The following is a 72,089-nucleotide window of genomic DNA, read 5'->3' as shown; positions in this document are numbered from 1 at the left end:
AGCCTGTTTATTCTTGAGTAGAGGAAGGCTACTGATTTGTTTGAGTTAATTTTATACTCAGGTACTATTCTGAAGCTGTTTCTCAGGCTTATTAGTTCTCTGGTGGAACTTTTGTTGTCACTATGTATATAATCATATCATCTGCAAATAGTGATGTTTTGCCTTCTTCCTTTCCATTTCGTATCTATTTCACCTCCTTTTGTTGTCTGATTGCTCTGGATAGGACTTTGAGTACAATATTGAATAAGTAGGAAGAGAATGGATAGCCTTGTCTAGTCCCTGATTTAAGTGGGATTGCTTCAATTTTCTCTCCATTTAGTTTGATGTTGGCTACTGGTTTGCTGTATATGGCTTTTACTATGTTTAGGTATGGGCCTTGATTTCCTCATCTTTCCAGTACTTTCATCATAAAAGGGTGTTGAATTTTCTCAAATGCTTTCTCCGCATCTAATGAAATGATCATTTTTTTTCCTTGAACCATCCCTGAATCCCTGGAGTGAAACCTATTTGATCATGAAAGGTGATTGTTTTGATGTGTTCTTGGATTTGATTTGCAAGAATTTCCCTGAGTATTTTTGTGTCAATATTCGTAAGAGAAATTGTTCTGAAGTTCTCTTTCTTTGTTGTGTCATTGTGCAGTTCAGCTATAAACATAATTGTGGCTCCATAAAAGGAATTGGGTAGTGATCTATCTGTTTCTATTTTGTGGAATAGTTTGGACGGTATTGGTATGAGGTCTTCTAGGAAGGTCTGATAGAATTCTGTGCTAAATCCATCTGGTCCTGAGCTCTTTTTGGTTGGAAGACTTTTAATAAGTGCTTCTATTTCTTTAGGAGTTATGGGGTAGTTTAGATGGTTTATCTGATCCTGATTTAACTTTGGTAGCTGGTATTTGTCTAGAAAATTGTCCATTTCATCCAGATTTTCAAGTTTTGTTGAATATAGGCTTTTGTATTAGACTCTGATGATTTTTTTAATTTCCTCAGATTCTATTGTTATGTTTCCCTTTTCATTTCTGATTATGCTAACTTGGATATACTCTCTATGCCCCTCTCATTAACCTGGCTAAGGGTTTACCTATTTTTTTTAATTTTCTCAAAGAACAAGCTCTTGGTTTTGTTTATTCTTTGTATGGTCCATTTTGTTTTTCCTTTGGTGATTTCAGTCCTGAGTTTGATTATTTCCTGCCTTTTATTCCTCTTGGGTATATTTGCTTCTTTTTGTTCTAGGGCTTTTTGGTGTGCCGTCAGACTGCTAATATATGCTCTTTCCTGTTTCTTTTTGCAGGTACTCAGAGCTATGGTTTTTCTTCTTAGTACTGCCTTCATTGTGTCCCATAAGTTTGGGTATGTTGTAAATTCATTTTCATTAAATTCTAAGAAGTCTTTAATTTATTTCTTTATTTCTCCCTTGACCAAGTTATCCTTGAATAAAGTGTTGTTCAACTTCTGTGTATATGTGGTCTTTCAGTCTTTTTTTGGTTATTGAAGACCAGACTTAGTCTGTGGTGATCTGAGAGGGTGCATCCATTTATTTCAATCTCCTTGGATCTGTTGAGACCTGTTTTGTGACTGATTATATGGTAAATTGTGGAGAAGGTACCATGAGGTACTGAGAAGTAGGTATATTCTTTTGTTTTAGGATGAAATGTTCTGTAAATATCTGCTAAGTTCATTTGGTTCATAACTTCTGTTAGTTTCTCCTATGTCTCTGTTTAACTTCTGTTTCCATGATCTGTCCATTCATAGGATTGGGGTGTTGAAATCTCCTACTATTATTGTGTGAAGTGCAGTGTGTGTTTTAAGCTCTAGTAAGGTTTCTTTTATGAATATAGGTGCCCTTGTATTTGAAGCATAGATACTTATGATTGAGAGTTCATCTCGGTGGAATTTTCCTTTGGTGGTGTTTTCCTTTGATGAATATGAAGTGTGCTTCCTTCTCTTTTTTGATAACTTTTGGGTGAAAGTAGATTTTATTCTATATTTGAATGGCTACTCCAGCTTGTTTCCTCTGACCATTTCCTTGGAAAGTTGTTTTCCAGCCTTTTACTATCAGGTAGTGTCTGCCTTTTTCTCTGAATTGTGTTTCCTGTATGCAGCAAAATGCAGTCTGTTAATCTATGTCTTTTAACTGAAGAATTGAGTCCAGTGATTTTGAAAGATACTAGAGACCAATGATTGTTGTTTCCTGTTATTTTTCTTTGTAGACTTGGAATTATGTTTGTGTGGCTATTTTCTTTTTGTTAGTTGAATTAGATTACCTATATGCTTTTTCTAATGTGCAGGGTTTTTTGTTTTTGTTTTTGTTTTGTTTTTGTTTTTTATATGTCGGAGTTTGCCATCTATTATCTTATGTAAAACTGGATTTGCTGAAGGATATTTTATAAATTTGGTTTTGTCATGGAATATTTTGGTTTCTCCATCTATGTTAATTGAGAGTTCTGCTGAATAGAGTAGCATGGGCTGGTATTTGTGTTCTCTTAGGATGAGTCTGACATCTGCCCAGGATCTTATGGATTTCATAATCTCTGGTCAGAAGTCTGGTATAATCCTGATAGGTCTGACTTTGTATGTTATTTGACTTCCTTCCCTTATTTCTTTTAATATTCTTTCTTTGTTTTGTTCATTTGGTGTTTTGACTATTATGTGGCAGGAGGAATTTCTTTTCTGATCCAATCTATTTGGAGTTCGGTAGGTTTCTTGTATATTTATGGGCATCTCTTTCTTTAGGTTAGGGAAGTTTTCTTCTATGATTTTGTTGGAGATATTTACTTGACATTTAAGTAGGGAGTCTTCACTCTCTTCTATACCTATTATCCTTAGGTTTGATCTTCTCATTGTGTCCTGGATTTCCTGGATGTTTTGTGTTAGGAGCTTTTGCATTTTACATTATCTTTGATGGTTGTGGTGATGTTTTCTATGGTATCTTCTGCCTCTGAGTCTTTCTCTATCTCTTATATTCTGTTGGTGATGCTTCCATCTATGACTCCTGATCTCTTCCCTAGGTTTTCTATCTTCATAGTCATCTCCTATTGTAATTTCTTTATTATTTCTATTTCCATGTTTAAATCCTGGATTGTTTTGTCCATTTCCTTTACCTGTTTGATTGTGTTTTCCTATAATTCTTAAAGGATTCTTTAAAGAATTTTTGTGTTTCCTATTAAAGGGCTTCTATTTGCTTATTTGTATCATCCTGCATTTATTGAAGAGAGTTATTTATGTCCTTCTTGAAGTCCTCTATCATCATCATAAAATGGGAATTTAAATCCAAATCTTGCTTTTCCTGTGTGCTTGGATATCCAGTATTTGCTTTGGTGGGAAAATGGGGTCTGATGCTGGCAAGTAATCTTGGTTTCTGTTGCTTATATCCATGCACTTGTCTCTCCCCATCAGTTTGTCTCTGGTGTTAGCTTAGCTTGCGGCCTCTGAAAGTGGCTTGGCTCTCCTGTAGGCCAGTGTGTCAGCACTCCTGTAGACCTTCTTTCTTTCAGCTGGATTTGGTAACCAAGGGCTCTGCTCTCAGGTGTCTAGGTGCTCCTGGTGACTGGCTTTCAACTCTAGGCACAGGCAGAAACAGGAAGGGTCTTGTCCCTGACTGTTCCTAAGTCCCCGTGCCCAGAGGGCACTAAGTATTTACTATTGGGTCAGGAATGTGGGCAGAAAGTAGTTTTCTCCTTTGAGTTCTCCAGAGTGGCAGCACTTCTGAGGGTTCAGGTCTCTCTCCCATGGGATGTGGTGCAGGGAGCTGTGGTACAGGTTCAGTTCAGTTCCTGGTGCAGCCAGGAACTGGAATTGTCCTGTCCCAGAGGACTTCTGCCTTTGTGTGTTCTGAGTCTACCTGGAAGATTGCTTGGAGCAGAAAAATTAGTCTTACCTCTGCTCTCAGGTGTGTAGATGCTCCTGGAGACAAGCTTTCAGCTTTTAAAAGGTCCTGCTCCTGACTGTTCCTAGGTTCCTGTGCCCAGGGGGCACAGATGGCACTAGGAAATTTCTTCCTGGGTCAGGAATGTGGGGAGAAAGTATTTGTCTCCTCTGGGTTCTCAGGACTGTCCACTCTTCTGAGGGTCCAGCATGGGATTTGTGTGCAGGGAGCTGTGGTACTGGTTCAATTCAGTTCTGGGCGCAAGCAGAAACCAGCTGTTTCCTGCTGCTGACTGCTCCTGTATTGCTGTATCCAGAGGCACTCTGCAGTTTCCTCTTGGACCAAGAATGTGGGTAAAAGTGGGCAGATGTGGGTAGAAGTGGCGGTCTGTCCTGAGATCTCAGGATTATCCACACTTCTGGGAGTTTAGCTCTCTCCCCCATGGGATTTAGGTACAGGGTGCTGTGGGATTGGTTCAGTTCAGTTCTGGGCACCTGAACTTCATTTCAATCCCTGAACAAATGGCTAAATTTTGATATATTTGAAATGTGTTAGTATATTTTACCATATATTTTTGAGACGGCATTAATAAAACAGTTACTGTATTTCCCACGTCATCTTATACTGGGCTCTAGCAAGTCTTGAATATTGATTGATTTTTCTATCTTTTTTTTTCAAGGAACTAGAAGTTTATTATTTGTGATGCTGATTTAAAACATTTCTGGAATTTTTCTTTGTTTCCATCTTCATTTTGTTTGTTTGTTTGTTTGCTTTAATCTTGGGAGTGAATCAAAGATCATTAACATGAGTGGCAACTTTAAATAATTTGACTTCCAACCTCTGACATATTAGTGACTACCAAAAGGAACAGACAATATCTCCAAATAACAAAAATGGTCATTTGCTACTAAAGAAGTGCTTCTTTGCTCTTTCCCATGCAAATGTTAAACTCATTTCTAATCAATGCCCTTTTCACTAAATTGTTCAATTATTGATCATACTTTCCTGTTAGAATCTTCCATTTTTGCTCAGTAAATCCATTGAACCCGAACTGCCATTTTTGCTTTGTGAGCGTCACACTAATCCATCTGTTGAAAATTTGAATAAGCTGTGATTTGGAAGTTTAAATTAAGTATGTTTTTTCCAAATTGAGTCTCAAGTAGTTTGTATTTCAAGTGCAAAGTGAATGTGTTAGCACTATTATAAGGAAATCATAACAATAGAAGATATTGATTCACAGGTGTTTATTGTGTGGAGTTTATCATATTGATCCATTTAATTTTATTAGCATACAAGGGAAACAACACATAATTAAAAAAATAATAGTTGGAGTAAGCTGTCCTCAGAGTCACAATTTCATCTAAACAGGCCAGTGAATACAAGGGTAAAATTTATTTATGCTCTTATCCTTCCTGTTGGGAAATTGTCTGCTTTGTTTTACATATGATTTCTTATCAGTAAATTGTACTTAAGAAATGATAATACAGTATTTAAAAAGATAAGTGGCACTGGTTAAATCTAGGGAGAAAAACACAATCTATTAATTATACATATAAACATATGTTATTTTTTTTCTTTTCTTTTTTTCGGAGCTGGGGACCGAATCCAGGGCCTTGTGCTTGTTAGGCAAGCTCTCTACCACTAAGCTAAATTCCCAACCCCAAACATTTGTTATTAACTGACTTTTATATTGCCATGCTATTTCAGTACAAGCTTACAAATGACCTTTTTTTTAAATTTGTTATGAATTTAATATTTTCTTGTTATTGAAGTCACTTATTCATGCCCTGATCAATTACACATTTATTTCATTACTTCTGTGCTAATGTAGGATTACTGTCAACTTGATTTCAGTACATAGACTTGCTATAATAATTTTTTTTTATTTTTTAAAGCAGTTATTGTTTTATGTCAATTAAGGTAACAAGACAGAAATCTTTAGAGCACTAATTTTAACATTCCTTTTTTTTATGGTATAAAGTAGTACAGGGAATTACCTTGCACAATCAATTTTTAATCAGTGACTGAAAGCTTCCTTAAGATACGGTGTTAAGGGTTTGTGGACCAAAAATAGTATAGAGTGAGGGCAGGCAGACAGATAATTTGTAATCTAAAGAGCTTCTAAGAAGAGACAAATTATATTGATGACAAATTATGTTTGATTTGTGATGTTTCTAAGAATCTTTCCTGTAGAAAAGTGAATGGCAATCAAGTGGAACTTGTTATTGTTCAGAGAAGAACAGAAAACTATTTCAGTCATCGAAAATGAATTCTCAACAAGAAGCACAAAAGCTTGCAATCAAATGATATCTCACTGAATTTATCCGAAGTGTAAAAACAAACAAACAAACAATAAACAACAACAGCAACAGCAACAACATCAAAAACAATCCCAGAAAATGTACTCATCCCTGATGGTGAAATAATTATTAGTATTGCAGAGGGACTGATTTGTATTCTAAAGCAGTCCTTTAGAATGAATTAGAAATTATAGGAGTAGTACATCCTACCAATTATAGTTAGAGTGCAGTGAGGATGCAGTGAGGATATTTCATGATACCTTAATATCACATGAGTAAGTTGGGTGAAACTCTACACAACCATGGCCAAGTATAAAGAACTCTCTGAACCATGTCTAAGGCAATAACAATTTCTTGGCAGTTATAAAAAAAAATGATAGCAGTACATTCTACTAAACTTTTGAGAGAAAAAATGAAAAATATAGTGTTCCTTTCCACTGAAATTTTAAATACAGCCTAATTTAAGTTACAGAAGAAATTTTCATATGGTGATTTAATGTGAAAATTAATTTATTTGACAGGAAATCAAGAAGAGGAGAAAAATAAACTGTAGAAGCTCAGGAAGATTAAAGCAGACAGGAAACAGAACTTTTAAGTGATTATGCCAGGCAAGAAGCAGAACAGGTGTGGCCAAATATAAAATCTCTTGTAAAAAATATTAGTAAATACAAGTTAGGAATTGATACACTTGGAAGAAATTAGGAAGAGGATGACCAATGACCAAGACTGAAAATATACCAGTTTAAAGCTAATGAGTATTTTCATGCAATCAAGTGAGAAGAAAATGAATTATAATATTGTTTTAATTATTAAAGGTATGAATCTCTTTAAAACCAATCAAAAATGCTTGAAAATTACACAGTTAATTCAAGTTGAGACTTTCATTTTAAGAGAGAGAGAGAGAGAGAGAGAGAGAGAGAGAGAGAGAGAGAGATTGAGAGATAGATGGAGTAAGGAAAGGAAAAAGAAAGAGATAGAGACAGAGAGATATAGACAGAGACAAAGGCAGACAAAGACAGATAGAAACAGAAAGATAGAGACAGAAAGACTAAGAATAATGTTAATCAAGAAGATATGAAAGTTTCTAGTTTATTCATTCCAGAGTATATCCCCATTCCAATTTCTGAGGAATCTGAGAGTGACCCTAGCTAAGACTCTTAGCAAAAGGGATTATGGAATCCGAAATGGCTACCTCCTGTAACCGTGCAAGACTTCTAATGGAAGGATGGGGATAGTAAGCCACCCACAGAATCTTACTACTAATTTTTTTTTCTCATTGTGGTAAGTATTAAAAAAAATTAACCTTTTATTCCGCACTACTGCTGGCACTCATAGGGCCACATGGCACTGTGAGGTGTCTTTATCTCAGAGGCTCCATTCTGTCCCCAAGTACTCTCAGACCCAGGCAGTCTGTGAGCCATTCCAGAGGGGCACCTTGCCATGCTATTTCCTAGGGTTAGTTCCAGCACTGAAGGGCCACGTGGAACTAACCATAATTTATCACTGGTTTGTATCTCTCCCAGCTGCTCTCTAGTAGCAGCAAACTCTCTGGTTCCAGCTGCCTTGTAAAACTCTGGGCTCTAGAAGTCCAACATTGGGCTGGCCTATTGTGTCTCCCTGCCATTGACTCCAGCCACACTTCCAACAACCGCCCCCTGGTAGTTAAAGTATAACCTCCCAAATACCCGGTTAAATCATGACTCATTAAGTTGTACTTTATCAATCAGATTTATGTGTTAAATTCTCAACCAATAATACATCTACACAGTAAACTCACAACCCGTTGATAAGGCTATAAATGCCCACCTAGATCAGACCTATTTACCTATAGAAATCCATCCCTTAAGAAATATACATAACTCCCTAGGGCCATTCAAGACCACCTGGATCTGGGTCATCCCTCTCCATCTCCATCTTAATTCTCCCTCTCCTTCTAAAACATCTTTTCCTCCCTCCCTTCTTTCTTGTCCAATGACAGGCCTCATTTTATCTTGTGTCTGCCTTCACCTGGATAATGACAGTTACATTTTCTATGTAAAAGTTGTGCAGAGATAAAGATGAAACAGAAATTGAGGGAATAACCAGAAAACCAATGACTGGCCCAACTTGAGACCTGTCCATGAGAGAGCTAACCACTGACAATACTAATGGTATTCTGCTATATTTGCAAACAGGAACCTAGCATAACTGTCCACTGAAAGGCATCATGCAGGAGCTGATGGAAACAGGTGCAGAGACCCACAGCCAAACATTAGGCAGAGTTCTGAATATCTTGTGGAAGAGAGGGAAGGAAGGACTGAACAAACCATACGTGTCAAGGACACCAAAAGAAAATCTACTGGATCAATTAACCTTGTCCCCTAGGGGATAGCAGAGACTAAATCACCTACTAAAGGACATTGATGAAACTCACCTAGGCCCCCTACACAAATGTAACATATATACAACTTGGTCCTCCTGTGGTACCCCTAACAACTAGAGTAGGAGCTGTCTCTGTGTTCTATGCTTTTGGATCCCATTCCCCTAACTTGGCTGCCTTTTCTATACTCAATCAGAGAAGAATGCCCTAGTCTCACTGCAACTTGATATGCAAAGGTTAGTTGACATCCATGGGAGTCTCCCTGCCCCTTTCTCGGAGAAGAAAGAGAAGGGGAAATGGGAGAAGGTGATGAGAAAGGGGAAGCTGCAATTGGGATATAAAGCAAGTAAATAAAATATTAATGAAAAACAAAGAAAAGAAAGGTGAAAGGAGAGAGATGGCCCCAAGGCAAGCATCCAAAGATTAATGGGGAGGGAGAAGAAGGAACTAAAGGAGTGCAATACACTCCTTTTTGTAATGTTTAAATTCCAGGGTAGAGCCCCAGAACAGAGGGTCCCTCATAAGAATACAAGGAGAGGAAGACAAACACTGCTTCTGTGGGGGTTTGAATCTTCAGAAAACAGTTTTGTTAGAGATTTTAGCCCTGTCCTTCAGTTGAACTGGAGACAGATCTGTGGCATATTAACTGAGTGACCAAGGAAATACTGTCAGATCTGTCACTGGGAAGTGACAATTTTAACCAGTTGGAATCTTTCAATGATTCAGGATAGAAAGGAAGAAAGCTTTCTCAGGAAAACATCCTTTTGCCCCCATTCAAAGTCAAGTATCTTAGCTATGTTCTTCACAAAAATCCCTCTCCTACATCTAATGTCATCATGCAGCTCAATGCAAATGATCAATTAGGAGATTAATTTTTATTTTTAATGATTATTTTCTTGAAATATTTGCATTTTAGACTGTAAGCCTCATAAGAGAAAATGTTCTTTTTTTTCTTTTCTCCATAAATGCCTGATGAATGAGAAACAAATAAATTCATAGATGACTAATCTAATTTCATGAGAGGAAATTCTACCTGTGCCCACAAGTTCATGTGAGGGGCAGTCAGTGCTAGATGATGAAAAAGATTCCAACAAATTCTCAGATAAAGTATAACACTAAGTTACACGAAACAAAGGTAAGATTTAGGAAATGGAAGATCTATTAGACATACCCATAGACAAAATAAAACTACATAAAAAGACTCAGAGAAGCTGTTAGGGTCCATGATAACATTTCAATGTAGGACAGGGGAAATATTTGCTTTCATGAGGGCTGTGCTCCTAAGCACATGCAAGTGTCAAGTCGGCGCTATGTGACGAAAGAGGTAAGAATGATTTTACTTGTATATTGAAACCTTGACAGACTCCAACTCCTTCTTGGAAATATTCTGTGGGAAGAATATAAAGGTAAAATGCTGGTTTTCTCTTTCTATGTTTTTGTCATCTATCTATCCATCTGTATATCTATCTTTCTATCTATCATATAACATCTATTTATGTAGCTTAGCTTTTAACAGATTAAATAACACATTGAGACATCCAAAGTCAGTGGAATCCCAGACGAGTGCACATTGCTGACACTCATAGTAAGAATATATCAAAGAGCTACGGAGAGACAGAGCTTCAGATTTCAGAAAAGAAGATAGGAATGACGAAATGACTCATAACTATACAAGTTCAATTTGTTATGAATATTGGAAGTGACCAATAGAATAAAAGTGTGGAGAAACTTGTGTTTTTCTAATATTCTTTATGCAGTATTGACAAGTAAACGAATCATTTTGGCATTTTTTGTAGTTATTAAACATACAAGAATGCATTGTGCACAAGGACACCTGAAAGAATGTCACTCCTTGTGTAATAACAGTTGTCCCCGTATGACAAAAGGACTTTATTCTGAAACATAATTTACATTAAACATCTGTGGAACTTACAGCTATAGAGGGAAAAAAGTTGAAAAGCATATAATAGAAATTGTTAGATGAGTGCAGATGTGGGAGGAAATTTAGGGGAGCTAATTCTTCAATCATTCAAAAGAGGATTTAAATTGATTCAATCCCAATTCATACGATGTCGGTTTTACATTAAAAAGACAATGCTCCAAAGGCTTTAAAGGCTTTTAAAAATAATGAACTTTAAGAAGAAACCATTGTGATGAATAAATTCCTATCAGAAACTCATCATGTCTCCTAGTAATGTTTTATCTTGTGTTAGTACTTCAAATTCAAGTGCATTTAATGTGCTTATATAGTGCTCAATTTTACCACATCGCAGAAACCACGAGGTAAATAAAGATATATGCAAACAGGTCATTGGAGAAGTGTTCTCAGAATAATTAGAACAATAGTGGGAGAGAAATGAAAAGACACAAGACTACAACAAAGTCTTCTTTACCTGCCTGACCATAAGGCTGTAGATTAAGCTACATTAATCACTTATTGGTATTAGGTAAAAGCACTTATTGACATTAGGGGAAAAAACAAACAAACAACACTAAATCATCAGCTCACATTTCATGTCATTCAGGGATTTATTCAAACGTGCTTCCCATTTTTCCCTCCTTGCAACTGCCTATAGAAGAAAACAACATTGCATTTAGACTCCTAATCAGGTATCATTTTCTAGGAAGGGTTGAGTTGCATGGTGTGGGGAGCATGTATTACCTGCATGGATATAAATGCATCAAATTGAGAATAGTGTGTGAGGATACCAGCGGAAGGTATATGATGCCCTGGATGTTGAGATATTAGGATATTATGGGCTACCATGTGGTTGCTGGAAACTGAATCCTGGTCTTCTGCAAAAGTGGCAGGTACTTTTAACCTCTGAGTTCTCTAGCAGCATTAATACATATGTTTTCTGATTATAGATTTGACTTCTGCTGGGCCTACTTCACTCTTTGGCCCGATGTATATTCTCCAGATCCAGATAAGCATCACTAGTTCTATTATCATGTAGTAAATATTCAGAGCTCAGTTCCATGTGAGTGGAATATTCTAAATGCCATTGATTTGCAATGTGACACAAGAATTTTTTAGGGTTCTTCATTTTGTTGTTTTCTCTTAGATATTACTCTAATTGAAGTTCTCAGAATCACTGAGATTTCTGGGTTTTATGAGTCACTGCAAAGAAGAAGGTAAAATGTCTCACAGAATATTCTGAGACTCACATTTAAGTTTCCAGGGATCATAAGTTCAAAATCAAATAGAAAATCATAATGGTTACCATTTTAAGAACAAAAACATAAACAAGAGAAAACCAAAATAAGGAAAGAAACTTATCTGTAAACTTGAAATAAAAAAAAAAGCACCTTAAAGCAGTAAGCTAAGTGTACAGGTATAATACATCTGACATTTATGACATCATAGGTTGCATAAACATACTAAACTCACACTAGTTTGCTGTGCACTGGTGAAGGGCTTCATTTTGCTGTTATTATTACATCAGCTTACACCCATCCTACACGATCCACGACCATGCTGTCTAACATCAGACTTTCTACTTGCTACCTTTATTTATTACGAAGTTAGTATAGATGCAGATAACCAAGTGGAAATTTATGTATTCAGAAAAAGATCAGGATATCATGATAAGGGATAGGCATATATAAAGTTATATCCTGCACGTTAAGTGAGAAAGAATTTAGATTACTTTGGTGTGTTGCAAGAATAGGCCTAACACTTATCACTAGAGGCATCTATAATATCAGAATGCAATCTGATACATTTCCAAAAGAAAATTCATTGAACAGAAGATTAAAACTTCTATTCAATGTATTTTTCTGAAGTTCATGCCCTAAATTTTGGCCTGTAAGAATGAGGAAAATTTCTAAATAAGCCACAGCAAGGACTCTTAAAAGCCTTGACTGTAAGGAAAACGTCTTAGGAAGATCAACAGTCAAATGACTTAGGGGTCATTAGGGGCTTTCAGAGACTGAGCTACCAGTCAGAGAGCATCCATGTGATGGAATGCAGACCCCAGCACCAACAACGCAGATGTGCGGCTCAGTCTCCACGTGGGTCTCCAAACAACTGGAGTGGGCACTGTCCTTAAATCTGTTGCTTGTCTGTGGAATCTGTTCTCCAACTGGACTGCCTTTTTCGCTATATGGGAGGGGATGTACCTAACACTGCACAGACTTGATGTGCCAGAGTGAGGGATAGCCACTGGGGAACCCAAGCTCTCAGAGGAGAGGTGGATTAGGGATGGAGGGAGGGACTCAGTGGGAAGGGCAGTGATCAGGATGTAAAATAAATAACTAAATTATTTAATAGCAAAAAGAATGCAATTTAAGTCTTTGATGGCAGCACAAATTTTATATGTATAATTACTACAAATATATTTATATGTTAACATATTTTCAAATATTATATTAATATTGTATATATATATCATGTAATACAAAGAATTGCACACAAGTGTGTTTAAATGACTCTACAGTATAAATTGTTCATCCCAATTCTTCCCGCAGAAACTAAAATAAAATTAACAATATATTTTTACAAAATTTGACTATTTTTATTATAGTTTTGCGCCCCAATTTCTAATGTCAACAAATCCAAATGGAAACCAAAATTATTCTGATAACCTTTCCATTTCAGATGTCCCTGTATCTCTTTAGGATTTGACAACATTTCCAATTATGCTCCTAATAGTCTTGTGTGTGCTCTTTCCCTAAAAGTCACTTCTCCCTTTATTGTATGTGGAATTCCTTTGAAGAAATTTCATTGCATATTTGCTTTTTCTTGATAACAATAATCATATTCAATGGTATTTCCTTCATATTAACTTACTTTATAATATTTATCTGAAAATTAAATCTATTCTACTCAAAAGGACTCTCAGCTTTGCCTTGCATGAGAATTAAATCCTATTCCAAATCTATCTTTTACCCATATAGATGAGGTAATCACATTCATTCTGTATCAGAGACTCCATCTGAATGTGTAACTGTCTATCAGGCTGTGTTCTCACTTACAATTCCAACTACTTCAACTTTAAAACTAGACCTGGCTCCCATGACATTATATGTCTCATTGAGTCTCTTTTGATGCTACTTCACCCTACTAACTCTTCTTCCCACATTTAACACCTTCCATCCATGACATCACATTGTGATTCAACGAGTTGTTTAACTGTGGATTAGATCACTGTGTTCAGATTATTATCCATTCTAAGATATAATCAGATAGCAATGAATATCAAATGAGACCACCCATGATAGTTCATATTAAGACAGCATCTATCAATGTATATATTTTAAAGCTCCATATTGTTAGCAGAGATTCATTTCAGTATAAAACCTAAAAAAAGTCCTAAAAGTAGTCACTATTGTAACCTCCTAGGAAATAGTTAAAACTATTTCTAATGGCAGCCATGCTCTGTTTGAATTAGCCTCAGATGATTTCATTGGGACCACTTTAATTAAGGATTTTCTTAAAAATATATGAAACCATAACTATCTTGACTTCCACTAGGTGTTAGATTAACACACATACACTGAAATGCTTAGATTAGCATTTACTAAATAACCAATGACTCTAACAATGTCAATCAATCTTAGTGAACATTGAAACAAAATAACTAAATGTGGGTATGAAAACTGACACAAATGTCAATGTACCATCTCAGTATCCAGCCAGGTAGTTTCAAGTCTGATTGTTTCTTCAGTTTTCAAATATCATGCAAGGTTATTCTTTGGGCAGGGGGAATGGAATAAATCTCACTGGTGGATTAGAGTTAAGTGAAATTGTGAACATGATGAATCAGGTGGGGAATGGAGAGGCAGAAAGAAAAGAGTGTGAAACCAAGTGAAAATGGGGGAAGGCATGTCAAGGGCAACATGAGTTCAATGGAAACTCCATGCAGTCTATGGGCAAAAGCCTGACAAAAATTCCTGGTAATAGGGGTTGGGGAGACTGATCCATTTATGTCTGTAACAAGGAAGAACCCCAAATGTAGGTATTGGGAAACCAACCCAAACCTTGCACCTACACAACTATGGATTGTCCTCTCTGCAGAGTGCTTGGACTGAGGCTAGCAGAACCATCATCAAAAAGAACAGAGGGACTTCCTTCAGCAGTTGAGGGGATGAGATGCAGAGTGCCACAGCCAAATATTAGGTGGAGCTTGGGAAGTCCTGCAGAGAAGAGTGAGGAATGATTGAAGGAAAAGTCAGGGACACCATGGAAACATAGTGAACAGAATCAACTGATGAGGATGCATGAGGACTAGCAGAGATCATAGAGCCCATAAAGGATTGACCTAAATCATCCTCACATATTTTATAGTTGAGTATCTTGGTATTCTTGTGCAAATCCAAACACTGGGAGTAGGGATTGTCCTTGACTCTTCTGCCTAAACGTGTGACCATTTTCCTTCTACTGGGTTGCCTTCCCCTGCCTTGATGTTATGATATGCACCAGGTCTCAGTGAATCTTGCTATGCCATATTTGACTGATGCCTCTGGGAGGTCTGCTATTTTCTGAGAGGAGACAGAGGGGTGTAGATCTGGGGGAAGTGGAGTATGGGAGTAAGAACCTAGAGAGAATGGATAAGAAATTTTGGTCAGGATGCAATGTTTGATAGAAGAGTAATAGATATCTGACACAAATATAAAAACTTTTAGTTTCTTACTATTGGCAAAGAGCTACCTCTTTGTAAATCACATAAAAATCAAGCGTCCTGTGCTTAATCTGGTGCTGTAATTCCAATGTAGAATTATTAAATTTCTAGTGTAACAACTGTAACTAGATTTGTAAGTAGAGTAGTATTAGATTTGTTAGGTTTAAAAAGTGAACTGGAATTATAAAATTTTAATATCTTATGTTTTTAACATAACAGATAAATATGTACACACAAAGATACAGGAAACAGTGAGATAAAAAGTGACCAGAATATAATCACCTTAAGTAAAGGGCCACCCAAAATTATCTGAAATTATAAATATTCATCCAAATAAAAATAAAAGTAAAGAACAAGTAGAAACACAGCTGCCTATTGATAAATTGACTTCATTCTTAAGCCAGGAGAATCTCAGATAGATAAGTTTCTATGTTTAAATCACTCAAGTTTGGGATACTTTGTTTAAGAGCCTTTGAGAATTACCTTATATGCTATCCATGGATGATTTTTGAGTAATATTTGAGTTCGTTAAATGTTTCATATATGTTTGACTTTTGCCATATCTTTATTATCTGTGATTCATTGATTTGCTTTTGTGGTTAGGCACTTATCTCAAAACTTTCAATGACCAAGAACACAGGATATATTTTCTTCGTTCTATTTTCTCATGAGAAACAATTAGAACTAAGCTTCAGACAAGGTTAAAAACCAGAATACACAATACATAGAGAAGAATGATTTACCGAATGAATTTTGTTTAAAGTTCATTTTTATACCTCATGAAAAATGCACCCAAAGAATGTAAGGATAATTCTAAATATGAGATATGGCAGAAACCATGTAAAATTGTCAAATGCCCATTGAACTGTATTGTAAAAGCAGAGAAATGTCAACCAAACAAAAATGAAAATGTTTAATTTCACAGATCCTCAGTCTCTAAAACATGCATTTTTCCATAAATTGTGGGTCAGGTTGCATTGGGTTTTCTTGTAATGAGAGCTAAGACATTAAGAATTAGGAATGGCTGAGAAGCACCTAAAGAAATGCTCAACATCTTTAGTCATAAGGGAAATGCAAATCAAACAACCCTGAGATTCCACTTACCACCAATCAGAATTGCTAAGATAAAAACTCAGGCAACAACAGATGCTGGCAAGGATGAGGAGAAAGAGGAACACTACTCCATTGGTGGTGGGATTGTAAGCTGGTACAACCACTCTGGAAATCAGTCTGGAGATTTCTCAGAAAACTAGACATGGCACTACCTGAGGACACAGCTATACCACTCTTGGGCATAAACCCAAAAGATGCTCCAAAATATAACAAAGACACATGCTTCACTATGTTTGTAGCAGCCTTATTTATAATAGCCAGAAGCTGGAAAGAACCCAGATGCCCTTCAAAAGAGGAATGGATACAGAAAATGTGATACATCTACACAATGGAATACAACTGAGCTATCAAAAAATTACTACATGAAATTCAAAGGCAAATGGATGAAACTGGAAAATATCATCCTGAGTGAGGTAACCCAATCACACAAAAACACACATGGTGTGCACTCATTGATAAGTGGATATTAGCCCAAATACTCGAATTACCCTAGATGCACAGAACACATGAAACTCAAGAAGGATGACCAAAATGCGAATGCTTCACTCCTTCTTTAAAAGGGGAACAAGAATACCCTTGGCAGGGAATAGAGAGGCAAAGATTAAAACAGAGACAGAAGGAACACCTATTCAGAGCCTGCCCCACATGTGGCCCATACATATACAGCCACCCAATTAGACAAGATGGATGAAGCAAAGAAGTGCAGGCGGACAGGAACCGGATGTAGATCTTTCCTGAGAGACACAGTCAGAATATGGCAAATGCATAGGCGAATGCCAGCAGCAAACCACTGAACTGAGATCAGGACACCTGTTTAAAGAATCAGAGAAAGGACTGGAAGAGCTTGAAGGGGCTTGAGACCCCATATGAACAGCAATGCCAACCAACCAGAGTTTCCAGGTATTAAGCCACTACCCAATGACTATACATGTACTGACCCTGGGCTCCAAATTCATAGGTAGCAATGAATAGCCTAGTAAGGGCAAAAATGGGAGGGGAAGTCCTTGGTCCTTCCCAAGGCTTGATCTCTAGTGAATGAGATTCTTGGGGGGAGGGCGGTAATTGGGGGAAAGGATGGAGAGGGGAACACCCATATAGAAGGGGATGGGGAGAGGCTAGGGGGAAGTTGGCCTGGAGGAACGGGAAATAACAGGAAAGGGAATAACATTCGAAATCTAAATAAGAAATACCCTACTTAATAATAATGGAAAAAAAGAATTATAGGAAGGAAGAATATTGTTGATATTGTTGGTAACTACATTTTCCAAAAGAAAATATTGTCCTTAATTATTTTCTGTCATGCACTGATATTCGTATTGTGAAACTTAAATAATTTAGGCTTGAGGGAAGGATCAAAAGATATTCAATCGTTTGCAAATTGAGAGGGAAGTGCTTGAAATTGTCATTGAATCCACAAAGGCTTCCTTTCTATGTTTTTCTTGGTGCTTTAAGGGATGAACTACTGCAAATCATAATGTTGTTCATGTCAGTTGAAGGTAGGCTGTTTCTTTTTTTTTTTTTCTGCCTATTAGCAATAGAGGTAAATGAGCAAAGTTACAGACCAAAAAACAGAATAATTTTTTTTATCTTTATCAACTTGAGTATTTCTTCTTTGCATTTTGATTTTTATTCCCCATCCCGGTTTCCTGGCTAACATGCCCTTAACCCCTTCCCCTCCCCTTCTACATAGGCTTCCCCTCCCCATCCTCCCCCCATTACCACCCTCCCCCCAAAAATCATGTTCACTGGGGATTCAGTCTTGGCAGGACCAAGGGCTTCCCCTTCCACTGGTGCTCTTACTAGGCTATTCATTGCTACCTATGAGGTTGGAGCCCCTAGTCAGTCCATATATAATCTTTGGGTAGTGGCTTAGTCTCTGGAAGCTCTGGTTGGTTGGCATTGTTTTTCATATGGGGTACCGAGCCCCTTCAAACTCTTCCAGTCATTTCTCTGATTCCTTCAACGGGGGTCCCGTTCTCAGTTCACTGATTTGCTGCTGGCATTTGCCTATGTATTTGCCTTATTCTGGCTGTGTCTCTCAGGAAAGATCTACATCTTGTCCTGTAGGCCTGCACTTCTTTGCTTCATCCATCTGGTCTAGTTTGGTGGTTGTCTATGTATGGGCCACAAGTGGGGCAGGCTCTGAATGGGTGTTCCTTCTGCCTCTGTTCTAAATTTTGTTTCCGTATTCCCTGCCAAGGGTATTCTTGTTCCACTTTTAAAGAAGGAGTGAAGTATTTGCATTTTGGTCATCCTTCTTGAATTTCATGTGTTCTGTGCATCTAGGGTAATTCAAGCATTTGGGTTAATAGCCACTTATCAATGAGTGCATACCATGTCTGTTTTTCTATGATTGGGTTGCCTCACTCAGGATGATATTTTCCAGTTTCATCCATTTGCCTATGAATTTCATAAAGTCATTGTTTTTGATAGCTGAGTAATATTCCATTGTGTAGATATACCACATTTTCTGTATCCATTCCTCTGTTGAAGGGCATCTGGGTTCTTTCCAGCTTCTGGCTATTATAAATAAGGCTTCTATGAACATAGTGGAGCACGAGTCTTTGCATATGCTGGGGCACCTTTTGGGTATTTGCCCAAGAGAGGTATAGCTGGGTCCTCAGGTAGTTCAATGTCCAATTTTCTTAGGAACCTACAGACTGATTTCCAGAATGGTTGTACCAGTCTGCAATCCCACAAACAATGGAGGAATATTCCTCTTTCTCCACATCCTTGCCAGCATTTGCTGTCACCTGAGTTTTTGATCTTAGCCATTCTCACTGGTGTGAGGTGAAATCTCAGGGTTGTTTTGATTTGCATTTCCCTGATGACTAAAGATGTTGAGCATTTCTTTAGTTGTTTCTCAGCCATTCGGTATTCCTCAGCTGTGAATTCTTTGTTTAGCTCTGAACCCCATTTTTTAATAAGGTTATTTGTCTCCCTGTGGTCTAACTTCTTGAGTTCTTTGTATATTTTGGATATAAGCCCTCTATCTGTTGTAGGATTGGTAAAGATCTTTTCCCAATCTGTTGGTTGCTGTTTTGTCCTAACAACAATGTCCTTTGCCTTAAAGAAGCTTTGCAGTTTTATGAGATCCCATTTGTTGATTCTTTATCTTAGAGCATAAGCCATTGGTGTTTTGTTCAGGAAATTTTTTCCAGTGCCCATGTGTTCGAGATGCTTCCCCACTTTTTCTCTATTAGTTTGAGTGTATCTGGTTTGATGTGGAAGTTCTTGATCCACTTGGACTTAAGCTTTGTACAGGGTGATAAGCGTGGATTGATCTGCAGTCCTCTACATGCTGACCTCCAATTGAACCAGAACCATTTGCTGAAAATGCTATCTTTTTTCTATTGGATGGTTTTGTCTCCTCTGTCAAAAATCAAGTGACCATAGGTGTGTGGGTTCATTTCTATGTCTTCAGTTCTATTCCACTGCTCTATCTGTCTGTCTCTGTACCAATACCATGAAGTTTTTATCACTATTGCTCTGTCATACTGCTTGAGTTCAGGGATAGTGATTCCCCCAGATGTCCTTTTATAGAACAGAATAATTTTAATGATCGTCTAGTTTATTAGTGAATGTACAGCAAATAACATTTTCTTTTTTGTTTTAAAACTTTTATACTCATTCCATGGGTATTTACAAGGAAGGCTTTTGAACATTATTATTTCTTTAAAGATATTCTTACCTTGTTGTGCAAGTCCTGAACAATATTTCATTATCAATATCAATAGTTTTTAAAATAATTTTTAAGAAACTCATATGAGAGCAGTTAATCTACATCACAATCATTCTTCCTTCTTCCTGCCAATTCCTTTCATGTCCTCTCTCCTGAAATTTGTGATATATTCTTTAATTATTATTACAGTTGTATCATCTATCTATCTATCTATCTATCTATCTATCTATCTATCTACCTATCTTTCCATGCACACATGCATATATAACCTACTAGGAGCATTTATCTTTGCATATACAAATATATATTCCTGCGGTAAATCACTTAGAATGGCTAACCTATATAGGAGTTCATTATTTTTGTTTTGTTTAGTTTTATTTTATTTACTGCCCACTTGGGTATCCATCCCACATATAGACACCAAACCCAGACTATTGCAGATGCCAAGAAGTGCTTGCTGACAGGAGCCTATTACAGCTGTCTCTTGAGGGGTTCTGCCAGAACCTGACAAATGCAGAGGTGGATGCTTGCAGCCAACCATTGAACTGAGCACTGGGACCACAGTGGAGAAGTTAGATAAAGGACTGAAGGAGCTGAAGGGGTTTGTAACCCCATAGGAAGAACAACAGTATCAATGAACCAGAAGCCCCAGAGCTCCTAGGGACTAAACCCCAACCAAAGAGTACAAATGGAGGGACCCATGACTCCAGCTGCATGTTTAGGAGAGGATGGCATTATCTGCCACCAATAGGAGGAGAAGCCATTGGTCCTGTGAAGGCTGGAGTGTAGGGAATGCCAGGGCTGGCAGTGAGGTTGGAGTGAGTGGGTGACAGGGGGAGCACCCTCATAGAAGTGGTGAAATGGGGGATGGGAGAGGGGTGTTCTGGAGGTTAAACCCAGAAACAGAATAACATTTAAAATGTAAATACATAAAATATCTAATAAAATAAATAAATAAAACCATAATGAATTGAATAACTTGAACACAGGAAAAAAGAGAAATTATGTACCTAAAGTCACACATAGTATTTGAAAACCAAAAACCTATTCTGCTAGAAATGTTAAAATTCAAGTACGAATGGAAAGTTTCAGGGTTATATCACCAGGAGAAACCATGCTTTCTAATCACAGAAAATATCAAGCTAAATTTGACTTCCTTACAGTAATACTCAATGCAAGAAGACAATTTGATTAATTTCTAGGATATGTGGATAGGAATAATATGTGAAATGATAACCTTAACATCTATGAAATTATACTTTTATGGAAAGGAAAATGTTCACCTAAAAATATACAGAATGCATAATGTTATGTCTTCAATGAATACAAAGATCAGAATCATTTGGGTAAAATGGGACAGCTATTATTAAAATGAGAAGCAGGAAAAAATGGAGGTGAAATTTACTGATTCCATAATGCAAATTAAGGAACAGCTTGTGAATAGTAGTCAGCTTTCCCTACAATGTTTACATATATTCAAATATAATAAAGATAATTTTACCTTAATGACAGTGACAAAATGTATACATAAATGATTCACAAAATTATAGTGTCAGAAACAATATGGTAAAGTCCTTTTATTTTTAATTCTTAATACTGCTATTTGGTTTCTTAAAGAATCCTTTTCAAATTTAAAATCATGCTGTAATTAATGATTTCTAATACTAAAGATCACCTTATCATTCAGAATGCATTTTATGCGGAGTTTGCATCATTTATAAGAAGCATATGTCAGAAAGGTTGAACGTTAATTTCCCATCCCAACTCACCAAACTCCTCTCTTTAGTATTTTCTTAGGTGAGAAACTGTAAATTGATATGACATTTATTTATAGTCTATACATATGTGTGTGTGTATGTGTGTATCTTAAAGTCTGTAAGATATCAATATGTTAATACAAATATCAACATTGAATTTATGTATATGTGTTTTGATATCAAGCATTTTAAAAGATCTATTTTCTTTATTTTCTTTCTCTATTTTTGTTGATAGCCTGACTCATGATTTATATTTTGTAGGTGTCAGAGACACCAACTCTGAGTGATTGAATTATAACTTACACACTGGATGTATAGGTAGGCCTTGAACTGATGTATTTATATTTTGTTCTTTCTTACTGTAAAATATTCATAAATATGATGGTCACATCATTAAAAGAAGAATTGAGTTAGAATTGTAGGTATAATTTGTGTTTATCTGTTCTCTCCTATTATCAACAGCACAAATCTCATATTTTTTATTATGAGCATAAGTTTAGATTTGTAACATCAGCATTTTGGAGTCAAGAGAAGCAGACCATATGCTATATACTGAACTTGTTCTTAACCTATGCTACATATACTTAATATGAACAAGTCAAAAATATCCTAAAATAATTCACTAGTCTTGAGAGATAGTAAAATTAGTAGTAGTAATAGTAATAGTAGTAGTAGTAGTAGTAGTAGTAGTAGTAGTAGTAGTAGTAGTAGTAATAGCGTTTTTATACCTGTTTGCTCTAGATCTATTGTAGCTGTTTGAGAAATTCATATCAATAACAGTGCTTCCAGACTCAATATTATATAGACTGATAATGCTGAAAGAGTAGTTTGGAAATTATGGGTTAATATGCAACATAAATGTACCAATGAACTTCAGTAGTGTCCAGTAAATATGAAACCATGTGACATAATAATATAAATGTTACTACTGAAAACAAAAGTAGAAAGTGATTATGTGGCAATCCTCCTTATTGCAAAATATTTGACTGCCATGGAAAAATAACAGCTTTGTCCCAAGGGATTCTATATTTGAACAAATTTATCCTTTTTAGTTAACTTTTATTTAATTTTCATTATATTATTGTGTGAGTGTGTGTGTGTGTGTGTGTGTGTGTATGTGTGTGTGTGTGTGCATGTGTGAGTGTTCATGGTATGCAAGTATATTATTAAGGACAATTTATGCAACTTGCTTCTGTTCTCCTACCATGTATGTTCTGGAGACCAAACTCTAGCTGTTGGAATGGTGTTAATTAATATTCTCACCAGGAACTTTTAGTACCTAATTTCTTTATATCAGCATTTACTGCCATTTGTTTTCTTGCAGATAACCATGCTGACTAGGCTAAAAGTGGATTCCAAAGTAGCTCTTATTTGAGTTCCCCTAATAGCTAAAAAATATTTAGCTTGTTTTCACATATTTATTGACCTTGTTATTTCATTTCTTTTGTACCATAGTACAATTCATTTTTCTATTCATGTTTAGATAGTTTAGATATAATGTTTTCTTTTTTTATGTCAATTATTGGGTATTGACTATCCAACTTCTTTTTATTTATGTCAGTTTCATGTACAAAGATTCATCCATGTTTAGACTTAAAGTGTGTATATATACACAAAGATTTCTTTTGTCATTCTTATCTCAATATTATGAAGTAGTTATTTAATTAGAAAATCTATTTCACCAAAAGTGATGCATAACAATTTGAAACAGAATGTATATGTTATCATAATATGCCATACCCTTTCATGTAAAATCCATTTGAGCTGCTGTATCATTTTAGTATTATTAAATTATTTTGTGATTCCATCCTGTGTCACTCAAATCAGAGATTAATTTTATAACATTATTCCTTATAAATATATGTTTGCAGAAGACAACAACTAAAAATAATAATGTTAATAATACTATAGTGAAATCATTTTAGCTGTCTTCCTATAAAAAACTATCCATAAAAAACAGAATTATAGATAGTACTAGAGTATTATTTTGAAAAAATGGATTTTTTATGTCATATCTTGGAAGAGGAAAAATATAAAAAGACTTTTAATTCCTTAGACACTGTTGAACATGGAAGCCTAATTTCCCGTAGATATTCCTTGGACACTACAGTCTCTGAAAAGGAAGAAACAGAAAATGGTGAAAACCAATGCAGAAACACAGACTATATTAAAAATGTTTGATGAGATAACAGCAGTATTCAGCTATTTAAAAATATTGCAAGATACTTTCTAAATTCTAGTAGTTCTATGACCAGGTAAAAGGAGTGTATCATTTTTCTAACCCTGCACCAGGGAAGAAGTTTGATGACAGGTAGATCTATTTAGTGGTGAGCTGAGGGAACAAAAACTAAATGTGCTTTTGGACCTATTGACTGATCAAGATGGCTCAATACTCTCCTCAGGTTGACCTACTTTATTTAGGCAGACTTCTATCCGAGTCTTAGCCCCTAAGCATTCCTTTTGTAGAGCAATTACATTAAAACATTTTCCACTGAAAATTCTTTTGCTGTTACTTTTGAGATGCAAATGTTTTTAAAACCTCTTGACTTTTAACACCCCAGGAATATTTTTCCTAAAGAACCTGGGAGCTATCCCTTTGAAATAAAAGAATCAAGGAACACTGTAGAATTATAGTCTAGGTTTTGTGTAAGAGTAAGTTCCTAAATATCTTGGTATCTGTTTCTAAGTTATAAAATTACCTCCAGTAGGAGACAGTTGACTCTTCCTTCAGGAGTTACTAATTAGAAGACTTAAGTAGATGCTGTATAATTATTCATCTAAGCCCCCTCTTAAAGGCCACCAGCCTTCTTTCAGACATGGTTATGGTTTCTTTTACTCCATTTTATTATACCTAAGAAATAAAACATGGTTCACAAATAAAATAATTATTAATCCCAAAAATGGCAACAAAAACCTTTACGTATTTGGATATATGTATATGTGCATGTGTATGTTTATGTGTATGTGGTAGAATACGAGTCAGTGGTTTCTTCAATGACAATGACTAAAAAGCAATGAACCCAGATCAGAAGCAAAGGTGAAGATAAAATAAATCAGTTCACTTGTAGGAAGTTTTCAAACCCTCTTTCTTTTGTTTGTTTATTTTCAGTACATCCTGACAATGGTTTCTCCTCCCACCATTGCCCTCAGTCTCCACCACCACCTCTACATTTCCCATGTGCAATCGATCCTCATTCATTCAGTCAAAAACCAGTAGGAATCCCAGGTATAGTAATTGAGCTTAGCTTAACATGGTGCAATGAGACAAGGCACAATCCCTCCTATCAAAGCTAGGGGAGACAAGTGAATAGAAGGAAAAGGGTCCCACAAGCAGGCAAAAGAGAGAGAAATATCCTCATTCCTATTGTTAGTGGTGCCACACTCTGACAACCATAACTTATACTTGCCGGAGACACAAGCAGGCTACACGATTGCTGTTTCAGTCTTTGTAAGCCTCTATGAAACCTGCTTAGTTGATTTTATCTATCATGTTTTCCTGGTGTTCTCAACCCCGTGGCTCCTACAATTTTTCCTTACTCTCTTCTTTGGGTTCCCAAGTTCCAAGGGAAGGCACCAGATGGAGATCTCCAATTTGGGATCTGTCAGTCTAAGGTTTGGCTGTGATTCTCTACATCTACTCCCATCAACAGCTTGCAGAATCCCCTTGATGTCAATTGGACTAGGCACAGATCTATGAGTATAGAAGAATATCAATAGGAACCATTGTATTGAAATTATTTATCTTAGGTCTCTGGGCTATCCAGTCAAAAATTTCTCATCCTCCAAACAATCAATACCTCTTCAAGGTTCTATATAGTCTAACAAAACAGCACCACAGACTGGAGAACAGAGCTCAAAATATTAGCTCTTGGAAGGGAATACAAATGATAGCATTCAACATCCCGTCTACAAAGGCTTGTGGTAATTCCCAAAGAGAAATTGATTCTGACAGGCATCCTCATCTGTTAGCATTAACAGTATTCTTGAAAGTTCAATGCCTCTTTATGAACTCCTGAACATGAAACAGAAAACTGTATTCATCTGATATACAACCCCACAGAGTAAGCAGCCCCACTCAAAAGGGTGGGAAACTGTAGGGACTGAAATAAAACAAGGTTGATAGCAAGAAGTTAACATTAAATTTTATATCTTTGTGTAAAGCATCCAGAATATATACATTTGTCTGTGAGCTCTGCTGGAAATCCACAAGCATACTCAATTTGCTCTGACATATTTGGACTTGTAACTTTGACTTATTTCAGTCAGTGTCTATGCTTATTCTGTCTTGCATTCTAAAGTCTGAGAATTTTAATATCTCTGGTCTCTAGTGCCATTTAAGCTTAATATTCATAGATTCATGCAGCTTGTTCTATCAGTGGTGGTGAATAGTAAATCTAACTGTGCTATGTATTGCCGGACTTTACTGACTTCATTTTGGAACTCTGGAAATGACTAAATAACATTCTGGATATCTGAGAAAATAGTACATCTCAATATGAATCAGGTATTTGAGCCAGTTTGATAAGTAGATGTCTTCTCCAACTGCCCGAGACAGACAGAAAGCAACAAGAGAAAGAGAGACAGAGAGACACAGAGGGAGACAGAGAGACAGAAACACAAGGGAGAGAGAGAGAGAGAGAGAGAGAGAGAGAGACAGAGAGAGACAGAGACAGAGACAGAGACAGAGAGAGAGAGAACACTTTTAGATCATAGCATTATTATCTTGTGGCTTGGAAGACCAAACACAAAAGCAAATTCCATGTAGTCTTAGAGACCAGATACTCTCTTTTTAAACAAACTTCTTCACACTTCTGTAACCTCAGCCAACATAGTCTTCAATCTTTATTATTTCATGCTGAATTTTTTTCTGGTGCAAAACTCATGCCTTTTTTGTTTCTTTAATATTGATAATTTTTGTAAGTATTTGGGACATATTGTGACTACATGCCTGTTCCTGACTCAGATGCATTTATTATTATTCTTTAAACAAAATTTATATTGTGCTTATCTCTTTGGTGTAAATTATCAGCATAAACAAACAAATAAAAAAAACACATCACCATTAACAAATCCTCTACAGTTGCATGGTTTGCCATTTAAAACTAGCCCTGAAATTAAATGACTCTACTATGTTCTCTTTCAATGTTACAAAAAATAATCAGAACGTTAAGTATGATCTATTCAAGATTTATTGCATATTATAGCTCATTTCTCTTTTCCAAACTCAAAGGAGTCCTGGTTTCTATCTCAAGCCTCATGAGATAACTTTACTCTAAATTTTTACCTTTAAGATTGGTTTACCTGGATCTTTAGGTAGATCTATTTTTGCCATTTTGACTCGTGAAAGGTATATTCCTAAAGTAGTTTTGATTTGCATTTTACTAATGATTAAGAATGTTGAATATTTCACTGTTTCTAAGCCAGTAGCTTACTACATGTGGGGGACTCTTAATTATATGCCATTTTAAATTTGCTCTTATTGAAAGTTGAGTTATTAAAGATTATGTTTTGATTGCTATTTCTCTTCTCCCACCTCTCCAAGATTCCCCACACCTACAGTCCTATCATATCCTCAGGATTTCTGTCTTTCCCTAGCAAACAGACATCTAAAAAAAGTAAGTTAAACAAAAACAAAATAAACATAATAGGATAAAACAAAGAAAAAGGAGGCAAAGAAAAATCATAAGAATCATAGATGAAGAAACACATATATTCTTACACACACGAATGTCTTCATAACATAAAAACAGAAGTCATAGTGTATACGAAAATGAAATGAAAGGTTGAAAAATTGTTTTTACAACATATTATGAGACAAAACTTCCAAATGAATCATTGAATTTGTTTGTGTTGCCCTTCCACTGCTGGGCATAGGGCTTTCCTGAATGGTTTGTATTCCCAGTAAAAGCCCATTGGAGACATTTTAAAAAGTATTTTTAGCTTTAAACCCCATTTTTTAATAGAGTTATTTGTCTCCCTGCAGTCTAACTTCTTGAGTTCTTTGTATATTTTGGATATAAGCCCTCTATCTGTTGTAGGATTGTTAAAGATCTTTTCCCAATCTGTTGATTGTGCTTTTGTCCTAACAACGGGGGTTCAGAGCTAAACAGAGAATTCACAGCTGAGGAATGACGAATGGCTGAGAAACACGTAAAGAAATGTTCAACATCTTTAGTCATAAGGGAAATGGAAATCAAAACAACCCTGAGATTCTACCTCACACCAGTCAGAATGGCTAAGATCAAAAACTCAGGTGACAGCAAATGCTGGCGAGGATGTGGAGAATGAGGAACACTCCTCCATTGTTGGTGGGATTGCAGACTGGTACAACAATTCTGGAAATCAGTCTGAAGGTTCCTCAGAAAATTGGACATTGAACTACCTGAGGACCCAGCTATACCTCTCTTGGGCATATACCCAAAAGATGCCCCAGCATATAGCAAAGACACGTGATCCACTATGTTCATAGAAGCCTTATTTATAATAGCCAGAAGCTGTAAAGAACCCAGATGCCCTTCAACAGAGGAATGGATACAGAAAATGTGGTACATCTACACAATGGAATATTGCTCAGCTATCAAAAACAATGACTTTATGAAATTCATAGGCAAATGGATGAAACTGGAAAATATCATCCTGAGTGAAGTTACCCAATCACAGAAAAACAGACATGGTATGCACTCATTGATAAGTGGCTATTAGCCCAAATGCTTGAATTACCTGAGATGCACAGAACACATGAAACTCTAGGATGACCAAAATGTGAATGCTTCACTCCTTCTTTAAAAGGCTAACAAGAATACCCTTGGCAGGGAATAGGGAGGCAAAGTTTAGAACAGAGGCAGAAGGAATACCCATTCAGAGCCTGCCCCATATGTGGCCCATACATATACAGCCACCAAACTAGATAAGATTGATGAAGCACAGAAGTGCAGGCCGACAGGAACTGGATGTATATCTCTCCTGTGAGACACACCCAGATTACCACAAATACATAGGCGAGTGCCAGCAGCAAACCACTGAACTGAGAACAGGACCCCCGTTGAAGGAATCAGAGAAAGGACTGGAAGAGCTTGAAGGGGCTCGAGACCCCTTATGAACAACAATGACAAGCAACCAGAGCTTCCAGGGACTAAGCCACTACCCAAAGACTATACATGGACTGACCCTGGGCTCCAAAGTCATAGGTAGCAATAAATAGCCTAGTAAGAGCACCAGTGGAAGGGGAAGCCCTTTATCCTGTCAAGACTGAACCCCTAGTGAACGTGATTGTTGGGGGGAGGGTGTTAATGAAGGGAGGATGGCGAGGGGAACACCTGTATAGAAGGGGAGAGGGAGAGGTTAGGGGGATGTTGGCCCGGAAACCGGGAAGGGGAATAACAATCAAAATGTAAATAAGAAATACTCAAGTTAATAAAGATAAAAAAAAAATAATTAAAAAAGTATTTTTGATTATTTATAATTGGATGAAGCTTTTAGTGTGAGGAAGCAGGCATATACTTTCTTGTCCTCTCAGTGCTGCAACCTGATCTGGTGCAGAAACATATGGGACCTTTGTTTTAGCCAAAGAGCAGTATTTATTTTTCTCTAGCCTCATGCCATATTTTATTTCAAGCTGAGGCCACCTGAGCACAGTATCGGCAATGAGTTCCATCTCATGGAGTATCCTAAATTCAATAGGATGTGGGTTAGTTACTCCCACCAGCTGCTGGCCACTACTGCCCTAGTGAATATTCGAAGCAGTCCATCGCTGCAGATCAAGGAGTTTGTAGTTTGGTTAGTATTTACCTCCTTTCTTCTTTGATAGCACACAGAGTACCTCCAGTACATGAACATTAGTCCTTAGGTGTCAAAGCTCTATGTAGGCAGCAGGTCCAATTTTATATGTTCAATATGTTGTGTACGTGTTGTCTTTTCAAAGGGCTTTATTATCAGCAACCAATAGCCGTGGGAAAAGGCTAGGTTGCTCCTAGTTTCTCATGGAACAACTTTTGGCAACAACTCAATTCAATGTAATCTATTCAGAAATTTTAGGCTTCATTTGGTCATGAAAGATATCCAGTTGGGGCTCCATGTCCTCCATAATTTGGAAATTATTTAGATTCCCTTGTGATATATTCATTACTGAGGAAGCTTCTACTGTATTAGATTTCTTTATTACTCCTCAGATGAACCATACTTTTAGCTGTCCTTTTTTTGTTACTGTTGTTTTGGATTTTTTATTTACATTTCAAATGTTATCACCTTTCCTGGTTTCCCTTCCATAAACCCCCTATCCCACCCACTCCTCCTTCTTTTATGAGGGTGCTCCCCCATCCATCTTCCCACTTATTCCCACCTCCATACCCTGGTATTCCCCTACACTGGGGGGATCCAGCTTTGGCAGGACCAAGGTCTTCTCACATTGGTGCCTAACAAGGCCATCCTCTGCTACATATACAGCTGGAGTCATGGTTCTGTCCATGTGTACTCTTTGGATGGTGGTTTAGTCTCTAGGAGCTCTGGTTGGTTGGTATTGTTGTTCTTTATCGTGTTGCAAACCACTTCAGCTCCTTCAATCCTTTCTCTAACTCCTCCATTGGGGACCCCATTCTCAGTTCAATGGTTGGCTACTAGCATTCACATTGATATTTGTCACACTCTGACTGAGCCTCTCAAGAGTCAGCTAAATGAAGCTCCTGTCAGGATGTACTTCTTGGCTTCATCAATATTGCCTAATTTTGGTGGTTGTATATATATGTGCTGGATCCCCAGGTACAGTATGTTCTGAATGGTCATTCCTTCAGTCTCTGCTCCAAACTTTGTCTCTATATCTCCTCCTATGAATATTTTCATTCCCCCTTTTAAGAAAGACTGAAGCATCAGCACTTTGGTAGTCCTTGAGCTTCATGTGGTCTGCGGATTGTATCTTGGGTAATTAAAGCTTTTTGGCTAATATCCACTTATCAGTGAGTGCATACTGTGTGTGTGTGCATGTGTGTGTGCATGCATGCGACATGCAGTGTGCAAATGTGTGTGTGTGTGTGTGTGTGTGTGTGTGTGTGTGTGTGTGTGTGTGTGAGAGAGAGAGAGAGAGAGAGATTGGGTTACCTCACTCAGAATGATATTTTCTAGTTCCATCCATTTTCCAAAAAGAGGTTATTAAAGATCTATCCCCTTCCAGGAGAGATATTGCAAACTTCAAATATAGTAGATAAATAGGCAATCTCAATGTTACTAAACCCTGAAATATTTAATATTTTTATTCACTACTAGACTACTAGTACACTGAGATGTAGTGTGAGCATCCTTATCAGAATTTGAAAGTAATGAAACAATGCTTTCCTATAACCAGCAGTTATATCATACAGTGGCACTTATTGGAAATTGGTTATATAGTTTTGTAAGGTAATTTACTAACTTTAAATAAGGAATTATATAATTTTAAATGTGTTTTAATATGAAATGCCTTTAGCAATTTGAGTGAAAAAACACTTCATCATAAAAATAATTTAACATTTTTTTTTAGAAATCCACATTCCTGGGTATTATACCTTAACATATCTTTTTCTTCCGGATTAAATTTCATATATATCTTTGACAATTTTGAATGCTGTATGTTTGAATCCCTAACCATAAAATTCTCATTAGACTTTTTAACACTGTTTTATTTTATATTTATTTTTTCATCCTGCCTTTATTTGTAGATAAAATTTGCTGATCGTTTCTGTCTTTGTCAGAAGAAATTACAACTCTTACTGCATTAAGAATGTAAGATATAATTATATATGCTCAAAATAAACACAGTTTATTCTATAGAATAACTGGTGAAATTTCCATCTCAAATAAAATGTTGTCCTCAATTATGAATTTATCCCATCATATCAGCACAAATGCAATATGCATAGTATTCCAGACCCATGAAGAACAGAATTTTAAAATGTGCTTTTCATGTCCTTAAGGCAGAGTTTATAAACTTTACTGTGTACAAATCCTTCTGCTTTTCTATGAAAAACAACTGATTCGGTGAACCTTGTAAACAACTCTTCATTATTAGCTAATAATGAGGAATTAGAATGACTGGTTTTTTTCTCATTTCTTTTTTTCTTTCTTTCTTTCTTTCTTTCTTTCTTTCTTTCTTTCTTTCTTTCTTTCTTCTTTTTTGTGACTATGTCTAGCTACAAGAGATCTTTTTTTCCTTAAAAATAAAAACCAGTAATTATTTTGTTTATTTGCATTTCAAATGTTGTCCCTCTTACAGGTCCCCCTGTCATGAAACCCCATCTCACTAACACTCAATCTTACTTTGCCTCTATCAGGGCGTTCCCCACCCACCAACTCACCTCCACCTCACCCCTCTAGCATCCTCCTTCTCTGAGGCATCAAGCCTCTATAGGACCAAATGCATCCCCTTCACTGTTTTTTTTTTCTTTGCTTACATGCTTCCACCCCATCCCCTGTTTAAGTGAAGGTTGCACATATAGCCCAACTCTTAAAACAATGTTCATCTTGAAGTGATCCTTCTGAGTTTGAAATGTAAGGTATGCATTTGGGATTCAGTTATACCTGGTGGAATTTTTCCCCCCAAGGAAGGAAAGAAAGTGAAGGAGGACCTTCCTGTAGAGAGGGAGGTCTAGTGTAAACAAATGATCCTGGTTTCAGAAGTTATTTCAATTAAGACAAGCTACCATTTGCCTCAAACTTTCTCCAATAGATATCTGTTTTTTTCTTTGACTTATGTCTAATAATGGCAGCTAGAGAACTTTGATCAGATTTAATACAAATTTAAGTATTGTTTTCTTCTGATGTGCCACCCCATGTATCTCTTAGACCTTAGGTATTCAACCACTGGGATTCCCTCTATCCAAATTTTAACCATGTGGATTTCAGGTTCACATTTACACAAGGAATTCAACATGGTCTGCCAGCTCATGTTGACTATGTTTATGGGTTGTGCTTTTGGAGGAGGAAACAAGTATGTTCTCTTACTCTACATCTCACGGTGTGGAGAACCCAGGCAGATGTAGAGACAGATGGGACTTCAGCCTGAAGTTACAGTCTCAGTTCAAGTGTTTTCAATGGTTATTGTCTATGTGAAGTTTAGAAAGAGGGAATAAGATGTTGAGAAGCTCTATAAGAAATGGTGATTGGAAAGATACACATGGAAGTAATATTCTCCTGGCAGAACCATCCAGTCTATGAACCTCGCATACACTATATGATTAAATATCCAGATGCATCTCCTGGTCAGAGAGGGCTAGGTGTTCCTCCAGTGAAGACTGACACATCATATTTGCAGCTTAGTCTCCATATGGGTCCCCAACAACTGGAGCAGAGAGGCAAAACTGGAACCTGACTATGGTTTACGTTCCCCAACATGGGTACCTTGTTTGGCCTCACCCAGAGAGGATGCACCTATTCTGGCAGAGTCTTGATGATCCAGGTTGGAGTATACCCACATGGGCCCCATCTTCTCAGAGGAGAAGGGTATGGGGAGAGAAAGAAGGGTCTTTGTGAGAGGGGACAGGGAGGGGATAGCAATTAACAGAATAAATAAATTAATTAATTCAAAAAAGAAATCACAATAATTTTTTCAGTACAATCAGATGATGAATTGCTATAACTTCTCAGAATATTCTAATATTCAATAAGATTAAATACAAGCTTTAATGTTTATTGTTTTGCTTATTAGCCAAAATTTGTATAAGGTATATTTTATGTAATTACATATGCACAGTGAATCAAAACACAAAGTGTCATTTGTTGGCTTATTAATTATTGTAGTTATAAAATTCTACAGGATGCTTATAATAAATAAGAAAACAACTTGTATTCAGACTATAACAAAAATTTTCAATTATATTTAATAGAAATAATACTACTTCAAGTATATAAAATACCAAACTTATAAGTTTTATTTTTCTTTATTTTTGAATTCAATAATTTATTATAATTACACATGTTAATTATTCAAATTATTTAACATAAAGTATTAAAAATTAATAGAAATATATAAATTTATATTATTTTATTCTATCTTTATAATCTGAGCATTTTTCAGTGTTTGGGATGAGTATATGATTTACAAATATATTTTAAACTATTTCTTATACATATTCAAGCACATACAGATATGAATGTTGTCAAAGTGATATTCATGTTAGGAAATGAAGTATCTAATATCAGCTGCTCTTTTTTTTTTTTTTTTATCTTTTCCTTTCTTTTCCCTAACTGGGCCAGTGGGTATGACAATCCTGTTATTATTTTTCATGAACCAACTCTTCCTTTAATTGATTATATTTTTGACCTCATTTTACTGATTTCAGCCCTGATGAGTTGGAGATATATATATATATATATAGATAGATAGATAGATAGATAGATAGATAGATAGATAGATAGATAGATATGTAATATCCCTTCCACAAGGCTCAAAGGCCATCATTAAAGATGGGGCAAAGAGACTGTAGTGCCTGAAGTGAGAGATTATCAAAGAGAAACAATGTCTTCTGCACATGAGGAATGCTGCCCTCATGAAACATAGCATCAGCAGCTCTTTTATTTGATGAATCTCATGGTACACAAGGAAACTAAATTAACATGAGCTAAGGGTGGTTTTTGGATTTATTTTTAAATAAAAACTTGTATCTTATTTCTAAATCCATAAAGGAATTATTTGAATACCTATAATCACATAACCATTTTCCATCGATCAAAATTCTCTCACTGCTCATTTCTTTCTATTTCATTTAATTTATTTTTTTAATATTCATTTTATACCCTAATCACTGCCCCCATCCCTGTCACCCATTTCCTTTTTTCTCTCTGTGAGGGGAGGGACAACTGGTATCCCCTGATCCTGGCACTTCAAGTCTCTGTAAGGCTAGTCACTTCTACTTCCACTGAGGCGAGGTAAAGCAGACCAGCTAGAAAAACATATTTAATATCCCATATATCCCATGTATAGGCAAAAAGATAAAATCAAGATATATATATATATATATATATATATATATATATATATATATATAAAAGGTCATTTCTCTTGTCTTATACTCTGAAATATATTTTCGGTTTTTGTATACGTAATGGAATTAAGAAACTAAGAAAGTACTTGTCTTAGTGTCTTATTTCTGTGAACATCCACCATGACCAATGTACGTTTTAAAGACAACGTTTAATTGGGGTTGGCTTATAGGTTCAGACGTTCAGTACATTATCATCAAGGTGGGAGCATGGCAGCATCCAGGCAGGCATGGTTCAGGAGGAGCTGAGAGTTCTACATCTTCATCTGAAGGAAGCCAGGAACAGCCAGAGCATCCCCAGGCAGCTAGGAGGATGGTCTCCAAGCCCACCCCCACAATGACACACTTCCTCCAACAAGGCCATACCTTCTAATAGTGCCAATCCCCGGACCCAACTTATGCAAACCATCACAGAACTCATATCTTTTGAAATAAAAGAGTAGCTTGTAATTTGTAGGATTTTTTTTAAAAAAAAAACACATACATGTGATATACAGTTCTAGGAACAAATGGGACTGAAGCCCTGGGAGTCTGCAAAAAGAATGGAAACAGGCGATCTCAGGAGGAAGGAGGTTGAGAAAACCTTCTAGAATGTATCAGAGACTTGGATATTGAGAGACTCGGGGACTTAAGGGGAGGGTACCCTAGAAGAAAGTCCCTACAGTGGGAAGAGGGAAAATATTGGATCTACCTCCAGCAGAAAGACAGGTCATCAGGTGAGTGATGAGGTTGCTTTCCCACAGATAAAGCTCTGACCCATAATTCTTCCTGTCTGAAAGAAATGAAGGGATGGAAATGGAGAAATGCCTGAATAAAAGAAGGTCCAGCAACAGGCCCAAACTGGGTTGCAGCTCAAAGGAAGGGCCTAAGAACTTATACCATCTCTGAAGCTATGAGTTGTTCACAAAAAGGAACCTATCATGACTACCCTCTAAAAGACTCAACAAGCAGCTGAAAGATGTGTGCACCCAACCAATGAACAGAAGCTGCTGATTCCTCTGGTTGAATTAGGGAAAAGTCGGAGGAAGCTAAGGAGAATGGCAACCCTGTAGGCAGATCAGCATTCTCAATTAACCTGGACCCTTGAGATCTCTTATACACTGGATTACCAGCATCATACACCAGCTGAGATGAAGCCCCCAACAAATACACAGCAAAGGACTCCCTGGTCTGGGTTCAATCAGAGAAGATGCACCTAACCCTCAAGAGACTGGAGGGCCCAGGAAGATTAGTGGGGATATCTTTATGGAGATGGAGAGAGAGGGAGAGAGAGAGAGAGAGAGAGAGAGAGAGAGAGAGAGAGAGAGACTGAAAGAGAACTGTAAAAATTAACAGAAAACTTCAGTGATTACTTTAGAAGATTGTTTAGGAACAGAATAGGAGAAACTAGTCTCCACCGGGCAAAGAGTTCCAGGGCTTTTTAGAGTAAAGTCAAGTCTATTTGTCCTCCCTTGTTTCCCTTGTTAAATGTACAAAAAAAAAAAAAAAGCCTAAATGACTTACTACACAAACATAAGGTTTTTGTTTTATAAGAAACTAGGTATACTTTAATAAATTGTGCTTTAAACATTTAAAATGTAAATATGATTTTGCTTTGTATGTTAAGATTATTTAAAACTTACTCTAATTGTATATTATTTATAGTGTTTCCTCTTTATTAGAGCAGTTTTCAACTCGTTTTATTTGCATAAAACATTTAATCTAATATAAACATATAAAGTAAATATAATTAATTGTATTAAAGGCACACACTTGAGTTCATAGTATGGTCTATTTGGATTCAAAAGGCACAATCACTGTAAAGTGAGCTTGGAAGGAATGCCATCTAATTGAACATCAATTATTTGATTTACTGTAATTCACATGATGTATGCTTGTTAATAGACACAGCTGTTAGTCAAGCAAGTAGAGAAAGAGACACGGGTGGATGATATATGCAATCTCAGCAGATCACAGTAAGTAATGATATCATGTGTCTAAACATTGAAAAATGTTTCAAAATATTTGTCATCAACTTTGGTAAATTTCCTCCAGTAAAACTTTACAACATTAATTCAATGATAAGTGTCCGAAGTGTCCAATCACAACACATTCTAAATCACAAAGAATTAAATTTTATTGTGAAATATTTGCTTTGCTTTATACTGTACACACATACTATGACAATCATATGGTATTGATCATCTTATGGATTCAACTATGGATTGTATATTATCTTCTTATTTTTGTGTCTACCTTGCAGAAAAATATTATTTTCCTGGGAAGATTGAATTCAAGTGACATATATATATATATATATATATATATATATATATATATGTCAAAATTTTGTCCAGGTTTTACACACACACACACACACACACACACACACACACACACTGACAATAGCTAAAACATAAGTTGACAAATCTAAGGACATCTGATTTTTAACCAAAAATCTAAGGAGAAACACACAGAGAAAAAGATAGCATTCAATAAATGGTGCTACTCAAAGAGGATACTTCCAGGTACCAGAATCGAAATAGTTGCATATTCATCACCCTGCATAAATCTGACCACCAAATTAATCAGAAAACATTTTTACAAAGTCAAACAAGCATAACCTTTTAGAGGAGAAAGTACAAGATAGTCTTTTAACTCACTGTCACAGGAAAAGACTTTCTGAGTAGAATAATTTTAGCACAGGCAATAAGAATAAAAATTAATGTAAGGGATTATGAAACTGAAAAATATTTTGTATGTTATTTGGAGAAAAGAGCAGACTATAGAATCCAAAAAGATTATTACCAACGATATATCTAATAGACAGCTAGTATCCAATATACAAATATTTAAGGAAAAAATTTAAAAAAACACACAAATAACCCAATTAAAACTGGGCTTATGCCTTACAGAAGCATTGCGGTTTTACGAGGTCTTATTTGTCAATTCTTGATCTTAGAGCATAAGGCATTGGTGTTGTGTTCAGGGAATTTTTCCAAGTGCCCATGTGTTCAAGACTCTTCCCACTTTTTCTTCTTTTAGTTTGAGTGAATCTGGTTTGCTGTGGAAGTCCTTGATCCACTTGGACTTAAGCTTTGTACAGGGTGATAAGCATGGATCGATTTGCATTCTTCTACATGTTGACCTCCAGTTGAACCAGCACCATTTGCTGAAAATGCTATCTTTTTTCCATTGGATGGTTTTGGCTCCTTTGTCAAACATCAGGTGCCCATAGGCGTGTGGGTTCATTTCTGAGTCTTCAATCCTATTCCACTGATCTACCTGACTGTCTCTGTACCAGTGCCATACACTTTTAATCACCATTACACTGTAATACAGCTTGAAGTCGGGGATGGTGATTCCCCCACAAGTTCTTTTATTGTTGAGAATAGTTTTCACTACCATGGGTTTTTTGTTATCCCAAATGAATCTGCAAATTGCTCTTTCTAACTCTATGAAGAATTAAGTTACAATTTTGAAGGGGATTGCATTGAATCTGTTGACTGGGTTTGGCAAAATTACCACTTTTACTATATTAATCCTACCATTTCATGAGCATGGGAGGTTTTTCCATCTTCTGAGATCTTCAATTTCTTTCTTCTGAGACTTGAAGTTCTTGTCATACAGATCTTTCACTTGCTTGGTTAGAGTCACACCAAGGTATATTATGTTATTTGTGAATATTGTGAAGGGTATCATTTTTCTCAGCCTGTTTATCTGTTGAGTAGAGGAAGGCTACTGATTTGTTTGAGTTAATTTTATACCCAGCCACTTTGCTGGAGTTGTTTATGAGGCTTAGTAGTTCTCTGGTGGAACTTTTGGGGTTCACTTAAGTATACTATCATATCATCTGCAAATAGTGATATCTTGACTTCTTCCCTTCCAATTTTTATCCCTGTGACCTCTATTTGTTGTCTGATTGATCTGTCCACAACTTTGAATACTGTATTGAATGAGTAGAGAGAGAGGGGACAGCCTTGTCTAGTCCATGATTTAAGTGGGATTGCTTCAAAATTTTCTCCATTTAGTTTAATGTTGGCTACTGGTTTGCTGTATGTTGCTTTTACTATGTTTAGTTATGGGCCCTAATTTCCTGATCCTTCCCAAGACTTTTAACATGAAGGGGTATTGAATTTTGTCAAATTCTTTCTCTGCACATAATGAGATGATCACGTGGTTTTTTGAATGCTAACAGCAAACCATTGAATTGAGAATGGGGTCCCCATTGGAGGAGTTAGGGAAAGAATTGAAGGAGCTAAAGGAGTTTGCAACCCCATAAGAACAACAATACCAATCCACCAGAGCTCCTGGTGACAGAACCACTACCCAAAAACTACACATGGACAGACCTATGGCTCCAGCTTCATATGTAGCAGAGGATAGCCTTGTTGGGTACCAATGGGAGGAGAAGTCCTTGGTTCTGCCAGGGCTGGATCCCCCACTGTAGGGGAATATCAGGACAAGGTGGCAGGAAGGGAGATGATTGAGGAGGGGGAACCACCTTATAGAAAAAGGGGGAGGGGGAGGGGTTTAAGGACAAGAAACCAGAAAAGGGAATAATATTTGAAATGTAAATAAAATTATCCAATAAATAAAGAGAAATAAAAGAAAAAATTAAATATGGAGGTAATGAAAACATTGACAGGAAAAAAAGAAAAATTATCTTTCTATAATTTTCTTTTATTATTTAACATAAATTTATTTTTAACTGACAAATAAACTAGATTCTTTAAGGTGTATATATCAGTTTTCAATATATTACACAGAAATGTTTAAATCCAGATAAAAATACCTGATTTTGTTATTTTGGATAATGTCTCTGTGTCCTCTAACCAGAGTTTGGCTAAGGGTTGATCTATCCTGTTGATTTTCTCAAAGAGGCAGCTCCTGGTTTTGTTGATTCTTTATATAGTTCTTTTTGTTTCTACTTGGTTAATTTCAGCCCTGAGTTAGACTATTTCCTGACATCTACTTTTCTTGGGTGTATTTGTTTCTTTCTGTTCTAGTGCTTTTAGATGTGTTGTCAAGCTGCTAGTGTATGCTCTCTCCAGTGCTCTAGTGTTCTCTTTCTCTCCCTCTCCCTCTCCCTCTCCCTCCGCCTCTCCCTCTCCCTCTCTCTTTCTCTCTGGCACTCATGGATATACCCCTCTTAGCATTGCTTTTGTTGTGTCCCATTAGTTTCGGTATGTTGTGCCTTCATTTCATTAAATCCCAAAAGACTTTAATTTCTTTCTTTCTTTATTCCTTGACCAAGGTATTGAGTAGAGCATTGTTAAAATTACATGGGCTTTCTGTTGTTACTGAAGACTAACTTTAGATTTTGGTGATCTAATAGGATGCGTGGGAGTATTACAAGCTTCTTGTATCTGTTGAGGCCATATAATCTGTTGACAAATTATATTGGAATTATATATCAATTTTGGAGAAGGTAACACGAGGTGCTTAGAAGAAGGTATATTCTTTTGATTTAGGATGAAATGTTTAATAGATATCTGTTAAATTCATTTGGATCATAAATTGAGTTAGTACCACTCTGTCTCTGTTTAGTTCCTGTTTCCATGATCTGGCCAATGAAGAGAGTGTGGTGTTGAAGTCTCCTATTATTATTATGTGAGGTGCAATGTGTGCTTTGAGCTTTAGTAAAGTTTCTTTTATGAAAGTGAGGACCCTCGTATTTGGAGCAGAGATATTCAGAATTGAGAGTTCACCCTGTTGGAATTTTCCATTGATGAATATGAAGTGACTTGCTTATCATTTTTGATAACTTTTGGTTGAAAGTTGATTTTATTCGATATTAGAATGACTACTCCAGCTTGTTTTCTGGGACAATTTACTTGGAAAAATTTTTCCCAGCCTTTTACTCTGAGGAAGTGTCTCTTTTGTCATTTAGGTATGTTTCCTGTATTCAGCAAAATGTTGGATCCTGTTTACATATTCAGTCTGTTAGTCTTTGTTTTTTTATTGGGTAATTGAGTTCATTGATGTTGAGAGATATTTGGACCCAATGATTGTTGCTTCCTATTACTTTTGATGTTAGAGATGGAATTATGTTTGTGTAGCTATCTTCTTTTAAAAGAAGATAGCTTAAAAGTTAAAAGTTAAAAGAAGATAACTTTCCCGCTTTTTCTATATTGTAGTTTCCCTCATTGTGTTGGAGTTTTCCATTTATTATCCTTTGTAGGGCTAGATTTGTGGAAATATATTGTGTAAATTTGGTTTTGTCATGGAATATCTTGGTTTATCGTCTATGGTAATTAAGAGTTTGGCTGGATATAGAAGCCTGGGCTGGCATGTGTGTTCTCTTTGGGTCTCTATGATATCTGCCCAGGATCTTCGAGCTTTCATAGCCTGTGTTAAGAAGTCTGGTGTAATTCTGGTAGATCTGGCTTTATATGTTACTTGACCTTTTTCCCTTATTGTTTTTAATATTCTTCCTTTATTTAGTGCATTTGGTGTTTTGATTATTATGTGACAAAAGGAGTTTCTTTTCTGGTCCAATATATTTGGAGTTCTGTAGGCTTCTTGTATGCTTAAGGGCATCTCTTTCTTTAGGTCAGGACAGTTTTCTTCCATAATTTTGTTGACCATATTTACTGGCTTTTTAAGTTGAGAATCTTTGCTCTCTTCTATACCTACTATGAATAGGTTTGATCTTCTCATGGTGTCCTGGATTTTCTGAATGTTTTGTTTTAGGGTCTTTTTATATTTTGCATTATTTTTTACCATTATGTCAAAGTTTTCGGTATCTTCTGCACCTGAAATTCTCTCTTCTATCTCTTGTATTCTGTTGGTGATGCTTGAATCTGTGACTCATGATCTCTTTCCAAGCTCTTCTATCTCCAGGGTTGTTTCCTTTTGTGATCTCTGTTTTGTTTCTATTTCCATTTTTAGATCCTGGATGCTTTGGTCAATTCCTTCCTTTGTTTGGTTGTATTTTCCTGTAATTCTTTAAGGAACTTTTGTATTTCCTCTTTATGTGTGTCTACCTGTGTACCGATGTTGTCCTGTATTTCTTTAAGGGAGCTATTAATATCTCTTTTAACGTCCTCTAACATCATCATGACATATGATTGTAAAAGGGAGACTTAACAACTGTAACTTTGGATATTCAAAAAATCGTCAGTTGCTACTAAATAGGCTATACTCAACAAAACAGGAAAATATGGATGAAGTAGACAAATTCCTAGATAGATATCACATACCAAAGTTAAATCAGGATGAGATTAAACCACCTAAAGACTGCTGTAACCCATAAAGAGATAAAAAGCAGTCCTTCAAAATCTCCCAAGCTAAAAAATCCCACGACCAGATGAGTATATTGCTCAGTATTATCAGAACATCATAGAAGACCTAATGCCAATACTCCCCAAACTAGTCCAGAAAATAGAAACAGAGGAGCACTACCCGATTTGATCTATGAAGCCACAATTATACTTTTAACTAAATCACATAGAGACCCAAAAAAAGAGAACTTCATGCCAATTTCTTTTTATGAATATCGATGATAAATACTCAAGAAGATACTAACAAACTGAATATAAAAAGTCATCAAAACAGTCATGCATCATGATCAAATAGATTTCATCCAAGGGTTACAGGGGATGTTGACAGAAATCTGAGAAAGCATTTGACGAAATTCAATACCCCTTCATGTTAAAAGACTTGGAAAGATCAGGAAATTAGGGTCCATACCTAAGCTTACTAAAAGCAATATATAGCAAATCAGTAGCCAACATCAAATGAAATGGAGAGAAACTTGAAGCAATCCCAATAAAATCAGGGACTAGACAAGGCTGCCCACTCTCTCCCTACCTATGCCACATAGTACTTAAAGTCCTAGCCAGAGCAATTAGACAACAAAAGGAAATCAAAGGGATAAAAACTGAAAAGGAAGAAGTCAAAATATCATTATTTGCAGATAATTTGATAGTATACTTAAACGACCCCAAAAGTTCTACCAGAGAACTAGTAAACCTGGTAAATAACTTGAGCTAGGTGTCTGGATATAAAATTAACTCGAACAAATCAGTAGCCTTCCAAACTAAAAGGATAAATAGATTGAGGAAGAAATTAGGGAAGTGACAACCTTCACAATAGTCATGAATAAGATAAAAATTTTCGTGTGACTCTAACTAAGCAAGTGAAAGATCTGTATGACAAGAAATTCAAGTTTCTGAAAGGAAGAGATTTAAGAAGATCTCAGAAGATGGAAAGATCTCACATGCTCAGGGATTGGCAGGATTAATATAGTAAAAATGGTCATCTTGATGAAAGCAATCTACAGATTCAATGCAATCCTTATCAAAATACCAAGTCATTTCTTGAAAGAATTAGAAAAATCAATTTACAAATTCATTTGGAATAACAAAAAACCCATGATAGTGAACATTATTCTCAACAATAAAAGAATTTCTGGGGAAATCGCCACCTCTAACCTCCAGGTATATAACAGAACAAAAGTGATTTAAAAAAATGTACGGTGAAAATGTGGTACATCTACACAATGGAATATTGCTCAGCTATCAAAAACAATGACTTTATGAAATTCATAGGCAAATGGAAGGAACTGGAAAATACCATCCTGAGTGAGGTAACCCAATCACAGAAAAACACACATAGTATGCATTCATTGATAAGTGGCTATTAGCCCAAATGCTTGAATTACCCTAGATGCACAGAACACATGAAACTCAAAAAAGATGACCAAAATGCGAATGCTTCACTCCTTCTTTAAAAGGGGAACAAGAATACCCTTGGCAGGGAATAGGGAGGCAAAGTTTAGAACAGAGGCAGAAGGAACACCCATTCAGAGACTGCCCCACATGTGGCCTATACATATACAGCCACCAAACTAGATAAGATGGATGAAGTACAAAAGTGCAGGCTGATAGGAACAGGATGTAGATCTCTCCTGAGAGACACAGTCAGAATACAGCAAATACATAGGCGAATGCTAGCAGCAAACCACTGAACTGAGAACGGGACCTCCGTTGAAGGAATTAGGGAAAGAACTGGAAGAGCTTGAAGGGGCTCGAAACCCCATATGAACAACAATGCCAACCAACCAGAGCTTCCAGGGAATAAGCCACTACCCAAAGACTATACAGGGACTGACCCTGGGCTCCAACCTCATAGGTAGCAATGAATAGCCTAGTAAGAGCACCAGTGGAAGGGGAAACCCTTGGTCCTGCTAAGACTGAACACCTAGTGAATGTGATTGTTGGGGAGAGGGTGGTAATGGGGGGAGGATGGAGAGGGGAGATAGAAGGGGAGGGGGGGGTTAGGCGGATGTTGGCCCGGAAACCTGGAAGGGGAATAACAACCGAAATGTAAATAAGAAATACTCAAGTTAATAAAAATTAAAAACAAAACAAAACAAAACAAAACAAAAAAAACCTCTATGGTATTTGCACAGAAACAGGCAGGTAGATTAAGGGAATAGAATTGAAACCCAGAAATGTACTCACACACCTACGGTCACTTGATCTTTGATAAACCATCCAGTGGTAAAAAGACAGCATTTTCAACAAATCGGGTTGGTTCAACTAGAGGTTAGCAAATAGAAGAATGCAATTTTTTAAAACTCTTATCTCCTTTACAAACTCAAGTCCAAATTGATTATTGACCTCCACATAAAACCAGATAGACTGAAACTAACAGAAAAGAAAGTAGGGAAGAACCAAGAACACATAGGCAGAGTGGAAAATTTCTTGAATAAAGCACCAATGGCTTATGCTCTAAGATCACAAATTGACAAATGGGACCTTAGAAATTGGAAAACTTTTGTAAGGCAAAACAGCAACCAACAGATTGGGAAAAGATCTTTACCAATCCTACATCTGAAAGAGGAATCTTTTCTAATATTAGACACAAGAGAAATCAAATAAACCTATTAAAATGGGAAATGAGAGATTCTCAGGACTCAAAGTTGGAGGAGATCCTAGATGAAATGTCCTGCAGTGGGGAGAGGGAACTTGTTGAGTCCACCACCAGAAGAAAGATAGAGTGTTAATTGAGGGATGAGGCTGCTATCTCACAGTCAAGACCCTAACCAACAATTCTTCCTGTCTTAAAGTAAGGCAAGGATGGAAATGGAGAAGAACTGGAAGCAAAGAAGGTCCAGTGACAGGTCCAAAGTGTTTTCCAGCTCAAGGGGAGGCCATAAGACCTGTCACCATTATTGAGGCCATGAGATGCTCACAAAAAGGGACTTTTCACGACTGCTCTCCAAAAGACACAGCAAGCAGCTGAAAGAATCAGATGCGTATATGTGCACCCAACCAATGAAGAGAAGCTGCTGACCCTTCTGGTTGAATTTAGGGAAAGCTGGGGGACAACCCTGTAGAAGGACCAGCAATTTCAATTAACCTGTATCCCCAAGATCTCTCAGACTCTGCATTACTATTCAGGCAGCATACACCATCTGAGATTAGACTGCCTACACATTTACAACAGAGGGATCCCTATTCTGGATCCCATCAGAGGAGATGCATCTAACCCTCAAGAGACTGGAAGCCCCAGGAAGTTTAGAGATCTAGTAGGGTTGGTGGGATGGGGACATGCTTGTGGAGATGGGAGGACAGGAGGAGGTATGGGGTGTGAAACAGTCAGAGGGTGTACTGGGAGTGGAATAAAATTTGGAGTGTAAAAATAAAGAAATTAATAAAGGAAGGAAGGAACAAAAGAAAAAATGGAAAAGACAGCTAAAGAAAGAATTATCAAATGAGGAATAATGAATGGCTGAGAAGCACCTAAACAAATGTTCAGCATCCTTAGTCATCGGGGAAGTGCAAATCAAAACAACCCTGAGTTTTTACCTCCCACCAGACAGAATGACTAAGATCAGAAACAACCATGACAGCTGATGCTGATGAAGATGTGGAGAAAGAGGAACACTCTCCATTGTTGGTGGGATTTCAAGCTGGTACAATCACTCTGAAAATCAGTCTGCAGATTCCTCATAAAATTGGACATAGTAGTATCTGAGGACCCAGCTATACCACTCTGGGATGATACTTGAAACATGCCCCGATGTATAAGAATGACACCTGCTTCACTATCTACATAGCAGTCTTATTTATAACAGCCAGAACTAGAATGAACCCAGATGTCCTTCAACAGAGGAATAGATATAGAAGAGGTGGTGCATTTACCTAATGGAATACTACTTACCTATTAAAAACAATGACTTCATGAAATTCTTAGGCAAATGGGTGAAACTAGAAAATATTATCCTGAGTAAGATAACCCAATCACAAAAAAAATACATGGTATCTACTCACTGATAAGTGGATATTAGTCAAAAAACTCAGATTACCCAAGACGCAATCCATAAACCACATAAAGCTGAAGAAGAGGGAAGACAAAAATGTGGGTGCTTCAGTCCTTAGAAGTGGGAAAAATACTCACAGGAGAATATATGAAGACAAAATGGGAGCAGTGACTGAATGAAATGCCATCCAGAAACTGCCGCAACTGGAGAACCATCCCTTCTAAAAAAGCAAAACCCAGACAATATTGCAGATGTCAAGATTTGCATGCTGACAGAAGCTTTATGTAGCTGTATCCTGAGAGGCTCTGCCAGAACAATGCAGCCAACCATTGAGCTGAGAACAGGGTCTCCAACGGAGGAGTTAGAGAAAGGTTTGAAAGAGCTGGAAGTGTTTACATCTCTGTAAGAAAAACAATATCATTCTACCAGACCCTCCCGAGTTCCCCGGTACTAAACCACCATCCCAAGAGTGACCTATGACTTTGTCTGCATACATATCAGAGGATGGCCTGTAGTGCATCAGTGGGAGGAGAGGCCATTGGTCCTGTCAAGGCTTGGTGTCCTAGTGTAGAGGAATATCATGGCAGGGAGTTGGGAGAGAGTGGGAAGGTGAGGGAGGGAACATTATTATAGAAGTAGGGAAAGGGGGGATGAGACAGGGTGCTTCTGTAGTGGAAAGCAGGAATTTTGATAATGTTTAAAAATAAACGAAAAAATATAAAAAGTAGATTTTATATCTATTTCATACATTTATCTTCTCATAATAAAATTATCAAAAATGCTTCTTTCTTACTTCTTCAAACATACAACATATTATTGTTTCCAGCAGCCTAAAATAATTACTTCTCTCTCAACTTTTCTTAAGCTCTTGATATATTATAAGAAAGAGCTCCTTGATGCCACTAATAATCCTGGTTATAGTTTTCAACATGTGAAGAAAGATTAAATTCCAATTAAATTGGTTGGTTAACAGGAAATATATGCCATTCTTCCATCAAAAAGCGTGTATTGCCTGGACAGTCAATACTGTTGATCTCAAAATGCATAGTTGGAAATGACAGGGTATTTTTTTTTTTGTTTCCTTCTGTTCTGTTAAAAATACTTTCCAGGTCTGTAAAATATTGCCAGAAGTATAGACCCATTCAAGTGAATAACAGTTTGATTTGTGCATGATGTATAATTTGCATGTATGGGTTCTACAGCAAAATAATCATATACTCAAGAACAAAATCACCCAAGGACATTGGGTTGGTGTCATTGCATTGGTGTCATTCAGCTATCATCATCATCTCATCATCATCATCATCATCATCATCATCATCATCATCATCAGAGTCACCACCACCACCATCACCACCTCCCCATCATCTTTATCTTCATCTTTATTACCGCCATTATTTTATTATTCCTCATAGCATGGTAAGTAAAATTAGGTACTCCAGGGTTCGGTACACATATGTTTGAGATTGTAATATAGTTAATGGATATTTTCTTTTAATGCATCTTTTTCTCCTTATCTCTTTAGACACTTGTTTGAAATCTATTGAGATTAGAATGGCTACCAGGTGGCTACATTATGACGTATTATTTTTTCATCCCTTTTCGCTGAGGTCTCTTCACATAATCATGAGGTGTGTTTCTCATGACCAGCAAAAATGTAGGCCATGCTTTCTAATTGGATCTACTAGGTTTTTTAGAGAATCGAAACTATTAATGCACAGAGTCATTATCGGAGGCCTTGCATTAATTTCTGTGATTTTATTGAATTTTTGTTTTCTTATATTGTCGTAATCTTTTATTTATTATTTTTTATTTATTATTATTTTTATTATTATTTGTGACTTCTTTGGTGTGTTTACTCTTTTGCTCATATTTAGGCAATCCTTTGACTCACTCAGTTGACCTCAAATTGTAGTCATGTTTTTTTTTTAATCTGGTTTAATCATGATAACATCATTTATCTGTTAATTTAACTTGATATTTTGGTGGATAACATAGTGAATGTTGACTCTTGTGGTCTTTGGGGATTTGGTGTCAATAGTTTTACACTTAGGAATGTAGGATGATGATCCTTTTCCAGCTTTGTGCTGGAATTTTGTCTTACTTAACCTTATGGAGGTCTTGTCCAGAAAACCACAGCTCATGTGATCTTATCTATACAGCAGTAGTTAATGTGCTAAAGACAGAATTTCCCATCACCCCTACCCACTATCTCAGCCTTTCTTCACCCACTCCCTTCTATATTGTTTCCTGATCCTTTTGGTAAATGTCAGAAAACTGACGACATTTCTAAATTTTAAACTAATTTTGTTAAAAATAAACAAATGATTTTGTGGTTTATTTGGAGTAATAGCAAATGTGTGCAGTATTTTACTCCTATGCTGCTTTTCAACCCTATATGTTATATTTTCTTAGTCAAACAATCTCTTGCTATATATGAATTATTTAGTTTGACTAATAGTCCATCTGATACTTCTCAAAATTTTACCATAGCAATTAGCTTGCGATACAAAAGTTTTACATATTTATAACATGGAAATTAATTGTGATCATTACATTCTTAAGTGAGCAATGTTTTTTGAGTATATTAAATTTACAAATATAAGGGTTGCATTTGTCTTACTTAGCTATTGTACGATTATCTTTTCTTCTCTATAGAAAGGAAAACACTAGCAAACATCTCATTAATATAAAAACTTTAAACAGGAGCAAAGAACATTCATCTGGCTTTTGAACTGATAGAGATCAAATTACATTACAATCAAGTAGCTGTCAAAGAAACTGGATTGAATCAGGAAACAGTATGTGACTTAAGCCAAGTATGATGGCATTTAGTAATATTCAAGTGACAGTTGTTCTCATCAGCACTGTACCTTGAGTGCAGAAATACACCTGCCAGGCAAAAAGGAACCACTGCTGCTGCACTGTCATGATATTCAGTAGTTGTCCTATCACCTTCTTATTGGATTTGAACTGTGTTCCATAGGAGAGGAGCTGAGACTGACACTGTGAAAGACCCATAGTGAAGGTTTGCTAAGGTCACCAATGATTTCAGTGGTCATTTTGAGAAATTCAGGCCTGGGACCATGTGGCAAGGTCATAGTTGGTATGATAGGCCAGGAGTGACTACTTGTGCAGGTACAACCTAGATTTAGCAGTGGTCCCATTATTGTCAACATTCTGGTATCAGTGGTGACAACCAAGGACAGAGGTAGCTGTGATGCACAGCCTTGGAGATACTCTATGTTTCCTTGAAAATTAGACCTCAATAATATGTAGTAGATCCAAGATGCTAAAATCTTAATATATAGTGTGGAATATTGTTCTTTCTTTGATTTGGTGGTGACTATGCTTTGAATCTTCTTTCGTAAAGTAAGAAAGTAGGTGACTTCTTTTTTACTATAGAGGAGCCCACAGGTAAGAGACATTGGACATTTAAAGAGAATGAAATTTTAAAGTGCTTGAAGTTTCCAAGCCTGTGAAATATTTATAAGAATGTAGAGTGAGTTTTTGATAGAGAAATTGCTATCTATATCAGCTATTTGTGATAAACATGAAGGTGTCTTATTTTAATAGTAAACGATTTGTATGTCAAGCTGACAAGTCAATTATTCTATGTTTTGGGATTTTGTTGTTTTTTGTTTGTTTATGTCTCGTCAATTTGAAACAATCTAGGAGCATCTTGGAGGTAGAAATTCAATTGATGAAATATCTACATTTAAAACATTTATTAAAGAAGAAAACATTCTGAATCTTTCTTTGGAGGGATTAATATGAATATCTTAGGGTTTTAATGCTATAAACAGACACGATGATCAAGGCATCTCTTAAAGGAACAATATTTAATTGCGGCTAAATTACAAGTTCAGAGATTCAGTCTATTATCATCAAGGCAATGTCTAGACAGGCATGCTGCAGAAGGAGTTGAGGATTCTTCATCTTCATCTGTAGGTAACTAGGAGAAGAATGCATTTCAGGCAGCTAAGATGAGGGTATTAAAGTCCATACCTACAGTCACACACCTATTCTAACAAGGCCAAACCTAATCTAATAAGGTTATCCCTTCAAATAGTGCCACCCTCTGGGCCAAGCATATACAAACTATCACATTCCACTGCCTGACCCCCATAAACTTTTCAAACATGTTAGACTATATGTTAGAACATACCTGAACATAGCATAATGAAGACCACATTTTGTCTAAATTCAAAAGTTCCCAAAGTTTATAGCAGTCTCAATAATGTTAAAAGTCTAAAGTTCAATGTCTCTTCTGAGATTTGTCCAATTACTTGAGACAGGAAAATAGCTGGGCAAATTCCAAAGTCTGCATCTTCACATTTTATGTCAAAGCAAACTTCATTCAGATCTTCAATTCCTTTTTCATGCTTGTTGACTACAACAAACTTCTTTCTTCTGGGCTCGTTCTATTTCCTGTTATCAGCTTACCTTAGTATGTATCTGATAGCTGTGGCATCTCTAAAATTTTGAGGTCTCCAAGGCAACCTCAATGTTACAGCGTCTTCTTCAAATGACAGAGATCCATGCATGATTTTCTGGGCTTCTCCAAAGGGCTTGGGTCATTCTTTAGCTCTGCACTCTGTAGAACTCTAGGCTCTGGTTGATTCTACTTTGCTCCTGCTATGGCTGTTACTGCTGCCATTCTTAGTGATAATCATATAGTACTGACATCTCCAGTACACTGGTGACTTCAGCTGCAAGTAGGATTCACCAATAGCCTTTCATAGTCTCTCTCCAAGGTGTCAAACCTCAACTTGTTTACGCGACCCTTTCAGTTCTGGGTGGTAAACTGAAACTGAAACTGCTGTACCTTCACCAATAGCCTTCCATGGCCTTTCGTAGTGCCATAGTGGTTTAGCTACTCTGCATGACTCTCTTCATGATTTCAAAACCAATACCACCTGGGTGACTCTTATACATTACCAAGTCCAACTAAAGCACAAGGTACAACCTTGGCTAATTCTGGAACACAGATTATTTGTGCTCACAGGAAATACATCCCAGAAAATTTCACCTTAGTGATGCTAGTTTCTCCACCTCCTCCTCCTCCTCCTCCTCCTCCTCTTCCTTTTCTCCTTCTTTTCACTATTTTGTCTTTTATTTCTTTATTTTTATATTCCAGTTTTATTCCCTTTCCAGTCAACCCTCCCACTCTTCCACAATCCATACCTCCTCCTTGTCCCACCACATGTCTCCACATGTATGTCCCCACCCCAATCCACCTCACCAGATCTCTAAACTTCTTTGGGCCTCTAGTCTCCCGAGGGTTAGGTGAATCATCTCTCACTGATCCCAGACCCAGGAGTCCTCTGCTGTATATGTGTTGGGGGCCTCATCTTAGTGGTGTATGCTGCCTGGTTGGAGACCTAGTGTCTGAGAGATATTGGGGATCCAGGCTAATTTAGACTCCTGGTCCTCCTACAAGGTAATCCTCCTACTCAGCTTCTTCTAGTTTTCCCTAGTTCAACCAGAGGGCTCAGAAGCTTCTGTTCATTGGTTGAGTACACATATCTGCATTTGATTTTTACAGCTGTTTGTTGGGTCTTTTACAGTGCATTCATGATAGGTTTCTTTTTGTGAGTACCCTATAGCTTCAGTAGGTGAAAGTTCTTGGTGCCTCTCCTTGACCTGGATCCCACTTTGGGCCTGTCACTGAACCTTCTTTTCCTCAGGGTTTTCTCCATTTCCAGCCCTGAAATTCTTTCAAACAAGCAGTTATGAGTCAGAGTTTTGACTGTGGGATAGCATTCCCAACCCTCACCTGATGCCCTAACTTTCTGTTAGAGGTGGGCTTAACAAGTTGCCTCTCCCCACTGTAGGACATTTCATCTAAGGTCCCTACCTTTGAGTTCTGACAGTCTCTCATCAACCTGGTCTCTGGTAGATTCTGGAAGGTCCCTCCAACCCTCTTCCTCCTGAGGTCACCTGTTTCCATTCTTTCTCATGGCCCTCAGGGCTTCAGTCCTTTCCCCCCACCCAATACCAGATGATCTTCCCCCATATCCATCCCCTTTCATTCCTTTGTCCCTCCCTCCCTCACCTGTTGTGGTTTCTTTCTTCTCCCTCGAAAGTGACACTGAGGTGTTCTCACTTGGTCCCTTCAGCTTGCTGAACTATTTGAGTTCTGTGGACTCTATCTTGGGTTTTCTGTACTTGTGGGTTTTTTTTTTTTTTTTGCTAATATTTACTTATTAGTGAGAAAATACTGTGCATGTCATTTTGGGTCTGAGTTTCCTCATTCAGAATGATATTTTCTACTTCCATCTATTTGCCTACAAAATTCGGGATGTCCTCGTTTTTTTTTTTTTTTTTTTTTTTTTTTTTTTTTGGAGCTGGGGACCGAACAGGGCCTTGTGCTTCCTAGGCAAGGGCTCTACCGCTGAGCTAAATCCCCAACCCCGGATGTCCTCGTTCTTAACAGTTGAGTAGTATTCCATTGTGAAAATGACCACATTTTCTGTATCCATTCTTCTGTTTTGGGACATCTGGGTTGTTTCTTCTTAATAGCCACTAATTTTTTAGCTCCAGGTAACTATCATTAATTGTCACAGTAGTCTCTTTCTCCTCTTCATTATAAAGCCAGAGCCAAATGGCCACATCTGCTGAGTTCTGCTGTTTGCTATGGCTATAACAGGGCACTTTTTGTTATATTATCACCAGCTCTCTATTTTCCAACTCCTTTGCTGCCCAAGCTTGACTGTCCTGTAACTTGTTCTATAGACTGACTTTGAACTCAGAGATATGCATACATACCTCTGTTCTAAGCACGGAGTTTAATGCTGTGGTTCACCATGCCTGGATTTAAGCTTTTCTCTAGTTGGAAAAGGCCCTTACCAGGCTGACCTTGAATGCTAAGCTCTGATTGCCTTTGCCTCCTAAGATTAAAAGCTTGTATTACTCTGCCTGGACTTAAATTTAGCTGGGTGGGATCTTGTCCCAAGGTCACCACTCCCTAAATTCAATTTAATGTCCTAAAACTCTTAATTTAGCTCCATTTCACTCTTTGGTGCCCCTTTAATACTGGAACCATATATTTTATATTTTTCATTTCTAGACTTTCTATGCTTGTCCAAAATGCCCTTCATGAGACTTAACCAGAGAACAAAGTCTCTGCTGGGCATATTTTAGACTTCCTTTGTTAATTCAACTAATATAAATATCTATACCTTAGCCTCAGCTAGACTCTTCAGACAGTGACAGAAACAACCACATTCTTCACCAAAATACCGCAAAAAGTTTCTAGGCCACATATTGAAATTCACCACTGAAAGCTTTTGAGCCAGGTCTCCGGAGTTTAAATCAATCTCAGTAACAAATATTCTATATTCCTTCTAGGATAGCCTATTACGGCCCACTTTAATGCATTCCATTGCTTCACAATTACAAAGTCCCCAAATCCACATCCTTCCTAACTTAAGCATGGTCAGGTGTATTGCAGCAATACCTCACTGTCTCTTACCAACTTCTGTCATAGTTCGGCTTTTATTGATATGAAAAGACATCATGACCAAGGCACTTCTTTTTTTTTTTTTTTATTATTATTAACTTGAGTATTTCTTATATACATTTCGAGTGTTATTCCTTTCCGGTTTCGGGTAAACATCCCCCCCCTCCCTTCCTTATGGGTGTTTCCCTCCCAACCCTCCCCCATTGCTGCCCTCTCCCCAACAGTCTAGTTCACTGGGGTTCAGTCTTAGCAGGACCCAGGGCTTCCCCCTTCCACTGGTGCTCTTACTAGGATATTCATTGCTACCTACTGAGGTCAGAGTCCAGGGTCAGTCCATGTATAGTCTTTGGGTAGTGGCTTAGTCCCTGGAAGCTCTGGTTGGTTGGCATTGCTGTACATATGGGGTCTCGGCTCCTTCAAGCTCTTCCAGTTCTTTCTCTGATTCCTTCAACAGGGTCCTGTTCTCAGTTCAGTGGTTTCCTGCTGGCATACGCCTCTGTATTTGCTGTATTCTGGCTGTGTCTCTCAGGAGCGATCTGCATTCACATTTTGATCATCCGTCTTGAGTTTCATTTGTTCTAGGCATCTAGGGTAATTCAAGCATTTGGGCTAATAGCCACTTATCAATGAGTACATACCATGTATGTCTTTTCTGTGATTGGGTTAGCTCACTCAGGATGATATTTTCAGTTCAACCATTTTGCCTCTAATTTCATAAAGTCATTGTTTTTGATAGCTGAGTAATATTCCATTGTGTAGATGTACCACATTTTCTGTATCCATTCCTCTGTTGAAGGGCATCTGGGTTCTTTCCAGCTTCTGGCTATTATAAATAAGGCTGCGATGAACATAGTGGAGCACGTGTCTTTTTATATGTTGGGGCATCTTTTGGGTATATGCCCAGGAGAGGTATAGGACCAAGGCACTTCTTAAAGGAACAACATTTAATTGAGGATAACTTGCAGGTTCAGAGTTTCAGTTCATTATCATCAAGGCAGGAGCATGCCAGGATTCAGGCAGACATGGTAGAAAATGAGCTGAGAGTTTTACATTTTCCTCTGAAGGCTTCTAGTGGAAAACTGGCTTTTAAGCTGATAGAACAAGGGTATTATAGCCCATACCAACAAGGCCACACATAGCTCAACAAGGCCATACCTCCCAGTAGGATAAAGACATGTAGTAGTTACGATAGGTAGTTAAGGTATCTTTTGAATTTTTGAGTTCTCTGAGGCTATGTGACTTGAAATTCATATGGAGTCATCTCAAAAATCTAAGTTAAAATATATAAGTGAATGATTAGTAGTAAATGGGGAGATATCTCAGTTAGGAAATTCTTGCTTTGTAACCATGAGGACCTGCCTAAAGGTCAGGAGTTAATGCTGATTTTCGTAATTCTAAACATGCCTCATATAAATATAATATAAGTACACATGTATATGAATGTATACATATATACAAATTATACATAAATAGTATATTAAATATATTAACTGTTATATATCACCTATATCAAATATGTGATACATTTTATATAAGTTAAGTGATATATATATAAAGATATGTGATCTATATTCTCTATTATACAATATATAACATATATATGATATATAAATGATAGATTTCATATATTAAAAGAATATATATATATGCATATATATATAGTTAGTTATTAGGTATATATTTCTGTGTGGTTGTATGGTATATTTGTGCTAGTACCAGCAAAGGTCATTAGAGTCTGAGGGATCCCATGGAGGTTTGATGATCATAGCTGTGAGTCAGACACATATATTAAACATTTTCCATTTATTGACAATACCAGGAAATGATGTTAGTTAATTGTTGATCCATCATTGTTAATTCCAGTCTTCTATCCCAGCATGCCCCAGGAACTTTCCAGTCTCTAATCCTCCAGTGTTAGGATTAGAAAAACACCTGAGACTTCCGGTTTCTAACTGCACTGGAACCTCACTGATCCCAGCCCACAGCTCCCTGCCCCCAAACCCACTGTGAGAGAGAGAGCTGATTGCCCAGAAGTGTGGGCAATCTTGAGACTGCAGGGCAGGAGAGACTGCCACTTCTGCTCACCTTTGCCCATATCCCTGGCCCAAGAGGAAACTGCATAGTGCCTCTGGATACAGGAATATAGGAGCAGTCAAGCTGCAGGAATCCTAGAGTCCAGAATTTGCCCTGGTCTAAACTGAACCGGTCAAACAGCTCCCTGCATCCAAATTCCTTGTGGGGAGAGCTAGACCTTCAGAGGGGCAGACACTCCTGGGAAACAAGAGGAGATTCTCTGCCCACATTCCTGACTCAAGGGGAAAATGCCTTGTGCCCTCTGTGTGCCCTGCACACAGGGACCTAGGAGAAGTAGGGACAGGACCCTTCTGATTCCTGTCCACAGGGTGAATTGAAAGCTATGGGACAGGAACAACTACACGCCTGATAACAGAACACTCTGTACGCATAACTAATGAAAGACAATAGGAAAACAGGTCTACAGCAGTCCTGACACAGAGGCCTCCAGGACAGTCAAGCCACTGTCAGAGACAGCAAGACAAGCTAACACCAGAGACAACCTGATGGCGGGAGGCAAGCGCAGGAACCCAAGCAACAGAAACCAAGACTACTTGGCATCATCAGAGCCCAATTCTCCTACGAAAGCAAACACTAGATATCCAAACACACCAGAAAATCAAGATTTCGATTTAAAATTACATTTTATCAAGATGATGGAGGACTTTAAGAAGGTCATGAATAACTCCCTTAAGGAAATACAGGACAATACAAGTAAACAACTAGAAGCCATTAAAGAGGAAACACAAAATTCCTTAAAGAACTACTGGAAAAAACAAGAAAACAGGAGATGGAAATTTAAAAAAAAAAATCTAGGAGTTAAAAATGGAAATAGAAACAATAGGAGAGCACAAAGAGAGACAACCTTGGAGATAGAAAATCTAGGGAAGAGATCAGGAGTCATAGATGTGAGCACCACCAACAAAATACAAGAGATAGAGGAGAGAATCTCAGGAGCAGAAGATTCCATAGAATACATCGACACAACCATCAAAAATAATGTAAAAAAGATAAAGCTCCTAGCCCAAACCATAGAGGAAATCCAGTATACAATGAGAAGAACAAACCTAAGGATAATAGGTATAGAAGAGAGTGAAGAGTCCCAACTTAAAAGGCCAGTAAATATTTTCAACAAAATCATAGAAGAAAACTTCCGTAAACTAAAGAAAGAGATGCCCATAAACATACAAGAAACCTACAGAACTCCAAACAGATTTTACCAGAAAGGAAACTCCTCCTGTCACATAATAGTCAAAACAACAAATGCACAAAACAAAGAAAGAATATTAAAAGCAGAAAGGGAAAAATGTCAAGTAACATATAAAGGCAGACCTATCAGAATTACACCAGAGTTCTCACCAGAGACTGTGAAAGCCATCAGATCTGGGACAGATATCATGCAGACCCTAAGAGAACACAATTGCCAGCCCAGGTTTCTGTATTCAGCAAAATTCTTTATTAACATAGATGGAGAAATGAAGATATTCCATGACAAAACCAAATTTACACAATATCTTTCTACAAATCTAGCCCTACAAAGGATAATAAGTGGCAAAGACCAACATAAGGAGGCAAGCTACACCCTAGAAGAAGCAAGAAACTAATATTTTTGCAACAAAACAAAGAAAAGAGAAGCACACAAAAATAATCTCACCTCAAAATATGAAAATGACAGGAAGCAACAATCACTCTTCCTTAATATCTCTCAAAATCAATGGACTCAATTCCCTAATTAAAAAACACAGATTAACAAACTGGATACATAATGAAGACCCAGAATTTTGCTCAGAGACAAAGACAGAAACTACCTCAGAGAAAAAGGCTGGGAAAACAATTTCCAATCAAATGGTCTGAAGAAGCAGGCTGGAGTCGACATTCTAATATAGAATAAAATCGACTTTCAACCAAAAGTCATCAAAAAAGATAAGGAAGGGCACTTCACATTCATTAAAGGAAAAATTCACCAAGATAATCTCTCAATCATAAATATCTATGCTCCAAATACAAGGGCACCTACATACATAAAAGAAACCTTACTAAAGCTCAAAGCACACATTGTACCTCAAACAATAATAGTAGGCAATTTCAACACCCTACTCTCATCAATGGACATATCATGGAAACAGAAATTAAACAGCGACATATACGGACTAACAGAAGTCATGAACCAAATGGACTTATCAGATATTTATAGAACATTTTGACAAAGAACATAAGGATATACCTTCTTCTCACCACCTCATGGTATTTTCTCCAAAATTGACCATATAATTGGTCACAAAACAAGCTTCAAAAGATGCAGAAAGATGGAAATTATCCCATGTGTCCTACCAGACCACTATGGGCTTAGACGAGTCTTAAATAACAAAAATGAAAGAACGCCCACATATTCATGAAAGTTGAACAATGCTCTACTCAATGATAAGCTGGTCAAGGAAGAAATAAAGAAAGAAATTAAAGACTTCTTAGAATTTAATAAAAATGAAAGTACAATATAACCAAATTAATGGGACACAATGAAAGTTGTGCTAAGAGGAAAACTCATAGCTCTGAGTGTCTGAAGAAAGAAACATGAGAGGGTATACATCAGCAGCTTGACAGCACAACTAAAAGCTCTAGAACAAAAAGAAGCAAATACATCCATAAGTAAAAGGCAGGAAATAATCAAAATGAGGACTGAAATCAAACAAGTAGAAACAAAAAGGACTAAACAAAGAATCAACAGAACCAAAAGTTGGTTCTTTGAGAAAATCAATACGATAGATGAACCCTTAGCCAGACTAACCAGAGGACACAGAGAATGTGTCCAAATTAACAAAATCAGAAATGAAAAGGGAGACATAACAACAGAATCAGAGGAAAATCAAAAAATTGTAAGATCCTACTACAAAAGCCTATATTCAACAAAACTTGAAAATCTGGAAGAAATGGACAATTTTCTAGACAAATACCAGGTACCAAAGTTAAATCAGTAATAGACAAAACATTTAAACAACCCCATAACTCCTAAAGAAATAAAAGCAGTCATTAAAAATCTCTCAACCATAAAGAGCTCAAACCAGATGGATTTACTGCAGAATTCTATCAGACCTTCACAGAAGACCTCATCCCAATACTGTCCAAACTATTCCACAAAATTGAAACAGACAGAGCACTACTGAATTCCTTCTATGATGCCACAATTACTATTATACCTAAACCACACAAAGACCCAACAAAGAAAGAAAACTTCAGATTAATTTCCCTTATGAATATTGACAAAAAAATACTCAAAAGAATTCTTGTAAACTTAATCCAAGAGCACATCAAAACAATCACCCATCATGATCAAGTAGGCTTCATCCGGTATGCAGGAATGGTTTAATATACAGAAAACCATCAACGTAATCCACTATATAAACAAACTGAAAGATAAAAAACACATGATCATTTCATTAGATGCTTAGAAAGCATTTGACAAAATTCAACACCTCTTCATGATAAAAGTCCTGGAAAGATCAGGAAGTCAAGGCCCATATTTACAGATAGTAAAAACCATATACAGCAAACCAGTACCTAACATTAAACTAAATGGAGAGAAACTTGAAGCAATCCCACTAAAATAAGGGACTAGACAAGGCTGCCAACTCTCCTACTTATTCAATATAGATCTTGAAATCCTACCCAGAGCAATCAGACAACAAACGGAGTTCGAAGCAATACAGATTGGAAAGGAAGAAGTCAAAACATCACTATTTGCAGATGATATGATAGTATATCTAAGGGACCCCAAAAGTTCCACCAGAGAACTACTAAACCTGATAAAAAAACTTCAGCAAAGTGGCTGGGTATAAAATTAACTCAAACAAATCAGTAGCCTTCCTCTACACAAAAGAGAAACAAACTGAGAAAGAAATTAGGGAAACGACACCCTTCATAATAGTCCCAAATAATATAAAATACCTCAGTGTGACTTTAACAAAGCAAGTGAAAGATCTGTATGATAAGAACTTCAAGCCTCTGAAGAAAGAAATTGAAAAAGATCTCAGAAGATGGAAAGATCTCCCATGCTCATGGATTGGCAGGATTTATATAGTAAAAATGGTCATTGTACCAAAAGCAATCTACAGATTGAATGCACTCCCCATCAAAATTACAATACAACTCTTCATAGCAATAGACAGAACAATTTGCAAATTCATCTGGAAAAACAAAAAACCCTGGATAGCTAAAACTATCCTCAACAATAAAAGGACATACAGAGGAATCACCATCCCTGAACTCAAGCAGTATTACAGAGTATTAGAGTATGGTATTGGAACAGAGACAGGCAGATAGACCAGTGGAATAGAATTGAAGATCCAGAAATGAATACATATACCTATGGTCACTTGATTTTTGACAAAGGAGCCAAAACCATCCAATGGAAAAAGTGATGGCATTTTGAGCAAATGGTGCTGTTCAACTGGAGGTCAGCATGTAGAAGAATGCAGATAGATCCATTCTTATCATTCTGTTCCAAGTTTAAGTCTAAGTGGATCAAGGACCTCCACATCAAACCATATACACTCAAACTAATAGAAGAAAAAGTGGGGAAGAATCTTGAACACATGGGCACTGGAGAAAAATTCCTGAGCAAAACACCAAACCAACGGCTTATGGTCTAAGATCAAGAATCGACAAATGGGATCTCATAAAGCTACAAAGGTTTTGCAAAGCAAAGGTAACAGATGTTAGGACAAATGGCAACCAACAGATTGGGAAAAGATCTTTACCAATCCTACAACTTATAGAGGGCTTATATCCAAAATATACAAAGAACTCATGAAGTTAGACTTCAGGGAGACAAATAACCTATTAAAAATGGGGTTCAGAGCTAAAGAAAGAATTCACAGCTGAGGAATATTGAATGATTGAGAAGCACCTAAAGAAATGTTCAACATCTTTAGTCATAAGGGAAATGGAAATCAAAACAACCCTGAGATTCTACCTCACACCAGTCAGAATGATTAAGATAAAAAACTGGTGACAGCAGATGCTGGCAAGGATGTGGAGAAAGAGGAACACTCCTTCATTTTTTGTGGGATTGCAGACTGGTACAACCACTCTGGAAATCAGTCTGGAGTTTCCTCAGAAAATTGGACATTGAACTCCCTGAGGACCCATATCTACCTCTCCTGGGCACATAACTAAATGCTGCTCCAACATACAACAAAGACACATGATCCACTATGTTTATAGCAGCCTTATTTATAATAGCCAGAAGCTGGAAACAACCCAGATGCCTTTCAACAGAGGAATGGATACAGAATATGTGGTACATCTACACAATGGAGTACTACTGAGCTATCAAAAACAATGACTTCATGAAATTCATAGGCAAATGAATGAAACTAGAAAATATTATCCTGAGTGAGGTAACGCTATCACAGAAAAACACACATGGTATGCACTCATTGATAAGTGGATATTAGCCCAAATGCTCTAATTACCCAAGATGCACAGACCACATGAATTTCAGAAAGGATGACCAAAATGTAGATGCTTCACTCCTTCTTTTAAAGGGGAACCAGAATACCCATAAGAGGGGATAGGGAGGCAAAGTTTAGAACAGAGACTAAAGGAACAGCCATTCAGACCCTGTCCCACATGTGGCCCATACATATACAGCCATCCAATTAGACAAGATGGATGAAGCTAAGACGTGCAGGCTGATAGGAACTAGATGTAGATCTCTCCTGAGAGACACAGCCAGAGTATGACAAATATATAAGCAAATGCCAGCAGCAAACCACTGAACTGAGAACAAGACCCTTATTGAAGGAATCAGAGAAACGACTGAAAGAGCTGAAGATGCTTGAGACCCCACATCAACAACAATACCAACCAACCACCGTTTTCAGGGACTAAGTCTGTACCCAAAGACTATACATGGACTGACCCTGGGCTCCAAATATATAGGTAGCAATGAATAGCTTAGTAGGGTCACCAGTGGAAGGGGAAGCCCTTGGTCCTGCCAAGGCTGGAACCCCAGTGAATGGGATTTGTTGGGGGGAGGGTGGTAATGGGGGGTGGATGGGGAGGGGAACACCCATATAGAAGGGGAGGGGGAGGGGTTAGGGGGATGTTGGCCTGGAAATAGGGAAAGGGAATAACAATTGAAATGTAAAATAGGAATACCCAATTTAATAAAGATAGAAAGGGAAAAAAGAAAAAGAAAAACACCTGAAGCACCAATGCTCTGTGTGTGTGTGTGTGTGTGTGTGTGTGTGTGTGTGTGTGTGTGTGTATACACGTGTGTGCACCCATTTGGATAGTATTTATGTCTGTAGTGTTAATGTTTTTATATGTGCTTAAGTGAATACTATAGAGAAATTTTAATCCCTCAACATGAGTGCTCTGACAACATCCAAAGTCCTTCTAGGTTTGTGTGATCCTTATACAGACATGTATTGGATCCCAGGAGATAGAGACAGGCAGATCTTTGAGTTCAAAACCAGCCTCATATAACACAAGATTTAGGTAATGAAAAGCTTAGTTTCAGAGATGGTAGTACATGCATTTTCCCTCAGCACTCAAGAAACAGAGTCATGCAAATCTCCGAATTCTAGTCAGGAGTTCTGGTGAATGGAGTTAAAAGTCAGTCAGGGTCATTTAAGTCAGTGCTATAAGTCAGTGCAGAAGCCAGCACACTGGAGTTGAGCTGAATTGCTTTCAGTTCATACAGCAGAGGCACTTGTAGCCAGAGCATAAGGAGCAAGAATATTAGAACAAATTGCCAGAGTTGGTTTGGGGACAGGCATAGCAATCCAGTGAGAAACAGAGAGAAGCCAGCCTTAATCAGTCATCTTGCAGAGGAGCTTGAGCCAGAACAACTGAATTGAACCAGCCAGCCAGAATTGGGAAAGAACTTGAAATAGTGATCGGGAGAATAAAAGATATAGTTCCAGCCTACTCCCATATATGCATTTGTAGAAAATAGTGGTTAACATCACACTGTTTTTTGTTATTCTCTAGAAATAATATTTTCTAAAAGAAAAGAAAGAAAACAAGAAGAGGTTAAAAAAAGCCTTCTATAGTAAATGTAAAACCTTAGGATAAAAGATGGATTACACAAAAGCATACATGTTTTTTTTCTCCTCTAAGGAAAGTTATTTAAAAAGCTTATGATGACTTAGTAAAGGCTTTCTTAAGATCAAGTGCTATCAAATACTCAGCCTTTTGAGTATTAACTTCTACATTAATTAGAAGCATGGGAAGTAGATTTAAGTCAATAATTTAAATAATCCACTTAAATTATTTTAGCTAATGCTTTACTTTTTTACTTTAATAAAAGAAAGTTCAAGAAACCTAAAAATCTTATTAAAATTTCAGGTTAAATTTATAAAATGTAGAAATAATGAATTATTATACTCATTTGTGATAAATGTGATAAGGGATATGAGAAAGAAGTCCCTACTGAATTGAGTGTCTGCATGAAAATTTTCCAACGACCACATAGTGAAGGTGTAGAATAGTGAATTCTACATTAAATGTTCCCACCTTTGGTTGAGTTAATCTTTCACAACTTGACAATTTTTAACATTATATTTTATCTATCTGTCTGCCTATTGATATGTCATCTATTGATAAATAGATATAAATAAGGTATTTATGTGTTTTGAGTTGTGTATTGATTCACTATTTTACTTCTGTTATAGTTGAGTTTTTCTCAAATACAAAGATGCTTGTTTGTTACATCAATTCATCTATTCCCGAATTTTAGACCAGTCTCTGAAATAATGTGGTCGTATAATGCTTTTATTATGCTTAGGTATCTGTCTTGAATTCCTGATCTCTCTCTGACTTTTAACAAGAAGAGGTGTTAGTTTTTGTCAAAGGACTTTTTTTTGCATCTAATGAATGGATCATGTGATTTTTTTCATTTACTTTGTTTATATAATGGATAACATTGATGTGTTTTTGTATATCGAACCATCCCTGCATCCCTGGGATGAAGCCTTCTTGACAATGATGAATGATGTATTTGCTTATTTGTATGTGTTTTGAAAAAATTGAAAAATGGAGCAGAGATTGAAGGAATGGCCAACCAGTGACCTGCCCCCTTGTCATCCATCCCAGGGCAAGGACACAAATCCTGGAACCATTATTGATGCTATGTTGTGCTTGCAAATTGCAGCCTACCGTGGATGTCCATTAAAAGGCTCTGCCAGTAGCTGATGCAGATACTCACAGCCAAGTATTGTGCTTTTACTCACAGGTATTAGGCTGAGCCAAGTATCGGAAGAGTTAGTGGAAAGATTGGAGGAACTGAGGGGATTGCAACTCCATAGGAAAAACAACAGTGACAACTAACCTGGACCCCCTGGGAGCTGCCAAAGAATAAGCCACCAACCAAAGAGCATACCAAGGGTGCTCTGAGGCCCCACCCACATATGTAGCTGAGGACTGCGTTGTCTGACTGCAGTGGTTGAGGATGTGCCTAATCTTGTTGAGACTTAATGCCCCAGGGAGGGGTGATGCTAGGGATTCTCTCATAGGCAAAGGGGTAGGGTAGGGAAGGAAGAACTCTGAAAAGAAGGACCAAGAGAGGGAGGTCACATTTGGGATATAAATAATTATAATTAATTAAAAATGAAACAATCTACAGTATAATAATGAATCCACGATAGACACTTTGAAACCAAAGGAGCATCCTCATACTAATAAATTTGTTATATAAGGTAAGTTTATATTTTTATTAAATTCAAGAATCGAAAGAGAAAAGAAAAATTTTGGATAGATGATAAAGGAGATTCTAATATAATTTTAATGGCAATCATTTTACCTAAATAACTGATGAAATTGCAAAGAGATTCTCCCCCCAATCACTTTGGTAGATGGTTTTCAAAAGGGACAAATAAGTCCTCATTCTCTTCAGTTTGTGGGAGAACAGAAACACCAATGTCAGCCTGTAGTACATATGGAGACATTCCTTACCTCAAATATGAGTCACTAAAGTGATAACACTTTTAAAGAATGAAACAAATATTATCTGATATTGATGACTCTTTTAAGGAAATCTGGTATGATTAACTGTATAACACTTAACTGTATAGTGTATAAAATTCAGGAATTGAACACAAGCATAAAGGATAACTTTTATTTGTTACAGTCCAGTTGTTACCCTTCTCCTGGTCCAACCTCCATAGTTCCTCATTCCATTCCTCCTCCCCACTCCCCACCTACCCATCCCCTCCAGGCTTCCCCACTCCCTGGGGCCTCCTCAAGTCTTTCAAAGGTTAGGAACATTTTTTCCCACTGAGGCCAGAACAGGCAGCCCTCTGTTATGTATGTGTCTGGGACCTCAAACCAGCTCGGAGCCTTTATGCTGCCTGGTTGGTGGCTCACTGAGAGATCTTGCGGGTCCAGGTCAATTGAGATTGCTGGTCTCCCTATGGTTTCACCCTGTTCCTGAGGTCTTTCAGACTTTCCTAATTCAAACACAGGGGTCCCTGTCTTCAGTACAGTGGTTGAGTGTAAATACCTGCATCTGTCTCAGTCAGGTGCTTATTGCGCCTCTCAGAAGACAGCCATGCTAGACTTCTGTCTTTTTATAGTAAAGATCCATATCTTTTATAGGCTTTGAGTACTTAAGGATTAACAACCTTTTCATACTTTCTAAATATTGACTACATATACTGAATGAAATATTAACAATATTATATTTAAAATTATTGAATGTATATATGAAAATAGTCAATTGTAGATTTTTTAAGTAAATCTAATGAACCAGTTTTAACAAATTTAAACATTATCTGCTCTATGAGGTTCATCTTGTATTATGCAACCATTTTAATTTTAAGATATTAATGCTTTTTGTTCAAAATTTTCAAAAAAATACATAGTGTGTTTTGATAAAGTTCACCTCCTACTCCTTTTCTTACAATTCTTTTCCTACATCCATCCCAACATTTTCTTCTAATTTTATGTTTTTTTTTGTTTTTTAGGGACACTTAATCCCATTATTTCTATTAATACTGGACTGGTATAGGATTGTCTGATTAATTATAAGTAGATCTTCAAGAGCTATGTCAAAAACAAGACAACAACAACAAAACAAAACAACAACAAAAAATGCTTCCCTTCCCCAACTGCCATCAGCTGCCAATAACTCCGTAGCCATATGTTGAAGTTTGTGTCACCTTTCCCCTCTATATTGGGATTTTGTGGAGTTTGAACTTGCATAGGTATTAAGCATGCTGTTCGACCATTGTGAGCTCATATGTGCAATAGCTTTGTCAAGTCCACAAACCCTGATTTTGTGATAGTCATCAACTTCCTCTGACTTATATCTTTTGACACCTGCTCCTACAAGTATTCTAAGCCTTGGCAGGAGCTGTTGTGAATTAGGTGTCTCCGTTAGAGTTGAACATTCTGAAGTATTTCATTCTCTACATCTTGACAAGTTGTTGGTCTCTGTATTAATTAATGTCTAATGAAAAAAAGGAAATCTCTTGAAAAACTAATCTAAGTGTATAATGAAAAACATTCAGAGTTGTTTTTAAAACTGTGTATATTTAGTAGAACATTAGTAGTAGGTTATCTTCCAGGGCTTGGAGTTTTGACTCCATGGTGCTAGATTTCTGTTCCTTTTCGTGGATCTTGCCTTAAATTGATTAGAACGTGGTTGGTTGTACCACAACTATTAAACTGTTTTTAATCTAGCAAGTCAAATTATATCAATGGGAATATTTATTTCATAGTTTTTCACATGAGTCCTTGAGTGGCGAAATATGTATTTATGATTGGCTCCATAAAGAGTCACTGGATTAAATTCTTTGTATCAGAAAACACATACTTAAGGTCAGGAACCATTTGTTTTCTCATAGTGTGAATAGTGGAGTTCATATTGTTGTACTAAATCTTCATTCAGGTGCTTCCCTGATTCAAAATTCCAGAATCTTCTTTGCGAACCACATACAATGGGCTGCACACATATAAGGTAACATTAATATTTATATTTATATTATCATTAACTCTTTAGTCAATCCAATATGTGTTAACCAGATAGAATTTCTTCTCATAGATTATTTATACATTTGAACAAAGTAAATCATATGATGTATCCTACACATTGAATAATGTGATTGTTTTAATTAAAATTACATATTGCCATAGTACCTTCATTTAATATTACTACTCTGCCAGCCTGGTATTTTTAATACCTGTGGTATTTTGAGAGATATTTCCATTGAAGTAGTTGATAATTCATCTTTAAGAATAGCACAAAGAATTAAAAGCAATCTTTGATCTTTTTTGTAGATATTAACATCCTCTACTGTTCAAATAATTCTTCAGAGAGTCAACCTTTTGTCTCTGCTTTACAAGAATATTCATCTTATCCCTGGACATGGATGTTTCTTCTCCTTAGGACACCAAATATTCTTTGTTCACATTGTTCTTCGTGTAATCTTTTCTATGTATTATACATTAGTTTATATAGCATTCTTTCCAAGAATATTTATTTCCACATGTTGATTTTTATTACTAAGTCATTGTAAGTATTGATAGAATCCTTTTTGACTTACTTTATATCTCAAAGTCATATACTGATTGTAGCTACAAAAATCTACATCTTTATCCACATCCCTCAAACAACTCAGCTGAGGATCATCGAAAGCCATAATCTGTACTCACTCCTTTTAAAGACTCAATAAGTTGGAAGGATTTTCCATGCTTCTTTACAAAACCTTAATTAGGTTGAATCTCAGAGCTGAGTTCAGTTCTATGCCTGATTTCTTTGACTTGTGTATAAATGAAATAATATGCAATATTGATAAAACTAACCCATAATAGTAAGAACGCATACTACAATCCAGTTTATTTACTTGGATTTTACAGTTGTAAAAGAATCTTCTTTGTTTCAAAGTGAATTGAATCCTGTGTGTGTATGGTTCAATTTCTACTGCAACCGAAATTGGCTCACAGTAAACACGGGAAGTCTATTATTATTAGCCTGCAATTCTGATTTTCAGTTGTTTGGGTGTCTAACTTATTGTGGTCTACATTGTTAAGGGTCAAAAGATAAAACATGGCCTTATTGTCCTCACAAGGACAAATAGAGCCACAGTCTAAAGGAAGATTACATTTAGTAGAACTATACAATTTTTATGAAAAGACACAAATGAAATGAAGACTTTTGAGTGTCTATTGTATATATTATTCTGCTTTGTGTATAGAAAGAATAATACAGGTAAACAATAGTTAAAGCTTACTTCAGAGTTTCACCATTCATATACAATAAAATGTCTTTGTAGAAAAAGATAATAGGCCTGTAGTTGGTTTGAAAACAGTTTGTAAGGGTTGAGTGTCATGAATTGTCACCAAATATGGCATCCATCTTATCTATTAACAGTCTAGGGAAGATCATTCTCAGAATACAAAGGTTTAAAACTGAAATTCCATTCCTGAGGTTAGAGGTTTAATGGACTGACTGTCACTGATAAGGAAATGATGGAGAGCAGATGCCTCTGCAATCTCATTAGCTGGATATATTGTGTGAAAGGGAAGTTCCAACGCTCCAGAATACTAACACCAGGAACAGCTGATGAAGCAAGCTTTCCGAATTCTGTATATCCTTTACTGCTTTGAATAGACTGTTAAAGTGACAACTTCTCTAAAACGTTTTGCCTTCCTTGATGTTAACTTAATATAGTTAAGTATTACTTTAGCATACTGTAATCTTACTAAATAAAATTCTACCTCATATAAGAGTTCATTCTTACATGGTTCATTCAAATATGGTTTGCAAACACTGGTTTCTTCTTTTGAAAAACCCAGGATAATATATTCAGTCATCAGTGTCAGGAGGGCACTCTTCTCAAGTGTTTGCTAAAATGTTTAATGCTGTGCAAATGTGACCTTTAAGAAATATTTGCTTAGAGGAAACCACAACAAATTTGTTGACCTTTATTTACAATCCTCTTGAAATATGATTTTCTATTTATCATTTATATTAACTGTCAATGTGCAAAAAGCATTCTGACCAGAAAATAAAGGAACGAGTGTATTATGAATGCAAACTGTGAACCATTTGGAGGTAATAGATTGATGTACACATTGTAGATTTGTTAGAATAGTGACTTTCTATTACTAATTTTCACTTACTTCCTGACTTAACAGGGAAATTATGAGTTAAAATATTATAAATAATTCACATACAATGCATGTACAATTACTACTTAAAAATATTTTCTTTGTCTTAATCATACCACAATCTTATAACATAAGGGTCTGTGATGTGTATTATATAAAATGATGTATATGTTACATGCAAATATTTCTCAACCAATATCATATCTCCAAGTTAAATGACTTTGACCTAATAACTGATAATTTTAATGGCATTTATAATGCTGCAGTAAGTAAAAATAACAGAGGAAGGCTGAATAATTTCAATCACACTTAGATAGATGAGATAATGAAGTGATTTTTAATTATTTTCTTTAACATTTATACATACAAGTAATATCTTTTGGTCAAATCAACTCAATCCCTTCCCTTGAATATTCTTCCCTAACATCCACTATTTTCTTCATAACTTCATAATTCTCCTTTCTGCTACCACTTTGTCAATTTAGTTCTGTCTGTATAATTGAGTTTATTTCCATCTCCTGGAACATGATTATCCTCTCAGGCCCAGCATCAGTGAAGAAAACTGACCTATATTTACCCAGAAGCCATCGATTGACAACATCTCAAGTACAAGTGGAAATCTTCACAGACTCTTCGCAGTCCATACTGCAATTTGTATATTCCTTAATTGTGAGCAGACCCTTTACAAGCCGTCCCAGCTGCAGAGTACATTAGTGATAATATGATGTCAGCCCAGTAAATATTTTTTCAGCTGCAGGTTCTTACACTTTCTCTTATAGTCATTTTATCTCCTCTTTGGAGATGACCTTTGAACCTTGGATGTAGAAAGCGAACTTAAAGCTAACCTCTCCAAAGTTGATCATTGTGTATACATACTTATCAATTGTGTACTTCTGTATGAATTTCCAGGTACTGAAAAAACTTTACTGATAAAGGTAGCATATGTTCTAAGATCAACAGTCAAAAACTAGGACCACATAAAATTACAAAGTTTCTGTAAGGCAAAAGATACTGTCCCAACAGATTGGGAAACAGCAACCAACAGATTGGGAAGAGTCTTTACAAATCCTACATCTGATAGAGGGCTAGTATCCAACATATACAAAGAACTCAAGAAGTTAGACTCCAGAGACCCAAATAACCCTATGAAAAATGGGGTTCAGAGCTAAACAAAGTATTCTCAGCTGAGGAATATCGAATGGCTATGAAACACCTAAAGAAATGTTCAGCATCCTTAGTCATCACAGAAATGCAAACCAAAACAATCCCTAGGTTCCAACTTCAGTCAGTCAGAATAACTAAGATCAAAACTCAGGTGACAACAGATGTTGGTGAGGAAGTGAAGAAAGAGGAATACTCTTCCATTGTTGGTGGGATTGCAAGCTGGTACAACCACTCTGGAAATCTTTCTGGAGATTCCTCAGAAAATTAGACAATGTATTAACTGAGGACCCAGCTATACCACTCCTGGGCATCTGCCCAGAAGATGCTCCAATATATAACAGGGACACATGCTCCACTATTTTCATAGCAGCCCTATTGAAAATAGGCAGAAACTGAAAAGAAGCCAGATGTCCTTCGACAGAGGAATGGGTACATAAAATGTGGTGCATTTACACAGTCGAGTAAGACTGAGCTATTAAAAAAATGAATACATGAAATTCTTAGGCAAATGGATGAAATTAAAAAAAATATCATCCTGAGTAAAGTAACCCAGTCATGAAAGAAAACATATGGATGCTTTCACTGATAAGTGTATATTAGCCCAAAAACTCGGAACACCCAAGATACAATCAACAGACCACATGAAGTTCAAGAAGAAGGAAGACCAAAGTGTGGATGCTTCAATCCTTCTAAGAAGGGGGAACAAAATATTCATTGGAGGAAATATGGAGACAAAGTGTGGAGCAGAGACTGAAGGAACAGCCATCCAGAGACTGCCCCTCCTGGGGCATCTATCCCATCTACAGACACCAAACTCAGTTACTATTGCAAATACCAAGAAGTGTTTGCTCACAGGAGCCTGATATAGCTGTCTCCTGAGACGTTCTGTCAGAGCCTGACAAATGCAGATGTGAATGCTTGCAGCCAAACACTGGACTGAGCACTATGTCCCCAATGCTGGATTTAGAGAAAGGACTGAAGGAGGTGAAACGGTTTGCAACCCACAAGAAGAACAAAAATATCAACCAACCAAGCCCCCAAGAGTTCCCAGGGACTAAAACACCAACCAAAGAGTAAACAAGGAGGGACACATGGCTCCAGCCACACAAGTAGCAGAGAATGGACTTGCAGAACATCAATGAGAGGGGAGGCCCTTGGTCCTGGGAGGGCTTAATTGCCCAGTGTAGTGGAATGCCAGGGCAGGGAGGCTGGTGTGGGTGGGTGGATGGGGGAGCACCCTCATAGAATCAGGGTGAGGGAAGATGGGATAGGGTGCTTCTGGAGGGAAAACCTGGACAGGGTCTAAAATTTGAAACATAAATAAATAAAATACCTAATAAAAGAAGAAAGAAAGGAAGGAAGGAAGGAAGGAAGGAAGGAAGGAAGGAGGAAGGAGGAAGGAAGGGAGGGAAGGAAGGAAGGAAGGAAGAAAGGAAGGAAGGAAGGAAGGAAGGAAGGAAGGAAGGAAGTAAGGGGGAAGAAATCAGTTGCAGATCCTCAGATGCTATTATTTCAGCTTGCAATTAGCATTACATAAGTAAATGGGAAAGGCCAGACAGATCTACTTCATTATATGTTCCATGTTTCCAATTTCATAGCCTCTTCCAGCTCTCATTTTCTTAACTAATGCTATTATCTCTAAGTAACCACAATTCATAAATTGGTTATTGGAGAATTTGACTGTCTACAGTACCTCTGTGAAATATATGCCTGCTTGTTTTATCTGTAAAAATATTCCTCCCTCCTTTTGAAGACATGTGCTCATGACACAATAAGATCCTTTTTAGCTGTTTTTAACTGGGGTGATTTTATACATTGTTTATTCATCTCTCTCTTTTTTATTGAATATCTTTCTATTTATTTACATTTCAAATGTCATCCCCCCCCTTGACCTCCAGTCCACTAACCCCCATCCAGGCCCTCTGCCCTCCTATGCCCTTCCCTATGAAGGTGATCTGCCTACCTACTCCCTCCAGCCTCTCTTCCCCAACACCTCCCCACACTGGAGGCTCTAACCCTGGCAGGACCAAGGGCCCCACTCGCACCAGTGTCCCACAGGCATCCTCAACCACACATGCAGCTAGAGCCGTGGATCTGTCCATATGTACTCCTTGGAAGGGGGTTTAGTCCCTGAGAGCTCTGGTTGGTTGGTATTGTTGTTCCTATGGGGTTGTTAGCCCCTTCAGCTCCTTCAATCCCCTCTCCAACTCTTTTAATGGGGATCCAGCAGTTCAATAGTTGGCTGCTAACATTCAACTTTACATTTGTCATGCTCTAGCAGAGTCTTCCAGGAGACAGTGACATCAGACTCCTGTTCA

The sequence above is a fragment of the Rattus rattus genome, chromosome 3 (assembly GCF_011064425.1).
Source record: "Rattus rattus isolate New Zealand chromosome 3, Rrattus_CSIRO_v1, whole genome shotgun sequence".
NCBI lineage: Eukaryota > Metazoa > Chordata > Mammalia > Rodentia > Muridae > Rattus > Rattus rattus.
The sequence above is the reverse complement of the archived record's forward strand: the minus strand, read 5'-3'. Positions refer to the sequence as shown.